General features: G+C 33.0%; 1 protein-coding gene across 4 annotated transcripts; it reads left to right on the top strand.

The window, feature by feature from the left end:
* Positions 1–11,541: 11,541 nt before the first annotated feature.
* On the top strand, positions 11,542–60,727 carry LOC127720313 (ADP-ribosylarginine hydrolase Tri1-like). Of its 4 annotated transcripts, XM_052226899.1 has the most exons (9): positions 11,542–11,660; positions 16,366–16,482; positions 18,809–18,958; positions 19,519–19,662; positions 20,829–20,983; positions 21,927–22,233; positions 22,996–23,053; positions 57,484–57,556; positions 60,039–60,727. In XM_052226899.1, exons 1-9 carry the CDS (start codon positions 11,628–11,630, stop codon positions 60,088–60,090), a joined length of 1,089 nt encoding a protein of 362 aa, XP_052082859.1. In that variant the 5' UTR covers positions 11,542–11,627; the 3' UTR covers positions 60,091–60,727. The 4 variants fall into 4 exon arrangements, with proteins under 4 accessions (XP_052082859.1, XP_052082854.1, XP_052082867.1 ...); XM_052226894.1 differs by lacking the exon at positions 57,484–57,556 and having other exon boundaries at positions 22,996–23,126; XM_052226907.1 differs by lacking the exon at positions 22,996–23,053 and having other exon boundaries at positions 57,426–57,556.
* The last annotated feature ends 221 nt before the right edge of the window (positions 60,728–60,948 follow it).

Here is a 60,948-nt window from a genome sequence, read left to right on the forward strand (position 1 = left end):
TATAACTCAAAGAGGATATGAACAAAAACCAAAAAATCAATGGAATATTTTGAAAGCAAAATATTTTACAAAACGAATGATGCTAAATAAGTTTTATTTAACGATTGACAGTAATACATTAAAGTTCTACAAACTAGAGTTAATAATGCCTATATATTTTTCGAAATACTAAAGATTTTCTGCGCCAGGAATAGATTACCTTAGCAGTATTTGGCAAAACCTTTCGGAGTTTTGGGTCCTCAATGGTCTTCATCTTCGTACTTTACTTTGACTTTTTAACTTTTTTGAATCGAGAGTCACTGATGAGTCTTCTGTCTAGCGTACACAATTTTAAATCTGGTATCTATGATTTAAAAATAAGAAGTTGTGGTTTTGGTATAATGCCAATGAGACAACTCTCCACCAAATGACTATATATGTCACCGTACGACTTTCAACAATGAGTAAAACCTATACCGCATAGTCAGCTATAAAAGGTCCGAAATGACAAATGTAAAACAATTCAAACGAGAAAACTTACTGAGTTTATTTTTGTTACGCAGAAACTTAACTACAGCATTAAAGAACATATATATATAGCATCATCCGATGTCGCAGTATTCTGACGATATTGCCAAGCACATTCTTTTGTCGTCGTAGTTATTCGACATTATATTTTTCAAACGTCTCAGATGTAGGAATGATTTTGCTTACCGTTCAGTAACAAATATGACAAATTAAAAGTATCAAATAAAGAAGCTTTGTGAAGTGATGTAGACCCCCTACATTGGGTAGGGGCAGAAACTTTGCCTTGCAAGACGCAACGAAAGTGCTTGGTTTCATCTGTTGTCACTTTATTTGTCAGTCAACAATTTTTCCGCCGTCATTGTAACTCGACAGTAAGCAAATGTAGAGAGCAGTGAGCGTGCAACCTTCCCTGCACTAGGCATTGTATCTTATGTCCCTGTCCCCATTCTGACAGGATATAAACAAGAACATAATTCCTATGTTTGGCATATATTATACCAGCTTCTTTATTTAATGCCGATCAATCAGAAGATGACACACTAGAAAACATAGAAAAAGATATTATAAATTTTAGTCATCAAGGTAGTATTATATTGTGTGGGGACTTAAATGCAAGGACAGGGTCAGAGCCAGATTTTATAATAAATTATGTTAATTATTATAATGATACACATATACCAATATATGATAATTATAGTTGTGGAAAAGAGATGTAGTTATGATATGAAAGTAGATTCAAGAGGTAAACAGCTTCTGGACGTGTATTGCGTCCAAATTACGTATTTTAAATGGGAGAATGTGGGGCGATTCTTATGGTAAATACACTTGTATAAAAGCAGTAGGTAGAAGTGTGGTTGACTATATTATCATGTCGGAAGACTTGATTGAAGATACTTTATTTTTTCATGTTGCTGATTTTTATCAACTCTGTCAGACTGTCGCTGTAAACTGACATTTAGCCTGTTAGCTATTTACTCACATAAAGCTAAGGAGCAAGACAATACTATTTTATTTACAGGAAAATATATAAGGTCAGAAACCTCTACACAAAAACTTCAAGATACTATATGCCAGCCAATTATTAGAAACAGTATTAAAAACATTTTAGACACAAAGAGGACTATATTGAAAAGGCAGCTAATGAATGTTTTGATATAATACTATTAATAGATAATGCTGCCAGTAAATGTTTAATATTCCGTAAAACCAAAAAAAGTTGTACGTAAACACAAAAACAAAAAATGGTTTGACAAAGACCTGGTACAAAAACGTAAAAGCCTTTTTTCTAGAGGTGAGCTGTTATCAAAATTCCCCTGGGACCCAATTATAAAAGGGTCTTACTATAAATGTTATAGGAAGTATAAAATAGAATAGAATATTTTTATTTACCAAATTAGGGCCCCAAAAGGGCATATAGCACACAAACAATATTATTATAAACAATAACATATGCAATACACAGACAATAGATATGTAACCTGTGTTATAAAAACAATAAAATAGAATAATATACTACAGAAAATACACTCAACAAAATAGTAGCAATGTATTATTATTCAATGAATACTATGTTGACATTGACTCAAGTGCACCCGGTAAGTGTATTTTCACTTTGAAAGACAAACAAGAGGCATTAGTAGTTTGTGCGGAGAAATCTCAATAAAAAAAAAAAAAACAATTTAAGCACTTGCACATTTGACTATGAGGTATACTGCAAATAACAAGTTAGTATATTTAATAAAGGATATTTAATATGACTTATCTGCAAAAAGCACCAAGAGTCGGTGCTTAAAGGGAAGTCCCTATACTTGTACTTAATGCAGATGAGTCAAACTCCTAAATTATTTAAAATATATTTTAAAAACATATTTTTAAGATTATAGATTCTGTGTCCAGCCAGCAAAGATCATCAAGGGACGGTGCCATAGAATTTGAAATTCTTCTTATGATCTGTGCAGGCTTAACAGGGTATCCAAATTCATATTAAAGAGTTGTATTGAAATTAGTTATTGCAGATTATGTTGTCCTTCGATTCTTAGTATCTTCTATATATTTATAAAATGCAAATAGTACATTGGGATCCTCATTATTCATTATCCAAATTAATTTGTTATTAATATTTAAATTTTGAAAGTTTGGACATGATTTTAATATACTTTGCATCAATTCCTCTCTTTTTAATAAATGAGTGTCACATTTAAATAAAAAAATGAACTTCATCCTCAACCTCACCAGAGGTGCACCTGAGACAAATTCTGTTTTGTCGAAGAGTACCCTGGTATCTACCAGATTCAATTTGCAATTTGTGAGCAGATATTCTTAATCTAGTTATACATTTCCTTTGCTCAAAATGTCGCATTATTGACAAATAATTTTCAAAACCGAAGTTGCACTTGAATGTTACATAAGTTCGTAGTTTACCATCTTTATGTATATCTAGCTGTTTTTTCCACAATGTAGTATAGTATCCCTTAACAATCTGACCACAGTGTAATTTAAATGTTGAATATTTTTCAAGAATATGCTTTTCTATGCCTGACATTTTTTCCCTTAAAAAATTAATTGATCCATACCAAGAGGGCTTTTTTGTTTCAAATAGCTTTTTAGAACAATTATATGCAGCTTTTAACAAGGGAAATGATGAGCCAATATTTTCTAAACGATGCCAATATTCTAAAACATGTTTGACTATATCATAGTGCAGTGGAAAACGGCCTAATTCAGACAAAACTGCAAAGTTTGTACTTTTTCTATTAACACCTAAAATATATTTGCAAAATTTAATATGAAGTTTTTCACAAAGTATCCTTGAGTAAATTGTATCCACCGATATGTTTTCTTTTTTTAAACGTGCAGTAAAGGGATTAAAATATCCCCAAATTTCACACCCGTATAAAAGTATAGGCTTTATTGTATGGTCAAAAACATGAATTGCATTTTTAACAGTAGGATTATGCACTAAAAAATCATTACATAATTTGAAGTACGCTTTTAAGGCTCTTTGGTATAAATCATTCTGAGCATATGAAAAAGAACATGATGCATTAAATTGGATACCCAAATATTTATAATTAGATACACACTCCAGCTCATTTTTGTTGAAAATAAATTTCTGAGAGATATGTCTGCCCGCCTTGTTGAATATCAACACTTTAGTTTTCTTAGTATTTATATTTAAGCACCAATCATTGCAAAAATCATGAAGTTTATTTAATTTCTCTTGTAGTCCTTCTGCTGAGTTAGATAAATTACAATGTCATCAGCATACATAAGGCAATGAATGAGTTTGCCATCCAGCATAATTGGATCTCTGGTTTGTGTAAAATAATCTGGAAGGCTATTTATAAATATTTTAAACAAGTTAGGACTCAAGTTATCTCCTTGTTTAACACCAAGCGTGGTTTGAAAGAATTCAGTTATTCTATCATGTATTTTAATACAAGATCTAGTTTCAAGATACATATTCTTAATAACGCTATAAAACCTTGAACTAACCCCAATCTCTAACAGCTTAATTCTAATTCCGGTATGTATTACTTTATCAAAAGCTTTATGAAAATCAACAAAGCAAGCAAACACTCTCCCATCCTTAGTATTACAGTATTTATCAAAAATACATTTTAAAACAAACATATGGTCAGATGTTCTTGCCTTTCTTGTGAAACCTATTTGACAATCATTAATTACAGTATTTTCTTCTAAAAAACTATCCAACCTTATATTAAGTATACTGTTAAAAAGCTTACCAATGGCATTAGTGATGGATAGTCCTCTATAATTATTTGGGTCAGTGATGTCTCCTGACTTATGTAATACTGTGATATAACCTTCGGTCCAATTTCTTGGGTATAAACCATGAGACCGACAAGAATTAAATATTTTCGAAAGAGACGATAGTAAAACATTTTGACTGTGTTTAATCATATTATTTGAAATGTTATCCAAGCCTGGTGATTTGTTACAATGTAGTTTAGAAATGGCAAAAGAAATTTCTTTCTCTGTTATGAGTTTATCAAGATTATTAAAACAAACATTTTTTTCAAGATTATCTAGCTTTTTTTCCAACTTAGCCACTCTTTCTTTGAATGAATCATGTATTTGATATAATCCATTGAAATGTGAAACCCACGCAGATGGTGCCACAGCAGGACTATGATCCTTATTATCATTATTTTTTAAATCATTATTTAACTTCCAATAAGATTTAGGATTATCATCATGTAGATTCTGTAACTGTTCAACGAGTGATTTTTGTCGAGCCTTCGACTTTAGTCGAAAAAGCGAGACATAGCGATCCTACATTCCGTCGGCGTCGTCGTCGTCGTCGTCGTTGTCGTCGGCGGCGTCCACAAATATTCACTCTGTGGTTAAAGTTTTTGAAATTTTAATAACTTTCTTAAACTATCCTGGATTTCTACCAAACTTGGACAGAAGCTTGTTTATGATCATAAATAAGATAGTATCCAGAAGTAAATTTTGTAAAAATAAAATTCCATTTTTTCCGTATTTTACTTATAATTGGACTTATTTTTTCTGCCGGGAAATATTACATTCACTCTGTGGTTAAAGTTTTTAGAATTTTAATAACTTTCTTAAACTATCCTGGGTTTGTACCAAATTTGGACAGAAGCTTGTTTATGATCATAAGATAGTATCCAGAAGTAAATTTTGTAAAAAAATAAATCCATTTTTTCCTAATTTTACTTTTAAATGGACTTAGATTTTCTGCCAGGAAACAACACATTCACTCTGTGGTTAAAGTTTTTAAAATTTTAATAACTTTCTTATACTATTTTGGATTTGTACCAAACTTGGACAGAAGCTTGTTTATGATCAAAAGCTAGTATCTAGAAGGAAATTTTGTAAGAAAATAAATCCATTTTTTCCGTATTTTACTTTTAAATGGACTTAGATTTTCTGCCAGGAAACAACACATTCACTCTGTGGTTAAAGTTTTTAAAATTTTAATAACTTTCTTATACTATTTTGGATTTGTACCAAACTTGGACAGAAGCTTGTTTATGATCAAATGCTAGTATCTAGAAGGAAATTTTGTTTTCTTCCAGTTAACATTACATTCAGTCTGCAGTTAAAGTTTTTAAACATTTATTAGATTCATAAACTATCCTGGATTTTTACCAAACTTGGACAGAAGCTTCTTACAATCAAAAGATAGTACCAAGAGGAATATTTTTATTGATTTACTTCCTCATTTTTTTTGAGCCTGCGATTAACAGAAAAAGTAGGCGAGACACTGGGTTCCGCGGAACCCTTACGAATTTTTTATATTCTTTATACTTAAATTTTCTAAGTTTAGAGTATTGCTTATTAAGCTTATAATAGTGACCTCTCACTATTGGGTCATAAGGAAATTCTGAATATACTTTACCGTAACTTATTAATTTGTTTCGGAGATGGTACAAATCTCCATCAAACCATTTTTTTGTCTTTATTTTCTTATTCCATAGTTTATTTCTTTTTAGTGAGTTAGTAGCAGCAGACAAGAAAATATGTGATAATTCTGCTGCAGCCTCATCGACAGAGGATTGAGACTCTTTGATTATACTTTTATTAAATGTATCAATTTGTGTTCGTATATCTGGTAATAATAAAGCTGTCTGAAAGTTTGTAGGTGATTCATCTGACCATATGAAGTTTGGAGATTTATCAAACATATTAATATTACAATCATTATCATCAACAGTAAATTTACTTGACATTTCCCATTCCAGTATACAATGACAATCTGAAATAGTAGGTATGAAGTTGTGAACATAAAAATATAAAATTTGATCCAGAATACTCTCCGACACTATCACATAGTCAACCACACTACTGCCATTTGGCGTATAACATGTGTACTTTCCAAAAACATCCCCTAGGACTCGACCATTTAGTATCCTTAACTGGTTCAGAATACAAAGATCTAAAAGACTCTTTCCCCTTGAATCAATTGTTGTATCACTGCTTTGTCTTTTTAAGATTTGTTTATCAATGGGGTAGTTATTAAAAAGAGGTAAATAAGATTGATCATCATTTAAAATATAATCAGGGGAATTAGCAATTCTTGCATTAAAATCACCACACAGTAAAACATTACCCATTTTCATATATTTTGCAGTTTCCTGTTCTAAACATTCAATAATATCCCGGTCGAGTCCCTGGGTATATGATGACATTGAGGGTGGGTTATACACTACACACATACACAAGTCTTTTTGAAAACCGAAAAAATCCTTTTCTAACTTTATCCACATAATGTCAGTATAAGTGTTTTTGAGAATTTTTACAGAAGGTTTGATATTTTTTTTAACTAAGACTGCCAACCCACCAAAAAATCTATTGTTTGCCCTAGTTTTAGGTCTACATACATTAAGCTACGTAAATATAAACAAAGGAAATTTAAACAAAACATTCTTGACAGTCTGGATAATCTAAGGGATAATAATCCAAAGAGTTATTGGAATCTCATCAAAGAATTAAAAAAAGACAATTCGGATGGTCCAGAACATTCTATTCAAACTAACGTCTGGTTTTCATATTTTTAATCTTTAAATCTTAACTCTGACAAATTTAAAGACAGATTAGAGGAAATTAACAAGAAAGTAAAAAATTTTGAAAAAAAATCAACTTTTTGTGAACTGGAATTACAAAATAACCCTAAAAGAAATTTTGGCTGCTATAAATAAACTAAAGAATAATAAAGCTGCAGGACTAGATGGTATCCCAAACGAGATACTGAAATCAGGGGGTAGTATATTTGCACCTGTTTTGCAGAAACTTTTTAACTTGATATTCTGCTCTGGAACATACCCTCGCAAATGGTCATTGCCTTATTTATGTCCAATTTTTAAAGCAGGGAGTCCTAGTAAACCTGAAAATTACAGAGGCATAGCAATTAATTCATGCATTGGAAAATTATTTAACAGTATTCTTAATAAAAGACTTGACATTCACCTTGATAAAAATAATATAATTCATCCATGTCAGGTTGGCTTTAAAAAAAGAGTAGAACATCTGACCGTATGTTTGTTTTAAAAACCATATTAGATAATTATACTAACAGAAAAGGGGAAAAAATTAATGCTTGCTTTGTGGACTTTAAAAAGGCTTTTGATAGGGTCATACACTGTGGTATTCGATACAAATTATAGGAAAATAACACATCTGGAAAATTTAATACTAATTTTAAGAGATATGTGCAGAAAAAATTAAATGTCAGTGAAAGTGGGTAATGTATTAACGCCATCATTCAGCTCGCTAGTTAGGTTAAGGCAAGGGGATGTTCTAAGCCCAAATTTATTTAAGCTTTTCATTAACGATCTGCCTCCAAGATTTGAACCGAGTCCAGATGCTGTTGATATCAATGGGCGTAGAATTGATTGTCTTATGTACGCCGATGACATTATTATATTATCAAACACTAAACAGGGTCTTCAAAACCGACTTGATATACTGCATACTTATTGTATTGATTGGTGTCTAGATGTAACTTGTCCAAAACAGAAGTTTTAATTTTTAACAAGCCTGGAACATTTTTGAAGGAATCACTTTGTTTAGATAATGAGGCTATAGAATGTGTTAACAGATATAAATATTTAGGGATAGTCTTTACTTCTAGTGGTCTTTTTCAGCAGGGGAAAGAAGAGCTATTCAAAAAGTCCTTAAAGGCAAAATTTAAAGTACAAAAATCCATGTCAGCTTGTAATCCAAGTATTGATACTGCAATTCATTTATATGATCACACAATAAAACCAATTTTATTATATTGTAGTGAAATTTGGGGTACATTTAAGATTAACTCTGCTGCTTGCAAGAAAAAAAAGTGATTATCTATTTGAATTAATTTACATAAATGATTATTTGGAAAAATCACATTTCAGATATCTAAAGTATATTCTTGGTGTAAATAAAAAAGCCTCAAATTTGGCAGTGTTGTCAGAGGTTGCAAGATATCCTCTTTATTTTTCTGTCATTATATCTATGGTAAAATATGTACACAGGCTTAACAAATTGGACGATGGGTTACTTTATGATGCTTATTTTTGTAATAAAATTTTAGATGCAGGAAACATTAATTGTTGGTATTCGTCTATGAGATATGTACTTCAATCACTTGATATACAAAATTTGAATACAAAGCTCAATAAGTTAATTAAATTTGTAAATTGTAAACTTTGTAACAGTTTTAAAACATTTTGGGTGGTCAAAAGATCTGATACCTTATCACTTTATATAACGAACAGAGAAAATTATTATGTCCATAACATGATAGTATATATTAGACTCGTTTTTCTTTTTTCCAATCATATTGTGCATAATATTGTTGTAAATGATGCCCTTTATGGGTTCTTGATTAGATTAATAAAATTTTTATCTTATCTTATCTTATCTTCCTATGGTAATATTAATCGCTGTAAAATATGAATCGCTGTATTCATCGTCAATTCCATGAAAGAAAGATCAACAAGTACAAGTTTTTTCATAGATCAGTTTTAGCATTATTTTATTCAGGTGTTATTTGGTAATTCATATTCTAATGTCAATAATATATTTGATTGTTGTATTTTTCGAAATTTGGCATTCACATAATCATAATAGCTACATATCATTTTGCTTTTTGTTTGATATTGTACAGAGAAGAAGGGAATTATTTATAATTGTCAAATAAAAACTACGGCTGAATAAATCCAGCAAGGTGTCGTTTGCTTTCTCTTGATCTGTTTGCCGTCCAAAAGCAGCTGGGTGCTATAGTTTTTGCTAAAAAAAAAAGAGGTCTTCCGAAAATTGATCGCCGTAAACGTACACGTTAACCTGGAACATGCGGACGGAAATATATTATAACAGAAAACTCATGGACCAAACGGGCATAAGGAAATTATATGCGTTAATAATGTCTGTAACTAAAGATGGCCTACTGTCAAGTCCAAACTATTTATACGAAAAATGGGGGAATTGGCAGCTGATAGTCAACTATAAAAAAAACTTTACGTTTTCAAACAGAAGAAATAATAGAAATTATAGCTAACTTACATTTTTGAATAGATATTGATGAGAAGTCACAAGTACAAGAACGTTGAGAACAGGGAACTCTAGAAAATATTTAAATATGTAATATGAAACTCAGTAATGTTTCATTGATTGATGTGTACTTACTTCTTGTTTATTTTAAAGCCGTTGATTCAAATTTACATAAAAAACAGCACTTTATAATTTTGGTGAGTCTGAAGCACGTTTCTGCATTTACTTTCATTAGGTACCCTCAAAACAAACAATGTAAATACCAAGGATGTATAAATCTCGAGAAGTTAATACCTCATCACACTAGGACCACGATCTCGCTCGATCTCAGAAATTATGAAAAAATTTAGAAGTCGTAGTAAGGTTGTTGTTGTCGTAATAAGGACGTGCCAAGGTCTTCATGATCGTGGAGGTCCACGACCAACTTTGAACATGCTCAAAACATTCGTAGTGCATTCGTGGCCAAAACTAGTCGTAGTAGAAGCGTAGGAATGTCGTAGTAAGGACGTAGTAAGATCGGGAGTAGCGTAGAAGCATTGTATTGAAAATGTGGTGCAATCGGGTAGCAAAATGGATAAGATTTCGCTGCGACCTTACAACGATTTCACTGCGACTATCCCGATTTCACTACGTCTTTATTACGATTCTACTACGATATTGATACGATTATACTACGATGAGAAAGACAATCGTACGCTGCTACTACGTGCTTGCCGTCTTTAGTACGACCTTACTACGATATTATTACGTCTTAGCCACGATAATTGCACGATCTCATTCTGTTGATGTGAAAATAAACGGATGCAATGTGTTTTGATACCTTTGAAGGCATGTTTTCTTAAGGAAACTGGTGTGTACAATGGGGAAAGTCAATATATTTAAAGGGACGAAGAGCGCAGCGACAAGGTAGTGGAAACGTGGTTCGATCGTAGTAGACTCGTATTGAGATCGTAATGCGAACGGGAAGGTCTTGGTAGAAGCGTACAGAGATCGTGCAAGTCGTGGTAAGGTCTTATTAATAAGACGTAGCAAGAGCGTGACACGATCGTAACTAGAATGTGTTACTATCGACGTAGAAGAATCTTATCAGGATCATAGCAAGGTCGTGATATGAACATGAAAACTATGAAATACTGAATATTCTAGCCGATCATACCACGATATCATCGCGATCTTATTTTTTATAGATCGTAGTGGGATCTTCATGGTCTTGGTCTAGTGTGACGGGGGGTTTTACCAGCTATATACGCCAAAAGGGTCCTAACAAGAATAGCAAAATCCGCCGAAGGTCTCTAAATAAAAAATCAGAATTAATCATCGGAAAATTTAAGAAAGGAATGTTACAAATCATGCCGACACAGGTGCTTGGGGAAATGGAACCCCTTTCTCTTTTCCTATTTTTTGTGTTTTGTGTTTTTTAAATTTTATCTTATTTTCTTAAATATTTAAACTTATGTCCCATGGTTTTGGTTTTATCTTACAGTATCCTCAACGTGCTGCCCCTCCTCTCTATCGTAAGATTGAGTATACATGACCAAAAACATAAAGCCTCGGTCACACCTTAACGGATAACTGAAAATAAGTTAGAAATATTATAGAAAATATGATAAAAAATCTAAAACACCAATAACGAAAAGATGAAAAGAGAACGGGGTACCATGCCAAAGGCGCATGTGACCAGCAGTGATATCGACTAGTGTTGGAAATGAAATATACATATAACACTTTATAATTGCTCGTTCGAACCACTTTTCTGGATCGATTTACGTTCATAATATGCATGAATGCTAAAAAAAAACAGAAAGCCAATTAAGAATGTATAAAAGATTGAATAATTGAGCGTATTTTTTTCTCTTTTTTTAATAAAGATAAATAAAAATAAAATCGAACAAACAAGATCAAAAAGAAAAAGAAATAGAACGAAGGATTTTTGGATTTGATGACTACCCATTAAGTCCCCCATTTCCCAATACGAATATAAATAGAATATTAATATATATTTAACGCGTCAGATTCTATTTATAGATATTGCTTATTCCCTATATAAATGAAATGGTGTAAACACAACTTTTCATCAAAATTCATTCTACGATCTGACAATGGCGAGCAGCGGAGACAGCGAAACAGCTTCTGTAAGTATTAATTATAAACAACATGGTAAAAATGTGTTTTTGAATACACATATGGACAAATAAATTACTGAACACGACCACTCCCTGAAACGTGTAAATAAATTGGATGTATTTTATCATTACAATTAAGCCTTTTTGTGGATACATTTTTGTATACAGACACATTTGCGGTCGAATATTTTGATGTTCTCAATCATTGGAAATATATAAATAGAACATTTAAATGTCTTGATTGCGTCATGATCGATGAATAAAGGTCAAAAACGTGTGAGGTTCTAACAGGGGTCCTTCGGTTAATAATAATATCTATAAAGGTGTAATACCACCATTGATTTTCCCCTATTAGTCTTTGTTAAATTTGCACTTTTCAAAAAATTGTGCAGAATTTATCTTTGTTTCAAATAAAGAAATACTTGGCATGAGTAAAGTTTTATCCTGTCCAGTACTATAGAAAAAATTTCACATAACATTTCATTGCATATAAGAAAATAACCATCACTGGAAGTTAACCAATCAAATTTTCCCCCTTTTTTAACCTGTGTACAAGCTTTAGTAACCATGTAACCTCAAGTTTCCAAAATATTCTATAGAAAACCCAAATAAAGAAATAATGGTGCTTTGAAATACCCAAGATATATGTTTATGACTCAGAAATGTTTTACTGCAATGAAATGTAGGATCAATTACCTACAACTGTCAAATTCAAGGGAATATTTTTTTTCGACCTATTTTCGTATGCAACCGGATGTGACGTACTATGATTTGGTGGTATTACACCTAAACTAATAATGCATAACTTTCCAGGCTTCATATAAATAAAGTAAACTGTATATATTAAGCATTGAATTCTAAAAATCATAACAACTAGTTAATCGCGTAAACAAATGATGCTTTATTTTTTTTCTCCATCAAATGGGCTCACAAGGAGCATAATATAATCCATTTTGTGAATCCTTATACAAATTTAAGAAATATATACAAACCAAGCTATCAATATTGTTTATTAGCTGTTGGAAAAAACAAATAGATAAATTTTCAGACAGTAAACTGAAAACCTACCTTTTATATAAAACAAATTTTGGTTTTGAAAAATATCTAACATTGATCAAGAATTTTGAACTTAGAAGAAGTTTTACTAAATTACGTGTATCTTCTCATAGATTACAAATAGAATTAGGTAGATATCAGGGTATTCCCCGAATTAACAGAATATGTAATAAATGTTCTTCCAATACTGTCGAAGATGAGGCTCATTTTCTATTTGATTGTAACAAATTTGAGGATGATAGAAATTGTATGTTAGCTAGTATTGCACAATATAATTCTTATTTTAATCATATGAACAGTCAAAGCAAAATTATCTGGTTATTTAGTGTAGAAAATGTTGAGTTACTTAAAATAATATGTAATTTTATATACAAACATCTTCCTTAGTGAAGATTAGTTAAAGGAAATCTATGTGTGTATATACATTTGATTGGACATAGAAAATTATATTCATCTGAATATCACAAACATACTAGCCGATTAAAAAAAAAATAATTGTTAAGATATATTATTTATTCAAATGTTCTCTTATATCCTTGAGGCATCGTCCCCTGGTATCAACTGCATTCAAGTTACCTATGATGCTTCCTTGTTTGCTTTTGATACAGGTAGGAAAGAGACATTTACACACATTTTACATGCCTATGGCCCATAAGGTATCGCCCCCTGGTGTCAGCTGCCTTTAGGAAACCATAATGCTTTCCTATTTGCTGCTGACACAGGATGAGTCATGGACATGTTTAATTTCTACTTTCTTTTTGGCTAATTATTATATATTTAATTGATCCAACTTTTTGTGTACTATACATATGTGGATATCTATTTTTCTTTTTTTCTTTTTGGGCTGTTTGTTTGTTATCTATATCAACCACACTTGCAATAAAATGCATTAGTATTAAAAAAAACAACATACTATAGATTCTTTATCTACGTATTCTTTAAGAACTTAAATAGTTCTCGTTTAACTTTTTTTTTTTTTATCTCATTGTTTGTATTGTATTATGAAAAAATTATTGATGTTGTAATGTTTATGCCCTTTGGGGCCCATAATTGGAAATAAAATATCTAAATATCTTAAAAAATATCTTATCTTAATGTCATTATAATATTATTTTTACAAAAATAATAAACAATACAGTATACATAGTTACAAACACAAATAAGAAACAACAGTTTTCACATATTCTTATATATATAGTATATATAAAACCTTCTTCTCAGGCACACCTCTAGAAAGTAACAAAAAAGAATTATGTGAGTAGGCTAAATATATCTAGCTTAAATGCAGGAGGCACCAAGGGACGTTGCTATATTGCATGGTGGGTGCATATTAAAATGTGTATCGGGACATTAACATGATTAATGATATGGTAAGATATTGTAAGAAGTTGCACATAACTGGTATGTCATCCTCGTGCCTGGTGCAGAGGAGTCAGTACTATTTAAAGTGACACAACTGCAAGAGGCACCAAGGGACAATGCTAATTGACATGCCAAAGTGCACATATTACGAAAAGATAAAATATTACCAGTTTAATAAAAAAAATATCACAAATAAAAAATGTTTTTCATCATCAACTTCATTTGAGGTGCACCTGAGACATATTCTGTCTTGTCGGAGAGTACCCTGATAGCGACCTTGTTCAATTCTTAGTCTGTGAGAAGAAATACGCAATCGAGTGAAATTTCTCCTCTGCTCAGGTGATTGTAATAAAGTAAGATATCTTTCAAGACCAAAATGAGTCTTATATATAAAAGTGCTATAGCTATGTACAAAGCTTCCCATCAGCACAATTGTGCATTTGTTTTCTCCACTGTATTTCATAGTGCTGATAAAAAAAATTTTAATTAAAATTTTGAATCTAAAGTTGCTTGCAAAGGCTAGACTGTCAACCCCATTATTTTTTTTTTTTTTTTGCAAATAGTTTAAAGATCCATACCAAGAGGAATGTTTTATTCAAATAATAGCTTTGACTCTAAATATGCATCTTTTAGTAATGGAAAGGATGAACCCAAATTTTCAAGCCGGTGCCAGTATCTGATCATAGATTTGGTGATATCAAAATGTAAAGGAAATCTCCCAAGTTCTGAAAGAGTGGCAAAGTTTGTTGTTCTTTTCCCCGCACCTAGTAATAGTTTACAAAATTTCACATGTAATCTTTCAGAAAGAAGTTTAGGATAGGCTTGATCAACTGTAGAAGTCTGAGAAATTTTTTTTTTTGAAGGGATTAAAAAAGCCCCAAATTTCCGAACTATACAAAAGAATGGGTTTAATTGTAATTACTATGATCAAATACGTGGAGGCTGTTTTTAATATTTGGATTCAGTGACAAGAAGTCCTTTCGTAGCTTTTAGTATGCTTTCAGTGCCTTATTGTACAATTCCTTCTGAGCAAAGGAAAAAGATCCTGATGCACTAAATGTTATACCTAAATATACCTACATGTATGTAGAGGGTCTAGATAATACTCAACGATAATTCGTACTATTTAAGTTATGCGTCAAATGGTTATGAAATGTATACATACATAAAAAATATACAAGATAATGATAAAAAATATACAACAAGATAATGAATACAAAATTCAGTGAATATTTTGGATAACATTATTTTCTTCATCAATATCATTTGTAAAATGACACGGCGACTAATCATCGTTTGAAATACAGAACTTTGCACCAAAAAGTATCGTACCGTACTACGGCGAAAAGACTTTTGCGTTCTGTAAAAATGAGAATCCTGAAAATGTAATCAGCAACAAATCGTAGGAGCAATACTTGAACTACATGAGAAAAACAATCAATATCACACAATAATTGAAAAAGTTCGAAGTTCCCTTTTCGATATCTGAAATCGAAATTCATCTCATTTAAAAGACGTCATATATGTTATAGCGACAAACTTTATCAAAAGCTATTGAAGATATTTATACATCAAGCACAAATTTTACTCAACAAATACGAGATTATACCTCACAACCTTTAATCAAAGTACTGAACTACTGAACATCGGATGACCGCAAGTTCTGGTGGATGGTCACAAGCACTTGCCTCAAAAAGAAAATAACATTTCCATACCTGAAAGTTGGGTTAAGGAACATAGATATATTTTTTTCTGAGACATGCTCCTGTGTGGATGATGAATAAATGACAAGGAATTCAACCTCACCGTTATAACTATTATATTGTAGTGATATAATCATTTGTTATCAGTATACTCTGGTTTGCTGTTATATATTATATTAATATTTGTAACACAGTTATATATAATTTTCATCCATTTGTATATAATTCTATTCTACTATTCTAATGATAGTGCAGTGCAAGTTCATGGTGGACACTCTTCTGTAATAGTTCGTTTTTCTAATAGATTGGATTTGAGTAGGCATTCATATTATCCCGCGTTTTTGTAAAAAAAATTGGACTATCTTCTTTATAAAAGTCTGTTCTAAAATTGTGTAAAATATCTTTGAAAATAATTCATTTTTATTAAACTTTCATGATTTTAGAAAAGAAACGGCATTTTTTTTTGCTGTATATTTATATAAAAAAAAAAAAAATCATCTGTGATTTTTTCATAAAAATTAGAACAAATAATCTTCATACATAATCAAACCAAATGTCAAAATGTATAAAAACGTCATCGCTTCTTTTTTTAGAATAACCAACCATCACCAGAAACGATGGACAGAATCCTAGCTACTATATATGGACAATGTATTGGGGATGCAATTGGACTCCTCACTGAATTCTTATCGAAGAGAGAAGCAAAGCTGGTGAATATTGTTTTAGCATTCTATGACAATGACTTGTGTATAAGTGTATGGATCTCTATGAAATTGTAACACAAGTTTCCATACCTCAAAAGGAAGGTTGGGATTGATTTTTTGGGTAATGGCCCAAAACGTATAGGAATTATGGGTCCAAAAGAGGCCGAAAAACAATGATTTTAAGGTTTCCGGACAAATACTTGAGTATGAATTTATGGATCTTTATGAAATTGTACAACAAGGTTCCATACCAAAAGAGGAAAGTTGGAAATTGATTTTTGGGGTTATGGCTCTAACTGTTTATGAATTAGGGGCTAAAAAGAGGCGAAAAACAATACTTTTCTAAAACTTTGTATACATTGCTTATTTCGTGACCAATTTCAATGGGGTTTCATTCAACGAGTTGAATTCTTGGAGTTCTTTAGTATACTGAATCTATAAACCGTGTATTTATATTTTGGATGGATTTTTGGTCCCGTTTCTAAATTGGTACGCATTGAGGTCCAGAATTAAACTTTGTCTGATTTCAACAAAAAATTAATTACTGGGGTTCTTTGAGATGCCGAATCTAACAGTGTATTTAGGTACTTAATTTTGAGCGCTGCTTTCAAATTGGTCCACATTAAGGTCCAAAGGGTCCTAAATAAAACTTAGTTTGATTTTAACAGAAATTGAATTCTAGGCTTCTTTGATGTGCTGAAACTAAATACGTATTGAGATTTTTGATTTTGGGTCCAGTTTTCAAGTTGGTCAAAATTAAGGTCCAGAATTAAACTTTGTTTGATTTCAACAAAGAATGAATATATCGGGTTCTTTGATATGCTGAAGCTAACCGTGTATTTAGATTTTAGATTTTGAGCCCTGTTGTCAAATTGGTCCACATTGGGGTCCAAAGGGTCCAAAATGAAACTTTGTTTGATTTCATCGAAAATTGAATTCTGGGGTTCTTTGATATTCTGAATCTAACCATGTATTAAGATTTTGGATATCGGGCCATAATAGGTAAATGCCTAATTTCAAATTTCAAGTTCTTAGACCACATTCATTTTGTGTCAGAAACCAATGCTGTGTCAAATATTTAATCACAGTCCAGATACAGAGCTGTATCATGTTTGAATGTTGTGTCCATACTTGCCCCAACTGTTCGAGATTCGACATCTGCGGTCGTATCAAGCTGCGCCTTGTGGAGCTTTTTATTTAATGTTGATAGCCAGGTTTTAGTGTGACAAAAAGATAAATATGTTCATAGCACAGTCTGTTAGAATAAAAACAGTCACCCGCATGTCTTAAATGCTTTGACAATAGACAGAAGACAACAAAATACAATGATATGTGCAATATATCTAAATATCAATAGTTGTGAATGAATTAAAATCAATTATCTGCCATCAATAATTACCATTGGTGTTCCTCTTGAAAAGAACACAAGTGTTCTGCAAAACCAATCGTGTCCGTCTTAAAAAGAACGCAAGTGTTCTGCAAAACCAATCGTGTTCGTCTTGAACAGAACGCAAGTGTTCTGCAAAACCAATCGTGTTCGTCTTCGTCTTGAACAGAACGCAAGTGTTCTGCAAAACCAATCGTGTTCGTGTTGAACAGAACGCGAGTGTTCTGTAAATCGATCTACCAGACGTCCAATGTAAACCTACCCACAGAGCTTGTTTCTGACAATAGTTTCTAAATTAGTAATCTATAGAAAAGAGGTATATTAATATTATTTCATGTCAGCACAGGAGTTCTAACTACAGGGCTGGTGATACAATCGGGAAGGAAATATCCACCAGCAGTGGCATCGACCTGATTCTTGACCTTGATACGTTCCTGTTCGTGTGGAATATTACTCTATGAGAATTGTTATACGATAAATTACTTTTGCATGTTTCTTTGTTTATTTCCTAGAGGAAAAGATGTTTCAGAATTTCAAGGTTATATTCAAAACCTTTACACACGGTACATTGATGAATGTATTGCATGGGCGTCAGCATATACCCATATATAAAGTTAGGAAGAACTTAAATCCTTCATAGACTTTGTCTCCACTAATTGTCCTGTCATACACTCGCATCGTTGTACAGTTTTTTTCTGATAGTAACTCTGATATCCGTACTTGAATTAACCTTCAAACTCAGAAAAACAACCAAACAGAGATTTCAGTTTTCTGATATTTGTGATTATTTTTAACAACCAATACCACTGTTTCAACAAATGACTAGACTACAATAAGTGTGTCTCCAACAAACGACTACAATTTAATCTGAGGAAGTGGTTAATTATTTTGTTTCCGTAATTTTTCTAATTCATCAATTTACTAGTATATTTCATTTTTCTTCAGTATTATGGGAAAGTAGCCAAAGAATTGGAATACTTACATAAACAAATCGTTTGTGATGGACACAGGTCAAGGTGGAAAGAAGGCGACTGGACAGATGACAGTGACCAAATGATACTAATCATGAGGTCTTTAGTCGACTGTGGTGGAAAGGTATGTTTCAGAATGTTCAGTTTCGAAGTCAACTGCCAGCGCTCTAGACCATTTAACCACATCCACTTTATAAAAATGAGGCTACAATACTCGATTGTCTATCCTATATATTTAAACATGATATACTTTTAATGACCAAATGAAACGAAATGTGCATTTCGTCAAATATTATCATGTTTGTTCAAATATTTTCATTCTGATAAACGTGCTGGATGGAAAACAAGTACTTGTGTTTATGGTTTTCCATAAATACCTTATTTTTTTTCATCAAAATACCTACTCTAAGTTTTTTTTACATTTCTGGATAAGTTTAGAATTTTCAAGTATTTTATCCTCGATCATATATGAAGAGACATTTATTGTCGAAATGCGCATCTGATGCAGTTAAATTGGTACCGTTCATATTATTTGGTAGTGTTTAATTGCATATTTTCCCATGTACATCAAAATAAATTCCTACCTAGCCAAAACGAAATCTTTAGGTAATACACAACACTTGATTCCCATTTAAAAAACGTCTGAATACATCACTAAAATATTAAAAAGTAATTTATTTTTAGGTAGATCCTGTTGACTTTGCTAAAAAATTGAGAACCTGGATACGGAGTGGTTTTAGTGAGTTGGGTGATTTTGCTGGATTGGGTTTAGGTGCTACAACAGACAAAGTAACGTCACATCCAAATTACTTGAAGGACCCACACGAGGTAAGACTAATTTCACGTGGTACTTACCATAAACTGGCTTTACTGAACAAATCAAAAGTTAGAGCAAATAAAGTCTCTGTTTTGTCATGTTTCCAAGACTCTTCTTAATAAAACAGACAACTCATATTATAATTTAGCACCTTTTAATATAAAATGCAAATACTAAGTGACCATTAAAACAGTATAATCTACCAAAAAATGTGCAAAACAATAGAAAATATGCATAGTGTTTTATGCTGTCATATATATAGCCAACATAACATACTAGAATAAATAAAACGGTAGAAATATTTGTTCTTCTTTAATTAGTTTTAACAGATTAAAAAAAATGCAAGATAAAGTAAATTCTACTCTTATCAGATATTGTTACATATATAATACAATCTTAAAATCAAGACAAATAGTAGTCATTCTATCTCAAAGAATCTTCATTGTGCAAAGTAAATATCATTTTGTTTCACCCTCAATTCTCTTCAACTTCGTATTCGATTCCAATGCTCTTTAACTTCGTACTCGATTCTAATACTCTTCAACTTCGTACTTGATTCCAATGCTCTTCAACTTCGTACTTGATTCCAATGCTCTTTTAAAACTTCGTACTTGATTCCAATACTCTTCAACTTCGTACTCGATTCCTATACTCTTCAACTTCGTACTTGATTCCAATGCTCTTTAACTTCGTACTTGATTCCAATACTCTTCAACTTCGTACTTGATTTCAATGCTCTTCAACTTCGTAATCGATTCCAATGCTCTTCGATTTCGTACTTGATTTGGCCTTTTTTTATTTTTTTTTATTCGAGCTTCACTAATGAGTCTTTTGTAGACGAAACGCACGTCTGGCGTACAACATTTTAATCCTGGTATATATGATGAGTTTGTTCATTATTGTGTATTTCTTCGCCCTTTTAGATGTATTACGCAATGAATGAAATATGCTTTTAAACTAATTAAAAAAATAATCTCGGAATAACCTATGATGGAAAGAGAGTATACATAATTCTTTTTTCGTGTTTTTAGAACAAAAATTCACAATCGAAGCCCCCTTATAAATGTGATTAATTGTATTCTTAAAACTAAATACCTGAACAACAGGACGGTTAGGTATGACATAAGTGGTTCTGAATCTTTCAAACCACAAGCATACTTATTTACCAACATTTTAGGTAGCTCGGTATGTGTGGGATGAAAATAACAGAAATATTGCTCCTAATGGTGCTGTAATGAGGACCTCCATTGTTGGTATTCATATGTACTGGAGTTTAGATGATGTAACAAAAAATGCAAGGGACTTTGCAAAAACAACACATCACGATCCAAGGTATATTTGTTTAGAATAATTATGCTTATTGATTTATTGCCGAAAAAAACCAATCTATGAACATATCTATCTAGATCTTTTATATGATATTTTAGAACTTTTTATGCCCCCGCCGTAGCGGAGGGGGCATTAAGTTTTACCCTTGTCCGTCCGTACGTACGTCCGTTTTTACGTCCGTCCGTACGTCCCAAAGTTGGTGACCTTATTACATTGTTTCCATTTGTCCGATGATAATGGGGTTTTTATATATCGTCTTATCAACGATTGTTTGTACTATATACTGATTATTAAATCATATCATTTCAAAACATCCGTAAAGCAGAAACATCATCGTGACCAAGTTTAAACTTTCTAAAATGAAACGAAGTGCTTCGCAGTTTCATAAATAACACCAACACAAAGCAATAATTGTTGATCTTGAATCCCCATACTGTAATTTACTGTTTTTCCCAGTCCGGGACAGGTTCTGAATTCTATATTTCATTCTGGCCAATAGAATTTTAGCTTGATCATGCGGGAACCAATCAGAACCGATATTTGTTAAGTAATAATTTAAAGATGGTGTGGATATCGAATGAAACTAATAACTTCACACCGTGATGCGATGCAGAAAGCAAAATAAAGATAAAGTAAATATTTTAACAAAGTTTGGATGAAACCATAAAAACAAACTATCATAAGTTGTACTCTTCCATAAAACTAAAAGTCTTGACTGATTTCAGAAATGAAGCAGAAAGATGTTTTGTAATATATAGTCTGAAACAATTGAATACTGGGCGAAATTTCAAACAGAAATGAAAAGCAAGTGAAATAAAAAAAAGTTAACACAACACGACATCTCAAACATAATTGGATACAAATAACACTTACAAAGCAACTGAATATGGAGGAAAAGTGTGTGCATACCTGGCTTATACATATTCTGATTATTTTTGTCTTTTAGATGTCAGGCTTCAACAGTCGCTGTGTCTGTTGCCATAGCGACCATGCTTCAAGGAAAGCACAAGGACAAAAAAGGCAAATTCAAAGTGAAAGAAATAATACAAGATGCTTACACATATGCATCAACGTGTTTAGAAACGGATAAAGAAAAGAAAGACCTTATGTTTTATTTGAAATGTGATAATATTAAAGATTTGAAATTAGATGAAGCCGATAAAATTGGCTACACATACAAATCCATGGGTACAGGATTCTGGGCATTAAAGCAAGATGATTTCCGGAAGACAATCACCAAAATTATGATGCAGGTACATATTCAGTTATATTTGCGTTTGGAAACCCTGTACATTTGCTTCTTTCATTGTGACGCAAATTTAACCATTTTGCCAACAGTTGACATCATGAATTGGTTTAAAGTGAACTGCATATAACACAAATATTCTTTCTAGTTTAAATTGCTACACTACGCCATGACTTCAAATAGTATAAATAATAATAATAATAATAATAAATATTATCATTATTATTATTATTTCACCATCAGGGATTTAGAGGAAATAAGAGATATTGCGCTAGATATAGATAAACCGGAAAATCTGAACCGTAACAACAACTTTAAGAATGAATAAATATACTTATACATATAACCAATTATGAAATATAGATTTATATTCTAATTCAACGTAACAGCTTTTAGATATGGGGCAAATTAAAACAAAAAACCCTTTTTTTTTAATGTAAACTTTTCAAATCTGTACTTGACGTCTTTATTTATTTGTACTAAAGAATTGAAAGATTGCTGTCTGTTGTAATGATTTCTGCTACTAGCATAATCAAGTGGCATAATGATTTTTAAGCATCTAAGTCCTTGTTTGTTTTGATCTTGCTATAGCTGTACAGTGTTGTATTTTCACAATTGAAGACCTTTACAAGGCTCTTTAGACTCCTCTTAGATTGTTAGATGGTAAATGCTAGTTTGTTTTTTTGTTGTCTATTTATCCTGTATTTTCCAATTAAGTAATATGTGCATATTTTTGGTCAATTGTTCACTTGATTAATCTTCTACTTAGGGAGGAGATGCCGATTCAAATGCCTGTGTTGGGGGTGCTTTACTTGGATGCAAACTTGGTATGTCTGCCTTTCCAGAGCCATGGTTGTCGAAACTTTTGCACAAGGACTGGTTGGATAATGAGATTAAAAAGTAAGTGTACTGTGTCTTCACTTTATATTTGTTTTAATCTTATTTAAAAATTTTCAATTCATTCATGGTACTGAACTTGCTATAATCTAAACAATATTACAAGTATCATTGCCAAATTACAAATTTTATATGAAAAAAAATAATTATAGTCGCTTTATTGTGTAAAATTTTTTCACAAAATTTCCAGCATGTCTTCTACATAAGAGGCACCAGTGGTGTTTGAATCCAACTATGGCAGCAAAATCGATAACATTGTATTGAATAAAAAAGAAGTAAATCCGAAATCCGAAAGTAAGTGCCAAATGAAGCTCAGGCCATATATGCTAGGGGTAGAAAAACTTTAATATCTCAAATGAATATATTAACATTGGATGAACATTTGATGAACAAAATGTACAGAAAATTACCATAACAATGACATTGCCTGTTAGCATTAGTACACTGACTATAAGCTTGGTGATTCCCTCGGAGACGAAACGTCAACCAGGCTGAACCAGCAGTGGCATCGATCTACTTGTTGTTAAAGCTTATCAAGATACAAAGCTTTAAATTGTGTACGCCTTACGCCTATTTCGTCTTATACAATTCATGTTAGCGCTACTGTGGTGTTGATACACTTGAGTTTGAAGCGTCTACGAGCAGTGGCATTGTCGCAGTGGTTGTAAAAACTCACCAAGTATACCAAGCATACACCATTTGTGCGTTTGGTCTTCTTAAGACTATTTAGTGGCGCTTGAATAGCTAAAATGAAACCAAATGGAAGGAGTTGAAGAGATTGAAAACGAAAACTTCCCAAAAGTGTTATCAAATCTGGCTGAGGCCGTCTATGTCCATTGGTAGGAAAATTTTTCGAGTATCGAATGACTTTAATAATTTATAAACAGTATATTTACGGAAATCGATCGCAATACTGATCTTTACTGTCTGTATAGGAGTAATGGGTAATGAGTTGGTGGGACGATATATCCATCAGCGATCTGATAAACCGAGTGTTTTCAAAACTACTTGAAGTGGCATCGATCTAGTGGTTGTAAAATTGTGAAAACTTATCATGATACCAAGCTTTAAATTGTTTACGTCGTACGCACATTTCGTCTTATAAGACTCATATGAGAACTGAGCTACCGCGCTAATGATACACTTTAGTTAAAAACGTCCTCCAGTAGTGGCATCGTCGCAGTGGTTATTAAATCTCATCAAGTTTACCAAGCTTACCCTATTCGTACGTTTTGTCTTCATAGGACAATTAAGTTGGGCTTGAATACATAAAATGAAGCAAAATCGAAGGAGTTGAGTAGCATTGAAAACGAAAACTTCCCAAAAGTTTAATAATTTATGAACAGTAAATTTACGGAAAATGATCGCATAACTGATCTTTACTCTCCATAATAGGAGCAAAGTTGATGATTTTACGAGCTTCGGTGCTTGCTGGAAGTATGCATTTTATATATGTCTATACTTTCAAACTGCAGTGTTATACTATAGGGCCTTGTAAACTGGCAATTTGAGCAGCTATACATAAGCTGGGTACTTCATGTACAGTCAAGTAACTTTACATTAATCTGATGTTTATGTACGAGTATCTTTCCACCTTCATTCTGTACCTGTATTCATTAACCCATATTCAAGTTCTTATACTTTATAGTCTGGCACTCTATGTGTTTGCACAAGTACACAAAATATATTTAAGATTTGAGTTCTCTTGTTGGGACTTTATGTACTTATGGTCAGTCTAATATTTATAGCCTTATACTTTATTTATCTACAATATAGCCTTGAATTCATTTTACCTCTAATGCATCTTACGTATCTATTTTTCAACTTGCTATTTATGTATGTCCTATCTATCTATCACTGTATCATGTTCTTGTCAATACCACATATAAATGCATTTATATTTTTGTTTGGTACTCCAGCTTTGTGTGTGATTACTATAGCCTGGAAATTCCAGCATTTATTCATTATTAAACCTGGTACTCCATATATACTTAGACTGTAGCTGCAAGACTTTCTGGTTTATGTACAGGTATTTGTACTATAACTGGCATTTTATGCACCCATACTTGATGGTTCTGTTGTTTTATTTGATTACTTTACCCGAGCATAATTTTTATTAACATTAGTACCATACCAAATCTTTACCCTGTGTGTGTATGTGTGCCCAAATTTTCTCTGGTTTTAACATACATTACATATAATTATGATTGGTATTTTATGTATCTATACTTTAGACAAAACTCGCGTCTGTCGCACATGTACAAAACTTCAATCCTGGTATCTATGATGAGTTTATTTACAACCACTGGGTCTATGCCACTGCAGGTGGAGGTTCCTCCCCGAGAGTATCACTAGCCCAGTAGTCAGCACTTCTGTGTTGACATGAGTTATCATTAATATGGTCATAGCTATAAATTAACTTTGAATTTTTCGAAATACTAAGAAATTTCTATCCCAGGAATAGATTACCTTAGTTGTATTTGGCAAAACCGTTCTGAATTTTGGGTCAATGATCTTCAACTTCGTGCTTTATTTTTTCCCTTTTAGCTGTTTTGATTCGAGCGTCACTGGTGAGTATTCTTCAGACGAAACGCGCGTCTAGCGTACAAAATTTCGACCATGAGTATATATGATGAGTTTATTTATAGCAACATACTTCATTTGTTTAAACTGTCACCTGGTACTTCATATATTTATACATCAGACTGGTTCTTCATGATTTATTTTTTTTGTTATGTATTCCAGATATTTTGAAATGATGAAATGGGAAAGGAATGAAAAATCAGAAGAAAAATGAAAAATACTCTACAAAAGAAAAGAAGATAAATTATGTGGATATGATGCCAATCTAGTATTTTCAAAATAGGACAGAGAGAAGCACTGGCCAATCATTTACAAGTTGGAAAATGTCAGATAATCTCGAGATAACTTCACTCATTGCTATGATAAACTACTTTTTCCATTACTACTTTAACCCAGTCTCACTATCTAATGACTATGATGATTATAGATTTTATACCTTATGAACACGAGTGAAACATGAAAATAGATCATTGATGTTATACTGTATGAACACGAGTGAAATATAAAGATAGATTACTGATTTTATACTGTGTAAATAGGAGTAAACTATAAGTGTGACGTTTTCGTTCTTTTTATACGCCCGTTTATGGGACGTATTATTGTATACCGTTGTCCTTCAGTCCGTCCGTCTGTCCGGCCGTCCGTCCGTCGTCAACATGTCGGACATTAACTCAAAAACGCTTCAACCAATTTGCATAAAACTTTGGTGAATTGTTATATCTATTAACATGAGCTCCCTTTCGTTTTTTATAAATTTTAGATTTTACGTTTCCGAGTTTTGGTGTTTTATTCATTAAAAAAGGGGGATTTTCCAGTTTTCGGACAATAACTTAAGCATGCTTTCACCAATTTGCAAGACACTTTGGTCAATTGTTTATATCTATTGAAATGAGCTCCCTTTCGATTTTTATAAATTTTAGTTTTACGTTTCCGAGTTATGGGGTTTTATTCATTAAAAAAAGGGGGTTTTCCAGTTTTTGGACAATCACTCAAAAATGCTTTCAGCAGTTCTCTTGAAACTTTGGTGAATTGGTAATATCTATTGACATGAGCTCCCTTTCGATTTTCATAAATTTTAGTTTTTATATTTCCTAGTTATGGGATTTTATCCATAAAAAGGAGTGATTTTCCAGTTTGGGACAATACCTTTAAAGTGCTCTGAGCAGTTTTCATTAAAACTTTGGTGACTGGTTTATATCTATTAAGATAACCTCCCTTTAGTTTTTATACGACCGCAAAAAAAATTTTGTGGTCGTATATTGGTATGAAGTTGGCGTCGTCGTCGTCGTCGTCCGGCGGCGTCGTCCGAAGACACATTAGTTTTCGCACTCTAACTTTAGTTTAAGTGAATGGATCTCTATGAAATTTTACCATAAGGTTCAATACCACAAAAGGAAGGTGGGGATTGATTTTGGGGGTTATGGTACCAACAGTTAAGGAATTAGGGGCCAAAGAGGGACCAAAAATAAGCATTTTTGTAACTTCCAGACATAACTTGTGTGTAAGTGTATGGATCTCTCTGACATTGTACCACAAGGTTCCATATCACAAAGGGAATGCTGGGATTGATTTTGGGGGTAATTGCCTCCACATTTTAGGAATTAGGGGCCAAAAAAGGGTAAAAAAACAAGCATTTTTCTAGTTTCATGACAATGACTTGTGTGTTAGTCTTTGGATCTTTCTGAAATTGTACCACAAGGTTACATATCACAAAGGGAATGCTGGGATTGATTTTGGGGGTAATTGCCTCCAAATTTTAGGAATTAGGGGCCAAAAAGGGGCAAAAAACAAGCATTTTTCTAGTTTCATGACAATAACTTGTGTTTAAGTGTATGGATCTCTCTGACATTGTATCACAAGGTTCCATATCACAAAGGGAATGCTGGGATTGATTTTGGGGGTAATTGCCTTCAAATGTTAGGAATTAGGGGCCAAAAAGGGGAAAAAAACAAGCATTTTTCTAGTTTCATGACAATAACTTGTGTGTAAGTGTATGGATCTTTATGAAATTGTACTACAAGGTTCCATATCACAAAGGGAAAGCTGGGATTGATTTTGGGGGTAATTGCCCTAAATTTTAGGAATAAGGGGCCAAAAATAAGCATTTTTCTAGTTTCCAGACAATAACTTGTGTTCAGGTGTATGGATCTCTCTGAAATTGTACTGCAAGGTACCATATCACAAAGGGAAGGCTGGGATTGATTTTGGGGGTAATTCCCTCAAAATTTTAGGAATAAGGGGCCATAAAAGGTAAAAAAAAACAAGCATTTTTATAGTTTCAGGACAATAACTTGTGTGTAAGTGTATGTATCTTTATGAAATTGTACTGCAAGGTTCCATCTCACAAAGGGAAAGCTGGGTTTGAGTTTGGGGGTAATTGCCATAAACGTTTAGGAATGAGGGGCCAAAAAGGGGCCAAAAAACAAGCATTTTTCTAGTTTCCAGACAATAACTTGTGTTCAAGTGTATGGATCTCTCTGAAATTGTACTGCAAGGTACCATACCACAAAGGGAAGGCTGGGATTGAGTTTGGGGGAGATGAATCATAAGGGGGTTCAAAAAATTTGGAGAGGGGGACTTTTTTTTCTTTAAAATTTTCCATTTTAAATGGGTTATTTCTGATTTATATATAAAAGCAAATAATAATGATATGGTTTGAATAGGTAAATTAAAATTTTTTAAGTTCTTAGACCACTTTCATTCTGTGTCAGAAACCTATGCTGTGTCAAATATTTAATTACAATCCAATTCAAACCTATGCTGTGTCAAATATTTAATTACAATCCAAATTCAGTGCTGTATCAAGCTTGAATGTTGTGTCCATACTTGCCCCAACTGTTCAGGGTTCGACCTCTGTGGTCGTATCAAGCTGCGCCCCAGCGGAGCATTTTATTTGTAAATTTTAATTAAGTTATTGAATTTTATTCTTAAAAATGCGACGGGCGTATCATGCGCTCATGGCGCAGCTGTTTATTATAGATAAGGATTAACTTTCTAGTTCGAGGATATTTGAAAAGAATCACAGCAACTTAATCTGAGTGGAATAATGAGATTTACAACCTTTCTTATTTTAATAATTTAACTCGAGTACTAACTGAACCATGATTTATTGATGCCAATGAAACTCAACATGCAAGTACATGTATACATTATATTGTCCTGCGATGTTGAGTTTGAGAAGACAAGTCTATTAATCTACTTGTATGCTTGCATTACTCCTCTTATAGTATCAAATCTGTTAGTTAGAAAATATGTGCATAATATCAGGTTTTTCATTTTCTTGATGATTTTTCTCTTAAGTTTAAGATTGTTCAATTTTTCTAAAATTCTGCATAGTTTATAATGGTACATGTTTTTTTCTTCTGAGTTTTGCTTCTCTTTTCAGACTTTCCTTTTTGTCTTGAAGATACTTAAAAATATCACAATGGTGACATTAAGCGTAAATTGACTTTTATTAATTTTTCAAAAGATTGCAGATTATAGACTTTGGTCAATTCTCGGAAAATTGAGGGTATCTAGCCCGAAATTGTCCTCTTCGGATTTGAAGCAAATACATTCTACTTCATGATGTTTGTTTGAGACACAAACACGATTTATGCAAATTTTCAACTTCCAAATTTTCAAAATATATTTACCTAATCAAAGGTTGCCGAGCATAGTCATTTTCCTATATGTCAATATGGATGATATATGATATCTTTTTTTTGTACAATTAAACTGTAAGATAAATGTGTCAAACGGATATAAACAAAAGTAGATTATGGGTATATGATGGTAAGAGATAGCAACAAAACCAAAAGACATCTGAGGTTGACACAACCCTAAAACGTCAACAGATTTCTCAAGATGATCTGCAGATGAAGTACACCACTGTCAAAAAACCATTGAGGCAATTTCATAGCTAATTAAGGACACAATGCATAATTGAATATACGATGCAATACCGAACTTGAGTGGTATAGTTGTCTCACTGGCAATCATACTACATCTTCTTATTTTTTTACTGAGAACTAGAGACATTGGGCTATCACCATTCAACTCAGGACCACTTTATCTTTGAAAAGGTCACAAGCTGAAGGTTACAATACCATTTGAAGGTCAAGATGGAATTTCCTTATGACCTCAAGTTGAAGGTCTTACAATACTGATGATTTTTGCAATTTATAGTAGGTTGATATCTGTTACCGTTTCAAAGATATACACACGTATTCAAACCTCAATAAAAGACTGTAAAAGTAATTGTTTCTAGACCAATCAAAATTACCTAACGTGGTAAAAACCGTCACTGAACCTGAAATTTAATGTAATGGGTTTTTGTCGAGACTGTGACAAAATGTCGCGGAAGCGACACATAGCCATCATATATTCCGTCGTCGGTATTGTCGGCAGCGTCAACATTTGGGTTCAGGCTGTAGTTAAGATTTTTTTAGACATCAATAACTTCGTCACACCTTCATGCATGGAATTTTACGAAATTGGGCAAAACGCTTTTATGATAAAAAGACAGTATACAAAGTATATTTTTCCTCATTTTTCCGTATTTCATTGATAAATGGACTTTGTTTTCTTTTTTTTTTGCAGTTACCATTAAGATAGAGACCAATGTGAAGTTTTGCAACACCAATAAATCATAAATTTGTCAAACCTTTATCGAATTTTACAAAACTTGGACAGATGCTTTTGTAAATCAAAATTTTGAAGAAAAAAATTTTGAAAAAAAATTGTCTTCATTTTTATACGACCGCAAAAAAATTTTGCGATCGTATATTGGTATGACGTTGGCGTTGTCGTTGTCGTCGTCGTCGTCCGAAGACACATTGGTTTTCGCACTCTAAATTTAGTTTAAGTGAATGGATCTCTATGAAATTTTCCCAAAAGGTTCAATACCACAAAAGGAAGGTTGGGGTTGATTTTGGGGGTTATGGTACCAACAGTTAAGGAATTAGGGGCCAAAAATAAGCATTTTTGTAACTTCCAGACATAACTTGTGTGTTAGTGTATGGATCTCTCTGACATTGTACCACAAGGTTCCATATCATAAAGGGAATGCTGGGATTGATTTTGGGGGTAATTGCCTCAAAATTTTAGGAATTAGGGGCCAAAAAAGGGGCAAAAAACAAGCATTTTTATATGGACAAATACTTTAGTACAAAACATAATTTAAAGCAGTGTAAGGGAGATAAATCAAATACATCATTTGAATAACCTCCCTTACACTGCTTTTAAATTATGTATAAAGTAATGGTTAATGAACAATTAAGACAATTTAAAACAGTGTAAGGGAGGTAATCCACATACAACGTTTTGATTACTTCCCTTACACTGTTTTTAAATTATGTTTAAAGAAATGCATATTTATAAAGGAAGACCAGTAAAAATATCTGCAAATGTTGCATTTTTTTTTTTTACAAAAAAATCCATATGAAAGATTTGACACCATATTTTAAATTCTATCATAAAATAGATTAAGTTAGCACTATGGTAAATTTAAATGGGTAATTATGGTTGCAAATTCCATTGGAAATTTGAATTGAGATTATGACCATATCTTGAGGGAAAAAATTTGTTGGGGGAAAAAGGGGGGGGGGGGGGGTAAAAAGAAATTGTGGGGGGTCAATTTTTTCTCATTTCAGTTTCAGAAATTAAAAAGAAATGATCTTCAAATATTATTTTTTTTCAAATTTCAAATATTGAAAAATTTCAAGAAGTAATCATTAATTGCACAGTATGGCGCATTAGATTTGTAAAATCTTTGACCACATTTATTTATTTGTTATGCCAAATCTGACCGTGTATTTAGATTTTTTATTTTGGGTCCCGTTTTCAAATTGGTCTACATTAAGGTCCAAAGGGTCCAAAATAAAACTTAGTTTGATTTTAACAAAAATTGAATATATGGGGTTCTTTGATATGCTGAATCTAAACATGTATTTAGATTTTTGATTTCGGGCCCAGTTTTTAAGTTGGTCCAAATTGGGGTCCAAAATTAAACTTTGTTTGATTTCAACAAAAATTGAATATATGGGGTTCTTTGATATGCTGAATCTAACCATGTATTTAGATTTTTTATTTGTTGGCCCCGCTATCAAATTGGTTCATATTGAGGTCAAAAGGGTCCAGTTTTTAAGTTGGTCCAAATTGGGGTCCAAAATAAACTTTCTTTGATTTCAACAAAAATTGAACATATGGGGTTTTTTGATATGCTGAATCTAACCATGTATTTAGATTTTTTATTTGTGGGCCCCGCTATCAAATTGGTTCATATTGAGGTCAAAAGGGTCCAAAATTAAACTTTGTTTTATTTCATTAAAAATTGAATTGTTGGGGTTCTTTGATATGCCAAATCTAACTGTGTATTTAGATTTTTAATTTTGGGTCCAGTTTTCAAATTGGTTTACATTAAGGTCCAAAGGGTTTAAAATTAAACTTAGTTTGATTTTAACAAAAATTGAATATATGGGGTTCTTTGATGTCCTGAATCTAAACATGTATTTAGATTTTTGATTTCGGGCCCAGTTGTCAAGTTGGTCCAAATTGGGGTCCAAAATTAAACTTTTTTGTTTGATTTCAACAAAAATTGAATATATGGGGTTCTTTGATATATGCTGAATCTAACCATGTATTTAGATTTTTTATTTGTGGGCCCCGCTATCAAATTGGTTCATATTGAGGTCAAAAGGGTCCAAAATTAAACTTTGTTTTATTTCATCAAAAATTGAATTGTTGGGGTTCTTTGATATGCCAAATCTAACTGTGTATTTAGATTTTTAATTTTGGGTCCAGTTTTCAAATTGGTCTACATTAAGGTCCAAAGGGTTTAAAATTAAACTTAGTTTGATTTTAACAAAAATTGAATATATGGGGTTCTTTGATGTCCTGAATCTAAACATGTATTTAGATTTTTGATTTCGGGCCCAGTTGTCAAGTTGGTCCAAATTGGGGTCCAAAATTAAACTTTTTTGTTTGATTTCACCAAAAATTGAATATATGGGGTTCTTTGATATATGCTGAATCTAACCATGTATTTAGATTTTTTATTTGTGGGCCCCGCTATCAAATTGGTTCATATTGAGGTCAAAAGGGTCCAAAATTAAACTTTGTTTTATTTCATCAAAAATTGAATTGTTGGGGTTCTTTGATATGCCAAATCTAACTGTGTATTTAGATTTTTAATTTTGGGTCCAGTTTTCAAATTGGTCTACATTAAGGTTCAAAGGGTTTAAAATTAAACTTAGTTTGATTTTAACAAAAATTGAATATATGGGGTTCTTTGATATGCTGAATCTAAACATGTATTTAGATTTTTGATTTTGGGCCCAGTTTTCAAGTAGGTCCAAATTGGGGTCCAAAATTAAACTTTTTTGTTTGATTTCAACAAAAATTGAATATATGGGGTTCTTTGATATATGCTGAATCTAACCATGTATTTAGATTTTTTATTTGTTGGCCCCGCTACCAAATTGGTTCATATTGAGGTAAAAAGGGTCCAAAATAAAACTTAGTTTGATTTTAACAACAATTGAATTCTTGGGGTTCTTTGATATGCTGAATCTAAACATGTGTTTAGATTTTTGATTATGGGCCCAGTTTTCAAGTTGGTCCAAGTTGGGGTCCAAAATTAAACTTTGTTTGATTTCAACAAAAATTGAATATATGGGGTTCTTTGATATGCTGAATCTAACCATGTATTTTGATTTTTTGCCCCGTTATCAAATTTGTCCACATTGAGGTCAAAAGGGTCCAAAATCAAACTTTGTTTGATTTCATCAAAAATTGAATTCTTTGGATTCTTTGATATGCTAAATCTAACCATGTATTTAGATTTTGGATATTGGACCATAATAGGTAAATTAAAAAATTTTAAGTTCTTAGACCACATTCATTCTGTGTCAGAAACCTATGCTGTGTCAAATATTTAATCACAATCCAAATTCAGAGCTGTATCAAACATGAATGTTGTGTCCATACTTGCCCCAACCGTTCAGGGTTCGACCTCTGCGGTCGTATCAAGCTGCGCCCAGCGGAGCATTTTATTCTATATTTTAATGATAAAAGGACTAAGTTTTATTTGCAGTTTATATAAGGATTCAGTTTGGAGTTAAATTTTCGCGTCAATAACATTTTTAAACCGGCTTCATAGAATTTTATGATTAAGAGATAATGTCTGAAGCAATATATCAAGTAGATTCTTTTTTTTCTATTTTACCGAAGAATGGACTAAGTATTTTTTGCAGTTAACATTTAGATTTAAATTAAGTCTGGCGTTGAATTTTTTCGACATCAATAACTTTGTCATAAGAACTGGTTTATTTTTATTAAAGAACAGGTTTTTTTTCTTAAACTTACGCAGAAGTTTTTTTGTAATTTAGAGAAACAAAACATTTGTTTCATTTTTCAGTATTTTACTAACTGATGGACCAAGTTTTGGATTAATTTTTTAGACACCAATAACTTTTTTAAACCTTTATCGAATGATATGAAACTTGGATAAAAGCTTCTTCAAGATCAATAACTTAGCAGCTGTTAAAAAAAGTTGGATTTTCTCCATAATTTACTGATCAATGTTATAATATAAAAAGAAGATCTGGTATGATTGCCAATGAGACAACTCTCCACAATAGACCACATGACACAGAAATTAACAACTATAGGTCACCGTACGGCCTTCAACAATGAACAAAGCCCATACCGCATAGTCAGCTATAAAAAGCCCCGAAATGACAAATGTAAAACAATTCAAAGGAGAAAACTAACGGCCTAATTTATGTACAAAATAATGAACGAAAAACAAAATATGAAACACAGCAACAAACGACAACCATTGAATTACAGGTTCCTGACTTGGGACAGGCACATACAGAATGTGGCGGGGTTAAACTAGTTTGAAGGCGCCAACCCTCCCCTAACCTGGGACAGTGGTGTAACAGTACAACATAAGAGCCTCTGGCCTTTGTTAGTCTTGTATCATTTTTAATTTTAGTTTCTCGTGTATATCTTGGAGTTTAGTATGACGTCCATTATCACTGAACTAGTATACATATTTGTTTAGGGGCCAGCTGAAGGACGCCTCCGGGTGCGGGGTTTTCTCGCTGCATTGAAGACCTATTGGTGGACCTCGGCTGTTGTCTGCTCTATGGTCGGGTTGTTGTCTCTTTGACACATTCCCCATTTCCATTCTCAATTTTATAAAAATCAGTTGAAAAAGGCTTAACTCATCAGATAGATACAAATAGAAATACATCCAACAAAAAGTGGACTGGACGGGTACTTGTACATCCCAACAACAAAAAGACACTTAGCACAGATCTGACAGTACTCGCAGTTACTGACAGCAATTGTAAAGCCAATAACAACTAATAAAAAAATCATGCATCTAAGACTAAATTATCAATCAGTACACATCCATATAAGTTTGTTGCAGTCAACATTGCACTTTTACACTGTCAGCAGCAATTGCAGGCGAGACAGAATTGTTGATTGGTTTAATTGTTTTCTACATAAGCTTCTCTGTATATTTAACCATAAATAATGTAGGAGTATCTTGCAAATCTCGTTCGATAGTTGGCTTACATTTGTACGGGAGAAATCCGGCTGAAGATACTTCTCCACCGCAGTCTTCTTGGTAATAACAAATAGAGGATTTTACAACAGCAACCAAAACCCAATGGAATATTTTGAAATCAAAATATAACAAAACGAAGGATGCTTATAAGTATTGTTTCACGTTTGGCATAAATACATAAAAGTGATACAAGCTAGGGTCAATAGTGCCATATAACAGATTTATGGTATCATCGGATGCCGCAGTATATTGACATGATAATGCCAGGCAACGCATGTCTTTGTTCTTGTAGTAATTCGACATTGTCATACGTCTCAGCAGTCGGAGTGATTAATTGATGATTTTGATAACCGTTCAGTGAAAAATATTTCATGAAAATCCGAGAACAAATTTAAACATATTAAATAAGTAAGTTCTGAAAGCGGTGTCGACCGGGTGAAGGGCTGACGAATTAGACTACCATTGGAAAAATATAATTGTATATTGGGAAAGGGGCAGAATTTTGCAAAGCAAAGTCTACCACCGGTTGTAATTCAAAGCAACGGGAAACAGGAGGTAGGTGTCGTAAAGATTCAAAAAGCACATGCATTACCGCTTACTAGTATCACATATTTTTTGCTCACACATCATTGTTGTCGATATAATGGAATTCTAGGCGACTGTCATACAAGTGAGAGGTTTAGCTAGCTATGAAACTAGGTTTAATCCACCATTTCCTACAACAGAAATGCCCTTTACCAAGTCAGGAATATGACAGTTGCTTCCATTCGTTAGATGTGTTTGAGCTTTTGATTTTGCCATTTTTTAAAGGACTTTCCGTTTTGAATTTCCTTTGGAGTTTGGTATTTTTGTTATTTTACTTTTTATCACTGTCAAGCTGTTTACCAAAAGCGTCATTATGTTCGGTAATACTAGAGAAATGTGTGACGACAATTTTAAGTTCATTAAACATTTTGACATTTTTAAAGTGTAAGGTGTCTGACAGATCAGAAAAATGCTCATACGTAACAACCAATCACTGGCAAGCTGCTTATCTGAATGTGAAATCCAACTGTTCAGTAGTACCTGGAAAATTGTTACGAAAATTCATGTTAGAGACTAACAGAAGGACGGACGAACGAACGGACAGATGATTGCAATATACCTTCCCTTTACACACTTATAGTGAGAATATAATAAATAGTTCCAAAATTGACCAAAATGTGCAAGTTTGTGCATATATGAGTTTTAGCTTTAGAGGTGTTTTAATACGACAGAAAAAAAAATGCGTTCGTATAATGCTATCATGTCGTCGTCGGAGTCGTCGTCGGCGTTTGCGTGGTCGGCGTCGTCGTCGTTCGAAGACACATTTGGTTTTCGAACAATAACTTTAGTTTATGTGAATGGATCTCTATGGAATTTTCCCACACGGTTCAATACCACAAAAGGAAGGTTGGGATTGATTTTGGGGGTTATGGTACCAACAGTTTAGGAATTAAAGGGCCAAAAACAAGCATTTTTATAGTTTCCGGACAATATCTTGTATGTTAGTGTATGGATCTCTCTGAAATTATACAACAAGGTTCCATAAAGGCCACAAAGGAAAGGCTATGATTGAGTTTGGGGGGTAATTGCCCCAAACGTTAAAAAAATGTACTAACAGTTTAGGAATTAGGGGCCAAAAAGAAGCATTTTTGTAGTTTCCGGACAATATCTTGTGTGTAAGTGTATGGATCTCTCTGAAATTGTACCACAAGGTTTCATATCACGAAGGGAAGGCTGGGATTGAGTTTGGGAGTAATTGCCCCAAACGTTCAGGAATTAGGGGCAAAAAAGGTGTCAAAAACAAACATTTTTTTTTATTTTCATTATATATAACTGAAATATTGTTGCTCTATGATATGCTGAATCTTATTGTGCATTTAGATTTTTTATTTTGGGCCATGTTTTGAAATTAGTCCATGTTAAGGTTTGAAGGGTCCAAAATTAAACTTTGTTTTATTTCAACTTAAATTAAATTGTTGGTATTTTTTTATATGCTGAATCTAACCATGTTGTTAGATTTTGGATATCAGACCATACTAGGTAAATTAAATGTCCCATTTCAAATTTTTAAGATCTTTGACCACACTTATTTTGTGTCAGAAACCTATATTATATGTCAAAAATTTGATCACAATCCAAATTCAGACAGTATCAAGCTTGAATATTGTGTCCAAACTTGCCCCAACTGTTCAGGGTTCGACCTCTGCGGTCGTATCAGAGCGCGCTCGGCGAAGCATTTTATTAATTAATACAGATCATTTGGTCTGTAATCTATTTATAATTGTTGCATTTGGTCGAAAAACAACATTTGACTGGAATGATAAGAACAGAAAACCCGTGGGTCTAACAGACATAAGAAAGCTATGTGTTGATTATATATAAAACTAAAGATGGCCTACTGTCGAGTTCAAATCATTGACACAAAAACTGTGGTAAATGGTAGCTGATAATAAACTGTAAAATCTTACGTTTTCAAACAGAAGAAATGATATGACGGAACCATGGCAACTTACATGTTTGAATATAATGGTGAGAAATCACAAGTACAAGCATTTAAATTACTTGGAAATTACTTAAATCACCATCGAGACCTTTCTCATTTTGCACAGGAATTAGCCAAAAATCCATGAAAGGTTTGTATTCTATGAAATAAACAAACAGCAAATCACATATGGCTTTGTCAACGTACTTTTGTCCCACCTAACAGAAGTTCAACTGGAAACTTTGTAATGAACAATGCCATAATATCTGGTCCTATCGGAACAAATATCCTATACCATTTATTTCGTTAGGAACTATAAATCATGTAATAGTCTAGAATTTTTCCATTTGGAACTTATATCATGAAGGAACTTCAATTTTATGTCAACTTTATCAAACAATCTATTTAATTCAGTATTCAAACAGTGTCATATAACATAGATAAGATACAGGTATATGACTTCCATTTTTGAACATGGTATTCAGAATTAAGAGTATGGCTAATCCTTATTGGTCGTTGTGTGCAGCCGATACTTTTTATTACTAGATACTATGTCCACTCTGCATTACACCAAAGGCAAAATAATATATTTTCCTTAGCCCTAAATGGCATGAGAAGTCTTTTCTACGCTGTGACGAGATACGTATTTTTAAGTGCCGAATTGATAGCCATGGGAGATAAGTACACATTGCGTTAAGAAAAGCAACGGGAACCTATATTTTTTGGACTAAAAAATACTGTCCGAATAATTTTTCTTTAATTCTAGCAAGGTTTCGTTCTAAAAATCAATTTTCTAAAGTCTGTATCTCAAAAAAGGCTACTATTGTCGCCTATGGGGAAATCAATTGTTGTTTGCAATCTACAATACAAGATACGTAGCAAATATGGCTCATTTAAATTTGATAAAAAAAAAAACAAGTTGAGAACAAGGAAGTCTGAAAAATATTTAAATATCATATGTAACAATGGTAACATGAAACGTAGTAATGTTTTATTGTATGATAATTTTCAAACATGTTTGTTTAAAGTCATTGATCCAAATTGGCTTAAAAAATAAAAGTTTAAAATTTTAGCGAAATACGGAAGCTTTTCTTGATTTAATTTCAGTTTTTACGTTTAAACCCCCAAGTGTGATTACCAAGGATGTATAAATACTTGAATACTGGCGAAGCTATATGCCCAAAAAGGGTCCTAACAAGAATAACAAATCCACAAAATGTTTCTTAATAATTTCAGAATAAATCAACAGAAGATTTAAAAAGAACATGTTATAAATCATACCGATACAGAAACACTAGCATTCCACCAGCAACACAGGAGCTTGAGGATGAACCCCTTTCTCTTTTCCTATTTTTAAAAAAAATTTTATACATTTTCTTCAATATTTCAACTTATTTTATTTTCCCTATGTTTAGTCTTATCCATACAATCTTGCAATAGTTCGAAACTTACTACGTGCTGCCCCTCTACTCTATCGTGACATTGAGTTAATATGTATAGAACGAAACCATATTAAATAACGGAAAAGAAGTAAGAATTATTTTTAGACAATTACACAAAAATCTAAAACACCAACAAAAAAATGAAAAGAGAAAGGGTTCCATGCCAACGGTACCTGTGACCGGCTGCAGTATCGACTCAGTGCTAGAAATGAAATATATGAACGCCTAAAAAGTATACAAAACAACACCAATATTAAAAAAAAGGAAACATTAAATGTAATTATCTATAAATATGTCGGATAACAGATATCCTTCATCAGTTTGATTATGATTTAAAATGAATCATATCAATCTATTCTGATTTAACTATAACGATCTTTGACTTTATACAATTTTAAAAAACCGAACACAACAACGCTTGTACAATTCTAAAATTTCAAAAATGAAGTAGGTTAGGTATTTAGAACAGAGACTGCATAGATATGCTTCTAACAAAAATAGTAATATGCGATATGAACTGGTACAGTGCTAAAATTTCACAGGTGACGAAAGGTAAAATATTACAACAACGACTGCGTAGAAAACATTCCCAAATGAACAGCACTGACCGATTTGGGCTGGTATAATACTAAAATTTCAAATTTGACGACGGTAAAGTAATTACAGCAGAGGCTGCATACTTACACATCCCAAATAAATAGCAGTTTGATAATGATTAAAAAAAATTATTGTGACAAAGGTTAAGTAATTGAACGTGGCTGCGTACATACTTGAACATCTCAAGTGAATAGCACCCTGCGATTTAAACTGGTATAATTCTAGAATTTTAGAGTTGACAAAGGTAAAGGAATAGCAACAGAGACTGCGTATTAATATGTAATATATAACCCAAATGAAAAGCACTGCGCGAATTAAAACTACACCTTTTCATTGATCCAATTTGGTGCCAAAGTTTTTAATTTTCTTATCCAAAATCTTTCCCGAGCGAGTCTATCCTCCCTAGACCAAGCAGTGTTGTGGTGTATGATCGTAATTGTCAGTCGATTGAGATCTGCCTTAGTGTGGCCAGGGGATCTCAAATGTCGTTTGAGAGGAAGGTCTGGCATTCATAGTCGTTACGATGGCCGTTCATACGTTTGTGAAATGGCTGTTCTGACTCGCCAACATACTGTTTACCACATTTACACTGTAGAAGATACACAGCATTTGTAGTCTTGCAATTAACATTGCAAAATATGATGCATTCCGTATCAGTGGAGTGACGGTTAAAAGTCTGCGTATTCAGTATTTGCTTGCAAGTCGGACATCGTTTGTTTCCGCATTCCTAAATCAGCTCTCACCAGCAAGTCTTTTATGCTTTTAGGCATACAGAAAGCCAGTATAGGTGGCTCGGGAAAGATCTTGGATAGTTTCATATAATATTATATAATTGTCGTTGGAACAACTTTTCTGGATTACTTTTATATATGAATGATCATGAATGCTAGCAAAAAAGAGAGCTAAGAATGTTTCATGTAATAAAACTTGAATAATTGAGCGTATTTTTTTTCTTTTCCATAAAAATAAATGAAATCGAACAAACAAAATTAAACAGAATAGGAAAAAGAGCAATCACGAAGGGTTATTGGACTACCTGTCAAGTCCCCAATTTCTGATTACGAAATTAAATAGAATATGAATATATTAACGCGTCAGATTCTATTTATAGATATTTCTTATTCAATGATGTAAATAGGATACTTTTCATCAAAATTCATTTTACGAACTGACAATGGCGAGCAGCGGAGATGGCGAAACCGCTTCTGTAAGTACTATTAATAAATAGCATGGTAAAATTGATTTTTGAAAACGCGTATTGACAAATAAATTACTGAACACGATCACTCCTTGAAACGTGAGAATAAATAAAAAATAGTATTTTATCATTACAATTGCCTTTTTGTGGATACATTTGTATAAGGACACATTTGCAGTCGAATATTTTTTATGTTTTCAATCGTTTGTAATATTGAAATATATAGAATGAAGTCCCTTGATAAATGTACCATTTTTTAAATGGGATATTGTACTGAGATGAAAATTATGTAAAGATGCATAAATTTATAGTATATCCAAAGAGTATTCATAAAACTTGAAAGTAATTGAAATTTTTCAGTCTAATATAGGAAATAAAAAATCTGCCCCTCAATTATGATAAAACTGCATTGAAGTAATGGGGAAATGATAGGGTCAGTGTTCCTGTCAAGGGTAAGGCACATCTGGAGTGATTAAGCAACAAAAATCTTTAAATTGTTGTTTATTTGATAGACATTGACAAAATATACGAAAATTATAAAGATTCATTTATATTTATCATATTGTTGTAATGTTTTAGGCTATTGCAAATCATATTAAAGAAATGCATGATTTTCCTTAGTTTGGGTGGTTATCTAGTTTAAACTTCATAAAATTGGCTGCAAGATGTTTCATATGACAGACAGTGTTATGTTGTGCAGTTTATTCCATTTTTTAGGCAATTTTGGACCATGAAATATAACCAAAAAAAACTAATCAATTCTGTAGTAATCTTGATATAAAGTTAGGGTCTAACTATCGTAGTTTTGTACTTGAAAGTCCTAGTTTGTGTGTGATGTGCCATTTTAAATGAAACAGTCAATGAAAAATCAGCTTAATTTTGACAGTTTTCATCAAAATAGTCAATATTTAGAGAGAGTGTTCTAATTTTGAAAATAAGCTTGCTGATCTGACTTTTTCATTAATAGTATATTCAATTTATGCAAAAAATTTGCAAACTATAGCGTATCTACTGTTTATACAGCAACACATCAAAATTTTATCACATTGTAACATAGTCCAATGCTCTCTTTCATAAGGTTTTCATGTATACATTGAATTCAGCCACTGATCATGTGTGCATTTTACTAGTAGTCTTCACATATTTATGCCTGATTTTCTTTTTCTTTGCCTGAAGTTGAAGAGAAATAGAGATTTAAGCCACTGTATACATAAATCAAAGATGTCTCATTTTACATATATATTTGCATATCTCTGACTTAGCTAAAATTTAAGTTTTTGGTGCTTATAATACAAAAAAAAATGCTTTTGTATAACATTTCCTTCATCAAAAAGTTATTTTGGAGCTGAATTGTGGTATGGGTTGAAGAAAAATCATTTTGAGACTTCATTTGTCAAAATGGAATTTTGTCTGAAAATATGCTCTATTTGGTTTGAAGGGATGGCCTCTTGTTTCTGGCTATAAAATGCACAAAAAAAAAGACTTAGACCAACAACATTTTGATTTTATTAAAGATAAAAAAAAAATTGTCAGCAAATAACAGAATTTTTTTTTCTTTTTGAGATGATTATCTAGTCTGATAGGAATAGAATCCCAGTCAAGTAACAAAAAATGAAGTCCCTTAATAAATCTACCATCTTTTAGATGGGATAGTGTAGCGAGATGAAAATTATGTAAAGATGCTTAAATTTGTAGTATATCTAAAGGGTATTCATTAAACGTTCAACTTCCGTTAAAATTTAAGTGATTCTGAAATGTAAAGGGTGGATTATTGTCTGAGTAAATGGTTCATTTTGTATTTTAAATTTTAATCAGGAAGTTAATAAAATTATCCTTTTAATACTCTAAACTGTATTGCTCTATTAAATGCCGGTCATGATCCTTACAGAATTCTCCAAGAAACCATGAAGGAGCTACTAGAATGAGAAAGTAATTGAAATTTTGCTGTCTAATATCTCAGTCTAATATAGGGAATGACAAATCTGCCCCTCGATTTTGATAAAATTGCATTTAAGTAATTAGGAAAATAATTGGGTCATCGTTCCATAAACTTAAGGAAAAACCCTTTGAATCACGTGATCGTAATAACCAATGAAAAAAAGAAGAATGCTACACTATTATGTAATATGTTCTGATATCGATACTGTCCATGCTTCATAACGATAAAAAAATGTCTGAGGTTCTAAATGGGTTCTTTTAGTTAATAAATAAATTTGTAATCTAATAATTCATACATTTCTTCATATAAATAAGGTAAACTGCATTTTTAAAAGGTATTAAGTGCTTGATGCTTGCTTAACGTCAAGAATATGCATATTCAGGACGTTAACATGATAATAACATTTATATTCTAATTCGTTACCTCAAACGAACATAAAATATTTATATAATAGAAACAGACAATTGTTTTATAGGAATAGCTCGCCATCATGTGCATCTTACTTGATTTTTTTATTATAATTAAAAAAGAATATGTTGAGTCCCGATGATACGGCAACACCGCTGCGTGGTACACGACAGCCTACAAAATAGAAAAATCAAAGTGAAAAGTCATATAAAATATATAGGTCTAAGAGATTAACCTAACAATGTCATAGTATAAATATCTACTTATCTATCTATGCATAAAAACGTTACAAATACAAACATTCATTTAGGGGAGAGGGGACCCCTTCATCTAAACTTAACTGCACTGTATACGAGCTTCGAATGACAAGATTCCATAACTTACTTTAACAAGAGAACTTTTCGCGCTTAAAAAATTCCCGTGTTATTTACATATAAAATATCATATACAATGTATTTTTGGATTGCGACAAATATTGACCAATTCGAAATATCATATATTTAAACACCAATAGATGACCCCTATAGAGACACATTCTCACGTGTGTTTGTATACATAAATAGAAACACGTGTATAGTCAACTTTAATAAATACATATGAATATATTCTGCGTTATACTAGACCGACATGCTCGTCGTGTTACATCACAAGATAACAGTCCCCAGAAAGACATATCAATCTAGTCAGAGACAGTCGACCAATCTACACTCATATATTTATAAATGTCTAATCGGCAGAAAAGCAGCCACCACCTGTTTTAAAGTCTTTCTTTTCACCAAACTAAGAATCGATAACAATGCCTCCTTTACCCGTGGTCTGATTAAGGAAGAAGATGCACACCTGGTATTCAAAGGTGAAAGTCGTTACCAAAATGAAAAATTATAAACAAAAATGACGTCAAAAATATAACAAAACTGTACGTTACCTGTAACGAAATTATTGAATTGCCATTTAGCAATAAATGCGCTGAACCGATCGTAAATTCACGTTTTGATTCCGCCTATTTTTTCCAAAACTCTTCAATTCAAATATAAGAGTTTTAGAGAGAAAAAAAAAGAGTCGGGCGATACCAAGGATACACATTCCAAGCTGACAATTGAGAAATACTTACAACGCAATGGTAAAATGTAAAATAGAAAAAAAAACGAACTCCAAGGAAAATTCAAACCGGAAAGTTCCTTATCAAATGACAAAATCAAGAGCTTAACTAATCAAACGAATGGAAATTAACTGCCATATTCCTGACTTGGTACAGGTATTTCCTTATGTAGAAAATGGTGGATCAAATCTGGTTTTAAAGCTAGCTAAACCTCTCACTTGTATGACAGTCGCATACAATTCCATTACATTGACAACAATGAGTGAGCGAAAGACGACGAAAAGATAAACAAGTTCGCCAAACACTACATAGAAAACTAAAGACTGAGCAACACAAACATCACAACAAACTGTGCATTTTAATGAGACTCCCAAGTCCTGCATATTCAAAACCTACACACACACATGCAGAAATATACGCACACACGGATGATGATGTATTAAAATTTTGTCGTTGTTCTTTTGAAACATAACCAACCATCACCAGAGACGATGGACAGAATCCTATCTACTATATATGGACAATGTATTGGGGATGCAATTGGACTCCTCACTGAATTCTTATCAAAGGACGAAGCAAAGATGGTGAATATTGTGTTTATAGTCATTGTTATACTAAAAATCGTAGATCATCAGTTATTAACAGCATAGATAAAGAAAATGACTACATTTATAGGTCAGCACAAGAGACACTAACTCCTATCCTGTTTTATACCCGGTCTCGACCAGTTTTTAGTTTTTGCGATTTTCTCGTTATTTTTCGTAAATTACTGTTGCCTTTTATAATTACGATGTGAATGTTTTTTTCATATTGTTCTTAACATATACATATAAATATATTTATGCATGAATTGTTTTGACAGAAGTTTGTTTTGAAAAAAATATTACCTTATCAAAAAGTAACTTTGTCATAAAGTGTGCATCTGCTCTGAAACAAGAGGCCACAAGACTTTCATATATATGTCACACATGGTTAAGACATTAATAATATACATGACGCAAGGGGACGACATCGTGAAAATCAATTTTCAGAATGATTGAATCAGGCTTTTGGGTTTTATTTATGCTTCAAGATCGGTACTTCAAAGGGCTACTAAAACAGTTTGCATTATTATGAGAATATATTCACCAACTGTAAGTTTGTATCAGCCTGAACCCAGCTTGGTCCTGGTGTTATGTAGTTATCATGTTCGGTATTTTCTCAACAATTACTTGACAAAAACATGATAAAATTTAAATGTATCAAAGAAAAGACAATTAACAATTAACAAAAGATCAGAAGGATCATTGTTATTATTTTTATGATAAAAACAAAATCTCCTTCACTATTATATCTTGTTCGATACATTAAAAACTTCATTTTTGTTTAATAATCACCATGTTACGAATATTCTTATAACATTAATAATTGATATCCATTTTTATCAATGAATATATATAAATGTATGATTTAAAGAAAGAAATGTCCACCAGCATTGGCATCGACTCAGTAGTTGTAAAAATTAATCAGAAATATCAGAAAACTGATATCTTTATTCGGTTGTTTTTATGAGTTTGAAGGTTAATTCAAGTAGGGTATTACAGAGTTAATAGCCAAAAGACTGTACTTGATGTGCGTTTATGGCAGGCTGATCATATATAAACACAGCCTATGAAAGATATAACGTCTTCCTCACTATATAAACGGGAACATGCTGATGCCTCATACTATAATAAATGTATCGTATGTAAAGGCTATGAATCGAACTTTAAAACTCAGAAAAAATGTTTTCCTCTAGGAAATAAAAAAAACCAGGCAAACGTAATATATCATATAACAACTCTTATAAAATAATATTCCCCACGAACAGAAAAAATATTGAGGTTGAGAATCTGTTGAAGGAAGTGAATTGCACAATCATGTTGGTGCTGCAATAGGGGTCTTATGGTTAGGGAGCATGGTATAAAGATTAGTGTTCATTTGTGTTTATTCTTCATTAGGATATTTATGGAAATGATAATTGAGAAGTCAGCGTTAAATATCCGTTTTCTTGCATGATATCTTATTTGAGAAGTTCGAAAAAATGAAAGTCTGAATCAAAGGAGATGATAGGAAAACGTTGATGAAACCGCAACAAAGCAACACAAGCTAATACATAACACAACTATAGGATAATAGAAATCTTCAACAAATTTGATCTGACAAGAACGCATATTTATTGCCAGGACTATAGATCCTTGGAAGTGGTAAATTATTTTGTGTACTTACTTTCCCATTTGATATATTCATATGTAATTTCTTTTCAGCATTATGGGAAAGTAGCCAAAGAATTGGAATACCTACATAAAGAGATCGTTTTGTGATTTTCACAGGTCAAGTTGGCAGGAAGGCGACTGGACAGACGACAGTGACCAAATAATACTAATTATGAGATCTTTAGTCGACTGTGGTGGTAAGGTATGTTTCAGGATGTCTAGTTTCCAAGTCGACATCCAGCGCTCTAGACAATTTAACCACATTCACTTTATAAAAATGAGGCTACTTTTATCAATTGTCTTACCTGTAATTTACTTTTTGTGACCATGAAGAAACGAAATGTACATTTCTTCAAATATTATTAGGTTTGTTGTGTTAAAATATTTTTAATTCTTATTTTCGAGCTGGATTATGTTTAGGGTTTTCCGTAATTTCCTTATTTTTATTAATCAAAATATCTACTTAAGAGTTGTTACTTACATGTTTGGATTAGTAAATAAAGGCAATAGTAGTATACTGCTGTTCAATAGTCATAACTCGATTTATTAATTCTACTTGTATTCATGCTGTTAGGCTACCGGACTTGTAGAATCCTTGGGGACATGTATTTTCAAATAGTTGGCCTCGGTCATCAATGAAGAGACAACTATTGTCGAAATACGCATCTGGTGCAGTAAAATTGGCACCGTTCATATTACCGTATTTAGTAGTTTTTAATGCAGGTTTTCCTATGTACATCAAAATGAAATTCTACCTAGCCAAAATTAAGTCTAGGGGTAATACAAAACACTTGATTCCCATTTAAAAGACGTCTGAATATATCACTATAATATTAAAAAGTAATTTATTTTTAGGTAGATCCTGTTGACTTTGCTAAGAAATTGAGAACCTGGATAAAAAGTGGTTTTAGTGAGTTGGATGATTTTGCTGGAATGGGTTTAGGTGTTACAACAAGCAAAGTAACGTCACGTCCAGAATTCATGAAAGACCCACACGAGGTAAGACTCATTTCACGTGGTACTTACCATAAACTGGCTATACTGAACAAATTAAAAGTAAGAGCAAATAAAGTCTCTGTTTTGTCATATTTCCAAAACTCTTCATAATAAAATGGACAACTTATATTATATTTTAGCACCTTTGATATAGATAGCAAATACCAAATTACAATTAAAACTGTATAATCTACCAAATGTTTTTTTTTATATGACCGCAAAATGTTTGCAGTCGTATAATGTTATGACGTTGTCAGCGTCGTCGTCGTCGTCGTCGTCATCATCGTCATAAGACATTTGGTTTCCAGACAAAAAACTTGAAAAAGTGTATGGATCTCTATGAATTTGTACCACAAGGTGCCATACCACAAAAGGAAGGTTGAGATTGATTTTGGGAGTTATTGTCTCAACTGTTATTAGTGGCTAAAACATACATTGTTCTTTTTTCAGGACAATAACTTTTGTATATGTATTTGGATCTCTATGAAGTTGTTCAAGGTTCCATACAAAAAATGGAAGGTTGGGATAGAGTTTTTGGGTTATGGCCCTAACCGTTTAGGAAAAAGGGGACAACATAATACTTTTCTAATACTTTGTATAAATTGCTGATTTATTGACTAGTTTCAGTGTGGTTAAATTCAAAATCTTGAATTCTTGCGGTTCTTTAATATACTGAATCTAACCGTGTATTTAGATTTTCGATTTTGGGCCACGTTATTGAATTTGTTAACATTTAGGTCAAAGGGTCCAATTAATAGAAATTGTAAGTAGAGTCAAAGTTAAAAATAGATTCACCTTCAAATCTACTTTTAGAGAAGAAATTATGTATAAATATAGTTTGAAATGTACTGTTCATTATTAGATATTTTGAAAAAAAAATTATAGGTAAGTTTTATAGACTTTTAAAGACATTGTATTTATGAGGAATGATGTTTTGGAAGTTTTTTTTTTTATTATTTTTTGATAAATTTTTTGAAGAACTTTATGGTAGGTTTGTTTGCTGTTGTGTATGAATTAATTTTCAGAGTGCTATATATATATTTTGATGAAGCAAACCCCTTCAAAGATTTAGCCGATATTGTCCTTAAATAAATAAATAATTCTTGGTGTACTTGGATATGCAGAATTTAATTAAAGATTAAAATAATTCAAGAAATAATGTGTGGAATAAAACCGGCCGCATATGGTAAATGTTTTGCTCATTGTTGAAGGTTGTACGGTTACCTTTAGATACTAATACCAACGTTGTTTGTACAATCGAGTTGTCTCATAGGCGATCATTCCGCAACTCCTTAAAACTAATTAATTCAAGAAATCTTAAGTGGAATAAAATAGGCCGCAGGGAAAAAACAGTAAACGAGGTCTGGAAAGATGATACAAACCGCCGGCATTTTTAATATTGGCAAGTAGGTGTTCTCCTGGTAACAGAAGTAACAAAAGTTCCTCTAAGGAAAATTAGAGTGAACGAGGAGCACGACCCAACACTGACGCTAGGCCATAACTTGAATAACGCTCCTCGGTACTCGGAGGATAAAATTCAAAACTGGTAACAGTGATGAACCGGCCGCTCTGGTAAACAAGAGAAAGCCGTTTATTAAAAACACAACTTCCCTGTGGTACCACAGGATAATATTTTAACAAATGGTCTAACGTGGAATTATAGGGTCATGACCCCCCTGTCATCTTGCCAGATCCCGCCAAATGAGAAGGTCTATACACTCTCATCCCCAACGAAACGAGTTTACTACCCGTACTAAAATACAATTAAATCATCAATTAGGAAATACTCGACAGTCAGAACTTGCAAACAACTCCAAAGCTCCCTGAACATTATTTAAGAAAACATCATTACCTACATCTGACAAGTGTCTCCGTCATGCCTGAACAAATCTCTTTCTTGAGCTTTTATATTTGGATAGCAAATTACAAGACCATGATTTAATTCTTCTTTGAATATATTACGAACAGCTGCATTAACTCGTTTACGAGTCGAATTGATAGCCACCTGATTTTCTGCCAAGTGCCAGTATCTACGAGGCAAAATTTCACTCCATACCAAGTAGAGATTTGGCAATAACACATGTAATCGCATAATGTCAAACCTTATCTGCTCAATAAGCTCTTTTCCTTTGATTAAACCCAAATCGTTAGAACCCAAATGTATGATCAAAATTTGTGGAGGTGGATAACATCTAAGATTTTCTTCAACTGAAGGTAACAAATTTTTCAATTTCATCCCTCGCTGGCCATACCAATGAAAATTATAACCTTTTGACTGTAATCCGAGGTTTTGACCCCCTGGTCTTCTCTTAATGCTTCTGGTCGCCAATATACAATAGATGATCCCATGACCCAAACTTGACAGGGTTCTACAATGACAAAAATTCTTAAAAGTCGTGTTTTGTTTAAACCTTTTCAAAACATATTAAAATACAGTTTTGAAGATCTTCGTATCTATAAAATCTACCAAATCCGAATGTAACTCGTGTATGCATCAGAAACCCAACGTCCCCACTTCTTAATTTCTGAATCCGAAGTCCCCATTCTGCTATAATGCGATGCTCCGTCTATTCTTAACGAATGTGATCGGATGTGGTCTTTAACGCCACAAAAATACAGGGTTTTCTTAAGTATAGAAATAAACTGAAAACGAGTCAATGGAGACCCATTGAAATGTAAATACAAGTGTTTGTCAATAGCAGGATATCTTATTCCCAAAAAGGCACGCAACATGCTCACAGGACCAAGATCTGCCTCCCTTTGAGGAATAACCAAAGTCGTTGAAATACCTCTCTGGTCAGCTTTCGAACTGCAAATCTTCAAATGCAATTCATATTTACAATTTGAAAATTTCAATGACAGATCATTAGTGAAAATTGTGTGAGCTCCGATATCTGTACTCGTATCAGCCGTGAGCTCACCTATTCTTAATAAAGCAAAAAATGCAAGACTAAATGCAGAAGCGAACAGACAAGATTCATAATGAGAAGAGCAAACGGATGGGAGTGATCGTATAATTTTGTGCAACATTTCTAAAGTAACAGGAGCGCGAACATCTGATAATTTGGGACTCTTCCTTTGAACTCCCTCTAACATTTTAGAAACTATAAAAGTACATGTAGTGTCAGTTACACCTAATAATTTATGTTTATGGCTAATCCCGGATAAGTATGTATTGATTGTAGATGATGTTAAACCAGAATACGATAAGTAAGCTATAAAACGAGTTAACACATCAATTTGTATAGGCCATGATACATTTAAGTCATATTCCTTGCTAACTTTTGCTAACGACTCTAGTGCTGTCTTGTAAGTTTTCCATGTATTTTTCGCCATCGAAAATTGTACCAATTTTTCAACTTCCGCGTCTAAAATTTCCGTGGTAGGCTTGGCATTGGAGTAAGTTCCTTGTCTGCTTGTGGTGCTAACTGTCGGAAGAGCTGCCAATGACAACGAGACAAAGCGTCAGCAATTACATTCCGGCTACCCGAAATGTGCTGAGCCTTTATCAAAATATTATGTTTGAGGGAAATAAATACAAATTTTCTTACTAAAATCATTACTCTAGCAGATTTTAATGACTTTTTATTCAAAATTGTTACAACTGACTTATTGTCAATATTAAACAATAACTTTTTTATTCTCTAAAAATCGCCCCCACAATTGAATAGCAACGACGACTGGAAAACAATCCAAAAACGTGATGTCCCTCAAAATACCGTTCTGACTCCACTCTCGAGGCCAACAAGCTTGCGACCATTTGCCATCAAAATAAATCCCGAACCCCCTATTTGAACCTCCGTCGCTATCAGTGTATAGCTGGATTGTCTAGTTTGATGTCCAAAGCAAGTCTAGCATTACAGAAACACCGTTATACTCATTTAAAAAGGATAACCAAATTTGCAAATCATCTTTCATCTCAGACGAGACGCGAATTCTATGCCAAGCTTCCTTTACGTTGCAAGTTGCATCAATTAACCGACGACAAAATGCCCTGCCTGGAACAACGACCTGACAAGCAAAGTTCAATAACCCAATAAGTGACTGAAGTTCACGCAACTTTACTTTTTTACAACCAAGTATAACAGTAATCCGTTGCTTTATCTCGATTAACTTAACTTTCGGCAGCCGGATCTCCATGGCGATAGTATCAAATTCTATGCCCAAAAATGTTAAAATTTCAACTGGTAAAACTGTTTTATCTTCTGCTAAAGGGACCCCCCATTTCTGGCATACATTAGTAAATGTTTTCAATAAATTGGCACACTGGTTCGTGCCTGCTTCTCCGGCGAACAAAAAATCATCTAAATAATGCAGAATATTCTTAGAATGGCCGCACTTTGCCGTATACCAATGCAAAGCCGTGGAAAATTTTTCGAATAAGGAACAACTGAGACCTGCCCCGAGAGGCAAATTACGGTCATAATAAAACTCATCATCAAATTCAAAACCCAACTGATCGAAATCACCTGGCCAAATTCTCAACAATCTGAAGGCGGACTTTACGTCGGATTTTGCCAACAAAACGTGTGTTGTTCCTAATTTTTTAATCATCTCGACCGCATCATCAATAATCGCATAACGCACAGAACAAAATTCTCGATCAATAAAATCATTAACAGAATTACCAGTAGGGGATGAAAGATTCAACACTAAGAGAAATTCTCCTACGGTTGTTTTAGGAATGACAGCAAGGGGGGTACAGCGAAATGTAGGAAAAGGTGGATGTGAAAATGGACCTGCAATACGCCCGAGCTCAATTTCTTTATTCAACTTCTTCCTAGTGTTCTCTGCATTCTTTAAAACACTTTTAGAATTTTTACAAGTAAAAGAAAATCTAAGCCCAGCGTACATCAGTTTAAAGCCAAAACGTAACCCCTGAATCAATTCGGCGGCAGCAGTTATTTCCGGATAATCCAACAAACATTTTTCGACTTCACAAATATTGATAGGGGAATTTCCTAATTTATATAAATCTGACAAGTCACCCCGTTTAACCTTTTTAAGTTCTACAACTTGTAACTGGGTGTGGCCCATTACATTTTGAGCATTTGTGATCAAATTTGCATTTTCTTCCAAACGTACAACGGCCTTGGTTGAAATTCCGACATTTTTGGCGAGATTGAAAACCGGCTCCACTGTAGCCACGAAAATTACTCTGGTTATGAGGAGTCCTCCCTTGAATTCTACTAGGATTAATATCCGAAATCTGACGAGATTGATAATTCGAGGAGAAATGAGAATTATTGCTCATGACTACAGACGATGACTGACTGACATTCCCCGTCACCACGCACAAAACCCACAATTCCTGACCAATGACACCCCAGGAAGATGATGGAAAGCTCTCTTTTTTAGTCGGTACTGATCATCGTACACGGCCCAACCATTATTAGTACCCCTAGACGACGCTAATTGAATGCTTTGCATATATTTCAAATACTCTTAGGCTTTCATAGGCCATTTTTCTAATAGAATTGCCATATAGATCATAAAGGCCGAAGTCCAAATTTCTATATTGTTTAAAGAATCTGGCTTCTTATTAACCACAGTCATGGCACCTCCTTTCAAAACAAAATCGCCATCTAAAGTAGAATCAGAGTCCAAATCTGCTGCAGATTTTAGCAATAAACCTAAATGAATAAACTCACCCCGCCAAATTGTTTCCTTAATCTTTAATGGAATATGAGCCCCAATCGGATCAAATATGCTAGGAATGGTTTCCGGAATGTGATTAACTCGGAAAATTTCATTACTGGCCAATGCGAGCCTGTAATTTGCGACTGGGACCTCCTACTATGATAAAAGGGGGTACATTTTGGTCCCCTGTATGTGTATACATACCATGACTATCCTGAATCGATGGGACCATCTCGACTTGGGAAACTATACTAGAATCATTATCGGCTGCTCTTCTGTGGATTGTTGTGGCGACATCGTGTGATTCTGGTCGAAGAGACTATGTACTCGACATCAGAACTCTCGAAAACGACGGTCCAGGAATGGCTACTGTCACAGGGTCCAACTCCGCACGGTCACTATGGTTTTGGTTGGAGGCAATAATTTCGTCTCCGCTTTCATTTACCATAACTTGAGTTGAATGACTACCGCAATAATGTTCTGATTCCCACGAGGAGCCATGGGTCTTTCTGGATCAGAATGCACATGACTTCTACTAACGTTTGGTCTTTTACGCTTAGAAGTAGCCTTTTTCTCTGCACCAGATCGTAAACTATTAGGCGGTTGCCTATTTCTTTTCTGAGGTTTCATCTGTGTTGAGGATGGAACTGGATTTTACAAAACAAATTGAACAAGCTTCCCGTTAAAACGTTAGAAAATTTGCAAGTGACGTCACAATACGCTAAAGTCACGTGACAGACACGGTCAAAGTTCAGAATGCAAAGATAAAAGTGGGGACTCGAGAATAAATACGGAATTATAACTTTTATTAAACCTGTATTATCAGTAAACCGATAAACATTACTAACAGTGGATTTCGATTTTGGATATTGGACCATATTAAAAGTCAAGTCTCATTTTTTCCAGTTGTTGACCACATTCATTATGTGTGGGAAACCTATGCTGTGTCAAATATTAAATCACAATCCAAATTCAGAGATGTATCAAGCTTGAATGTAGTGTCTATACGTGATCCAACTGTTCAGGGCTCGACCATGCGGTCGTATGAAGCTGCGCACCACCGAACATTTTATTTATACTGTCATATAATTGATTGATTGATTGTTGGATGCTTAACGTCCAGTGGCAAATATTTCATGCATATTCAGGACGAGAACAAGTTCACAATAAATACAATAGGTAGGTTCTGTAATGGGGGTGTCCGGGATTTAGGTCGGAGAAATTTAGACTGCCACGGGAATTGAGGGTATATTGGATAGGGACAGAAATTTAGCCTTGCAACAGGTCACCTACGGACCCCTCAAAGAGTTGTTGCAAGGGTTCTTAACGTGCAAAGAGCGTGACACTCTCTTCACACGAGGCATCGGATTTAACGTCCCCATTCTGACCGGACGTGGCATTTTGTACAACTTTTGTTGTACAAATTTTGTAGAACTTTCAATTTTGTGCGAAGGTGGATCCAACAGGCTTTGAAGAATTCGTTCAGGACTCCATCCTATAAAAAGCATTGGCCTCCACTGGATGTTAAAAAAAAACATCTAATTTTCAATTTCTACTAAATTGATTGATTGGTTGTTTTTAACACTATTTTCAGCACTACTGGTTATTTCGTAGCGGTCAGTTCTGTGAAAACCGGAGTGCCCGAAGAGAACCACGGACCTGTGATAGGAAAACGGACAATTCTGGTCAATTATGCTGGACCCTAAAACACCTACTACGTGCGAGGTTCGAAATCACAACCTTTAGTGTTGACAGTCTAGTGATGCAGAAGTTGAACTTCTTAGACTACGGCCACCGAGGTCCCCTTTAGGATATGGAGAGGATTTCCCAATCGTAATACCTTCCCTTTGAATCCGATACAGCAGAATTTTCGATTCACTCCTTTTATTTCCATTTCCTTATTGTTTTTTATGCTCACGCCGTAGCGGAGGGGGCATTAAGTTTTACCCTTGTACGTCTGTACGTCCGTCCGTACGTCCCGAAATTGGTTTCCGTTCTCTAACTTAAGTTTGCCTCAACCAAATGTTATGAAACTTATACACAATGCTTATTACCACAAACACAGATCAAGTTTGAATTTCATTGGCGTCACTTTTATCATTCTATAGTTATGACCCTTTAAAAATGGAAAAATTGCTGAATTGTTCGTTTCTGTTCTCTAACTTAAGTTTGCCTCAACCAAATGTTATGAAACTTATACACAATATTATTTCCATAAAACACAGATCAAGTTTGAATTAGTGGTGTCACTTTTACCGTTTTAGAGTAATACCCCTTAACAATTGGGAAAATTGCTGAATTATTCATTTCCGTTCTCTAACTTAAGTTTGCCTCAACCAAATGTTATGAAACTTATACACAATGCTTATTACCAAAAAACTCAGATCAAGTATGAATTTTGATAGCGTCACTTTTACTATTCTTGAGTAATGTCCCTTTATTTTATATGCAAGCGGGGACATCATCTGTGACTCATGGACAAATTGCCCATTTATTTTTCATTTTTCCGATAATGTTTTTTTTATGTCGTGTGTATCAACGATTGTGTTAACTAATTGTTAAATCATATCAATGAAAACATCCTTAAGCAGAAACATCATCATGACAAAGCAAAATAGAGATAGCAGAAATATTTAAATAAACAAGTTTGGATTAAATCATAGAAGCAAGTTTGTACTCTTCTATCAAACTAAAAAATCTTGAATGATTTAAGAAATTAATGGAGCATATAGATATTTTGAAATATCTAGTCTCAAGCAATTGAATACTGGACGAAATTTCAAACAGAAATGAAAAGAAAAATGGAATAGAAAAAAAGTTAACACAAAACGCGTTTCAAACATTACTGGATATGGATGACTCTTAAAACGCAACTGTTTATAGAGGAATATCGTGTGCAAAACTGAGTTTTTACTACGTTCTATTTTTTTCTCCTAGATGCCAGGCTTCTACAGTAGCTGTGTCAGTTGCCATCGCAACCATGTTACAAGGAAAGCACATGGACAAAAAAGGCAAATTCAAAGTTAAAGACATAGTACAAGATGCCTACGAATATGCATCAACGTGTTTAGAAACGGATACAGAAAAGAAAGACCTTATGTTTTATTTGAAATGTGATGATATTAAAGATTTAAAATTAGATGAAGCCGATAAAATTGGCTACACATACAAATCCATGGGTACAGGATTTTAGGCATTAAAACAAGATGATTTCCGGAAGACAATCACCAAAATTATGATGCAGGTACAAATTCAGTTATATTTGCGTTTGGTAACACAGTTGACATCACGAATTTGTTTAAAGTGAACAGTCTATAAAACAAATATTCTTTCAAGATTAAAGTGCGTCACTCCGCTATGACTTCAAATATAATTATTAATAATAATAATAAATATCATCATTTTTATTATTTCACCATCAGGGATTTAGAAGAAATAAGAGATATTGTGCTAAATATAAATGAACTGGTAAATCTGAACGCCAACTTAAAGAATGAATAAATACGCTTATACATGTAACCAGATTTATATTCTAATTCAACGTAACAGCTTGTGGTGCCTTTAATTTAAAGCGTTAATTCTTATGAATTTTTTACCTTGAAATTAATTTTGTAAGTCGTTACTGTCTTAAACTTACAAGACATTAAAAAGAATGATATAATGTTACCGTAATGGTATATTTTCCATTTAGGTCTGACCAAAATAAAGATATGGGGCAAATTCAAACACAAATTCCTTTTTTTTTTAATTTAAACCTGTCAAATCTGTACTTGACGTCTTTTTTTTATTCTTACTAAGAAACTGAAAGATTGCTGTATGTTGAAGGGATTTCAGCAATTAGCATAATCGATGGCATAGGGATTCTTAAGCATCTATGTCCTTGGCTATTTCGATTTTGATATAGCTGTGCAGTGTTGTATTTTCACAATTGAAGACCTTTATAATGCTCTTTAGACTTTTCTTTGATTTTCCATTGTATTAAAATGATAGTTTGTTTTTTTCTCTTTTTTGTTGTATGTCTATTTATCCCGTATTTTCGAATAAAGTAATATGTGCACAATTTTGGTCAATTGTTTACTTTATTAATCTTCTACTTAGGGAAGAGATGCCGATTCGAATGCCTGTGTTGGAGGTGCTTTACTGGGATGTAAACAAGGTATGTCTGCTTTACCAGAATCATGGTTGACGAAACTTTTACACAAGAACTGGTTGGATAATGAGATTAAAAAGTAAGTGTATCTTCAGTTGATATAAATCAATTTCAAAATTTTCAATTAAATTCGTGTTACTGAACCTGTTTATAATCGTAACAATATTACAAGTATCATTGCAAAATTCCAAATTTTATTAAAAAATTAATTGAAGTCGCTTTGTTGTGTAATATTTTTGTCACAAAATATTCATTATGTCTTCTACGTAAGAGGCATCAGTGGTGTTTGAATCCAACTATTGCAGCAAAATCGACAACAAAGTAATAGACATAAAAGAATAAAGTCCGAAATCCGAAATTAAGTGCCAAATTAAGCTCAGGCCATATGTGCTAGGGGTAGAACAATCTTAATATTTCAAATGAATATAACATTTGATGTACAAAATGTACAGAAAATGACCATAACAATGATATTTCCTTTAAGCAATTGTACGCTGACTATATAGTTGGTAATTCCCTCGGAGATGAAACGTCAACCAGGCTGAACCAGCAGTGGCATCGATCTAGTTGTTGTTACAGCTAATCAAGTTAACAAGCTTTAAATTGTGTACGCCTTATGCCCATTTCGTCTTTAAAAAACTCACCAAATATACCAGGCATCCGCCATTCGTGCGTTTTATTTATCTTCATAAAACTATTTAGTCGCGCTTGAATAGTTAAAATGAAGCCAAATAGAAGGCTTTGATGAGATTGAAAACGAAATCTTCCAAAAAGTTTTATGAATTCCGGCTGAGGTCATCTTTGTCTATTGATTGAAAAATTTTTAAAGTATCGAATGACTTTAAAAATTTATGAACAGTAAATTTACGGAAATTAATCGCAATACCAATCTTTACTGTCTGTAAAGGAACAATTAGTAATGGGTTGGTGAGACGATCGTGAACGATATTTCCATCAGCGATCTGATCATGCTGATAAACCCAGTGGTTGACAAAAAAAAAATACTTGCAGTGGTATCGATCTAGTGTTTGCAAAATTGTAAAATCTTATCATGACACCAAGCTAAAAATGGTATACGCATATTTCGTCTTAAAAGACTTGTAGGAGAGCTCAGCTACCGCTCTAATGATACACTTTAGTTCAAAACGTCCATCAGTAGTGGTATCGTCGCACGCAGTGGTTATAAAATATCACCAAGTATACCAAGCTTAATCCATTCGTGCGTTTTGTCTTCATAGGACAATTTAGTCGGGTTTGAATAGCTAAAATGAAGTCAAAATCGAAGGAGTTGAGGAGCATTGAACCGTAAACTCCACAAAAGTTTAATAATTTATGTATGAACAGTAAATTTACGTAAAGATGATCGCATAACTGATCTTTACTGTCTGTATAAGAGCAATGGATAATGGGTTGGTGTGAAGCTCGGGAACAATATATCCATCAAACTACTTGCAGTGCCATCGATCAAGTGGTTGTAAAATTGTAGTGGCAAATTTGATGAGTTTACGAGCTTCGGTGCTTGCTTGGAAGTATGCATTTCATGTATGTCTATACTTTGAAACTGCAGTGTTGTACTACATAGCCTTGTAAATTGGCAATTTGAGCAGCTATACATAAGCTGGGTACCTAATGTACAGTCAATTAACTTTACTTTAATCTGATGCTTATGTACAAGTATCTTTCGAGCTTCATTCTGTACCTTTATTCATTAACCCATACTCAAGTTCTAATACTTTATAGTCTGGCTCTCTATGTGTACATAAGTACATAAAATATACTTAAGATTTGAGTTCTCTTGTTGGGACATTATGTACTTATGGTCAGTCTAATATGTATAGCCTTATACTTAATTTATCTTGAATAAAGCCTTGAATGTACTATAACTGATCAGGTACTTGATAGTTTTATGTTCATCCTGATGTTTTTTTTTTTACTTTACCTTTCCCTGCATAATTCGTATTACCATTAGTACCAATAATTTACCCTGTTTCTGTGTGTGCCAAACTTTGATATACATTACATATAATATGATTGGTATTTAATGTACTTTACTTTAGACGAAACGCGCGTTTGTCGTACAAAATGTCAATCCTGGTACCTATGATGAGTTTATTTACAACCACTTGGTCGATGACACTGCTGGTGGAGGTTTCTTCCCCGAAGGTATCACGATGCCAGTAGTCAGCACTTCTGTGTTTACATGCATTAGCATTGATATGGTCATAGTTATAAATTAACTTTGAATTTTTCGAAATACTAAGCAATGTCTATCCAAGGAATAGATAATCTTAGCTGTATTTGGCAGAACCGCTCTAAATTTTGGATCAGTGCTCTTCAACTTCGTACTTTATTAGACCTTTTGGCTGTTTCGATTCGAGCGTCACTGATGAGTCTTTTTTAGACGAAATGCGCGGCTTGCGTACCATATTTCGATCCCGATTATCTATGATGAGTTTATTTATAGCAAAATATTTCATTTATTAAAAAATTCACATGGTACTTCATATATTGATTCATCAGACTGGTTCTTCATGATTTTAATTTTTTGTTATGTATTCCAGATATTTTGAAATGATGAAATGGGAAAGGAATGAAAAATCAGAAGAAAAATGAAAAATAATCTACAAGAGAAAAGAAGATAAATTGTGTGGATATGATGCCAATCTAGTATTTTCAAAATAGGACAGAGAGAAGCACTGGCCAACAATTTACAAGTTGAAAAATGTCATTATTCTCGAGATAACTACACTCATTGCTTTTATAAACTACTTTTTTCATTGCTACTGTAACTCAGTCTCACCATCTAATGACTATGATGATTATAGATGTTATACCTTATGAACATGAGTATAAAATACAAATAGATTATTGATTTTATACCATATGAACACGAGTGAAATATGAAAATTGATTATTGATTCTATACTGTAAGAACATCAATGAAATATAAAAAAAATATATGATTGACTTTATACTGTACGAAAACGAGTGAAATATAAAAATCGATTATTGATTTTATACTGTAAGAACATCAATGAAATATTAAAATATATGATTGATTTTATACTGTATAAACACGAGTGAAATATAAAAATAGATTATTGATTTTATACTGTAAGAACATCAATGAAATATAAAAAAATATATGATTGACTTTATACTGTACGAAAACCAGTGAAATATAAAAATAGATTATTAAATTTATACTGTAAGAACATCAATGAAATATTAAAATATATGATTGATTTTATACTGTATGAACACGAATGAAATATAAAAAAGAGAATATTGATTTTATACTGTAAGAACATCAATGAAATATAAAAATATATGATTGATTTTATACTGTATGAACACGAGTGAAATATAAAAATAGTAATTGATTCTATACTGTAAGAACATCAATGAAATATAAAAATAAATTATTGATTTATACTGTATAAACAGGAGTAAACTATAAGTGTGACGTTT

Source organism: Mytilus californianus, unplaced genomic scaffold (assembly GCF_021869535.1).
Source record: "Mytilus californianus isolate M0D057914Y unplaced genomic scaffold, xbMytCali1.0.p SCAF_1, whole genome shotgun sequence".
In the NCBI taxonomy this organism is placed as follows: domain Eukaryota; kingdom Metazoa; phylum Mollusca; class Bivalvia; order Mytilida; family Mytilidae; genus Mytilus; species Mytilus californianus.

What these genes read in the sequence shown, in the direction of transcription:
- LOC127720313 (XM_052226894.1), top strand. Translation starts at nt 11,628, where the DNA reads ATGGCGAGCAGCGGAGACAGCGAAACAGCTTCT. An exon ending in TAGTCGACTGTGGTGGAAAG is followed by an intron (nt 18,959 to 19,518) that starts GTATGTTTCAGA and finishes ATTTATTTTTAG; the next exon opens with GTAGATCCTGTTGACTTTGC. An exon ending in ACTTGAAGGACCCACACGAG is followed by an intron (nt 19,663 to 20,828) that starts GTAAGACTAATT and finishes CCAACATTTTAG; the next exon opens with GTAGCTCGGTATGTGTGGGA.